General features: G+C 31.8%; 2 protein-coding genes, 1 long non-coding RNA gene and 1 pseudogene across 9 annotated transcripts; 3 read left to right on the top strand and 1 right to left on the bottom strand.

Moving 5' to 3' along the window:
* Positions 1-12,895: 12,895 nt before the first annotated feature.
* LOC105791821 (uncharacterized) lies at positions 12,896-13,652 on the top strand. The gene has a single exon (XM_012620063.2). It carries the CDS (start codon positions 13,044-13,046, stop codon positions 13,650-13,652), a length of 609 nt encoding a protein of 202 aa, XP_012475517.1. The 5' UTR covers positions 12,896-13,043.
* A 559-nt stretch (positions 13,653-14,211) lies between these two features.
* Positions 14,212-19,027, bottom strand: LOC105791822 (uncharacterized). 3 transcript variants are annotated; one of them, XR_001133109.2, is made up of 4 exons: positions 18,827-19,027; positions 14,741-16,707; positions 14,596-14,651; positions 14,212-14,462 (listed from the first exon to the last, which is right to left on the bottom strand). It is a non-coding gene; the product is annotated as an uncharacterized LOC105791822 (long non-coding RNA). The 3 variants fall into 3 exon arrangements; XR_008198867.1 differs by having other exon boundaries at positions 14,616-14,651; XR_001133108.2 differs by lacking the exon at positions 14,212-14,462 and having other exon boundaries at positions 14,473-14,651; positions 18,827-19,026.
* Positions 19,028-29,890: 10,863 nt separating this feature from the next.
* On the top strand, positions 29,891-33,834 carry LOC105791819 (uncharacterized). Of its 5 annotated transcripts, XM_052634132.1 has the most exons (6): positions 29,952-30,028; positions 30,647-30,777; positions 31,560-31,670; positions 31,765-31,881; positions 32,312-32,491; positions 32,926-33,834. In XM_052634132.1, the coding sequence occupies exons 3-6, from the start codon at positions 31,641-31,643 to the stop codon at positions 33,592-33,594; spliced, it is 996 nt and encodes a 331-aa protein (XP_052490092.1). In that variant the 5' UTR covers positions 29,952-30,028; positions 30,647-30,777; positions 31,560-31,640; the 3' UTR covers positions 33,595-33,834. The 5 variants fall into 5 exon arrangements, with proteins under 5 accessions (XP_012475511.1, XP_052490092.1, XP_012475510.1 ...); XM_012620057.2 differs by lacking the exon at positions 30,647-30,777 and having other exon boundaries at positions 29,891-30,028; XM_012620056.2 differs by lacking the exon at positions 30,647-30,777 and having other exon boundaries at positions 29,988-30,144.
* Positions 33,835-43,848: 10,014 nt separating this feature from the next.
* Positions 43,849-48,832, top strand: LOC128043057 (chloride channel protein CLC-e-like; annotated as a pseudogene).
* The last annotated feature ends 23,257 nt before the right edge of the window (positions 48,833-72,089 follow it).

Genomic DNA, 72,089 nt, shown 5'->3' with positions numbered 1-72,089 from the left:
GTAAAATGATTTTTGGAAAATGTTTTATTTTTCTGTAAAATGATTTACTGGAAAATATTTTCGGCGTTTGGATGAATTGTAAAATATTTTCTCATTGTTATGATTTCTTGAAAATATTTTCGGAAAAGTTATTTTACATATATTAATATATATTAATAAATTTATATTTTAAATTATTTTTACATATATTGCAATGATTTATTTATTTATAAATAAATCAAATTAAATATATAATAATACTCAATTATTAAGCTAGAATATTAACCGTCATAAATTGAAAACAACCAAAGTCAAATAAATTATTTACAATTGTGTTATAAAAAATAAAAATAAGGATTGAATAATTATAAATTAGCTTCCAAACCACAATTAATACTAGAAATTAATAATATTATCCAAATGCATAATTAGTAGTACATCACATAATAACAACATTGTCCAAGTGCATAATTAATATTACACCACATTAAAAAAAGTATCAATATTTTCAACCTTGACAAGTTGCATTGGCTCAATGTTGAATAAGATCAAGAAGGCAAATCTGTTGACAAGTTGCAGTACTACCTCAATATCTCAATTCATGCACAAACATAAATCAAGCATTCATTGGAGGAAATTGAAGCACTTGAAAAGCTTACTTGCTCCGCCTTTTTCTATTATAGGTAAAACTCCAAACATAATGGCATTTCCAAATATCTACCATCAATTCTCTATTGACACTCTGTTTTGGTTAACATATGTTACGTTGTATTAAACTTGCAAGTAAAAAGCACAACAAATACCAATGACATATGTAAGCAAATGCAGTGAGTATTAAGACCAATGCTGAAAACTAAACAATGAAGTTGAATGAAGTCCACCACTGATCTTATGAATTAAAATCAGCCAATAACAAGTCAACTGCCTAAAAGAATTTAATTTTATGGATGCAACAATAATAATGGATCACAATCAACCATATATGACACTGAATGGTCCTATACAGATTATGACACAAGTTGATAGTCTAATAGTTGCCTCCCTTTTGATCATTTTGCACCACTCAACATATCCCATGAAATAAAAGTAGAACAAAAAAGTAAAGTCATGATTTGGATTCTAATAGAGTTCAAAAAATTATAGATATCATATGTTGTCGAGAATTTAAACGGGTTGAATTGAAATTGGTGTCAAAGCAAGAATGGTGGATACATTTTTAGTTCAACTAGTGCAGCAAAAGCATTAAAAGTGCCTTAAGTGCATTAATGCAAATCCTATGAGTTTCAAACTTGCAGAATTACTAGTTCTGCTTGACATGGTAAATAATCATAGTAAATACAACCAATATAAGTGCTATGAATTTGAAACATGCAGAGAGCTTTAAGCACCAACCTGTTTGAAGAAATGGACGTGCCTCTTACTCGCAGCAAAACTCCGGGAAGTCGCTGGTTCGAACTTAAACGTGGCCTACTTAAACTACTTACAAAAACTGGTTGTTGTATGACAAAGCCAAATTCATTATAGCATTTCTCTGAAAGACACTCAAAATATTCATTACTGAAGAAGAGGTACTAGCAACACTAGCTCAATGCACTTAACTGTTAAGTAATTTCCCCAAAGTAAAAGCAAATCACAAAGTAATGCAATATCAAGCAATCTTATCTATCTATATACATATTATATGTTATTGGATGAAATTTACAGCAATTTAGCTTAGGGCTCAGAACTCAAATAAAAATAATCGAGAAAATTTTACATTACATACTACTTTTGTTCATAAACGAATACAAAACCCAAACCACATGAATGTCGATCAAAACAATTTTAATTCAAGAAAATTTTTGATTGGTTTGTTTCTCAAGCAAAAAGTCTATATATGAGCTACTAACAATTTTTAATATTCAAGAAATAAAAGATCAAAACAATTTTAATTCAAAAAAATTAAAAGGGAAAGCTTCCCTTAGTGAAGAAGTGGGGGTCGAGTAGTGTTGGGAAGAAGAGGATGAGTTTTCATCCTTTTTTCCGATTTTTGGAAAATACCAAAATATCAATAACCGCATTTCATTAACCCATTTTAAGCTGTAAACTCATAAAATTCCTCCATGCATGGTTTTAAAAACGGACCCTAACCCCATTTCATTGATCCATTAGCAATTTAGAAATTTCGAAAATTGATCATCATATCGGACTGAACAGAAAGCGAAATTTAGAAATAATTGAGCCAAAAAAAAACTTAAAGCATATGGGTGACTCTACGGAACTGATCTATGGAGCAGAAAGATGAAGAAGGAAGACGAAGCTGAGAGACAGAGATAGCGAGGTAGAGATGAGGAGAAGAGGCGGAGGCTTTGAGGAAGGGAGAACCACTGCTTAGAAGAGAAGGGAAAATGTCTTACGGCTTAGAAATCGGTAAGACATTTTTTGAAAATTGGCTTTGATTTTACCCGTGTTTTGGAGTTCATTTTCCAAATGGAAAATGTTTTCCGCCAAACAAACGCTGGAAAAGTTGGAAATGATTTTTCGGAAAATCAATTCCGTCAATCAAACAGATCCTTAAGTTTGGGTTTGGAGATATGTAGTTATCAACAATAGTTGGCAAATAACATTGTCCCAGTGCAGGTTGCAGTTCATTCGAAGGTGCGTTATCCTTTTTAATACTTGGTACAAGCTAGAATTAATGGTTTTTTTTTTTTCATTACTGTTTTCTTTAATCTTCGACCACTGTCACATAAGGAGCTTTTAAATTTCAGCTTAGTTAATGCTTGAAAAAGAGGTGATGCGTATGTACCTAGCATGAGTAAGCCTAAGACTCGGCTTAAGGGTAATTTAATTTTAATATTGGTGATATGAATGGTTGGTGATATGAATGCATTTTAATTTTAATATTTTGAATTTCTATGAATTTTTTATATTTTTATATTTTAAATTATTTGCTAATGAAACATATAATACTATGTTAAATTTTATTTTATAATTTTATTTTTAAAATTTTTAATTTTATAATTTTAAATTTAGCTAAAATAATAAGGAATAAATTGACAAAAATATAAATATGAAGATCTAAATTTACTATTATATATTATTATTTCTTCGCGTTGAGGAACAAAAGTTTACTCATTTGAGATAAATTAATTACTAAAATGAAAGTAATTGTTTTCTTAAAATAATTTATATTAATTATTATCTCATGATAATAGCTAAGTAAAAATTACAAATTAGAAGAGGAAGATGATAACTTGAGTTCTAACTTTTAGATTTTAATTGTGTTATTAATTTATTATTTTAAATACTAAATTTAAATTCATTCATTTTTATATTTAGTTTTAAAGTTAAAATTTTCATAAAAATTTAATTTAAATAATATTTTTATTTATCCTTAAAAGTATATAGTTTAAAGTTCAAATTTCAAAATAAAACATAATATATAATATTTATCATAGAAATAAATATTATTTAATTAAAATAAATTTTTAAAGGAAAATAATATATATCATATATCATATCATAATGATATATATTATAACTCCTATTTATTAGTTAGGAAGAGGTTATAAATACTTATGTAAAATATATATATATATATATATATATATATATATATAATTAAAAGTGAGGATGCACTTATTTTACCTTTTAAAAATTTTCTCATGTTTTTTATGTGTATATTAAACTGACATGTTATAGAATGCCAGTCTTAATTACAGTCTTATATTAAATTAAAGCATAAAATGGTTAGAAAACTCAGTTTATCCCATGGCAATAAAATTGACAATTGCAAAAGTAATACTAAATCTAAATCATTAGTTCATGTTACTATGTAATAAATTATGACAAGAAAATAACTATACTAGTACTACCAAATTCATATTATTTTTAAAGGAAAATAATTAAAATAAATATATATCATATCATAACTTACATAGTACATAAATATATATCATATCATAACTTACATAAAACTTTGGATCAAAATATATAAAATTATAGAAATTTGGGCAACACCGTTGTTTTTCCATACTATTAATTATACTTATAAATAAACAACTTACGAATTAGTTTACACCCATTAGATACTTGATACTTGATATGTATTATCTATTTTAGTACAACGACATGATTTAAATCAATTTAGAACACTTAAGTAACTATAATTTATTGTCAACTTTAGGCTTCAAGAACTACGAAATGGATAAGAGTTGGATGAATTTGTCAAGGGTAAGCAACGACTATTGAAATGGAGTACAAACTTTTCTAAATTTTGCATTTCAAAATGCAAGCCAAGAGAATATGATTCTTTGCCCGTGTAAAAAGTGTGGCAACATCAATTGGCATATTCGTGAAGTTGCCTACGAACATCTAATTGTTGATGGCTTTATTCTGGGGTATAAAAAATGGATTTTCCATGGAGAGTGTAAACCTCATAGAACCTCTTCAACGATTAACCCGGCATATCCTTATAATGTTTACCATCAGTCTTTTAGAGAAGATGACATAGAAGGTATGTTGCGGGATGCATTTAATATGTCCAGTCATGGTTTACAATCGTTTCCACTAAAATTATTGCATTCGATGATTGTGATATTGGTGGAAATATTTTTACTGAAACGGGAAGAAGTGTACCTGATGAAGAGTCAAATGGAGAAGCGGCGAAGTTCTACAAGTTACTTAATGAAATGAATGAAGAACTTTATGAGGGATCAAAATTTTCAAAAATGTCCTTCTGCATTCGTCTTTTTCACTTAAAATGTTTTGGAGGGTGGATCGAAAACTCTTTGACACTGCTGTTAGAGTTTTTGAGAGATATGTTTCCGTTTGCAAAAATCCCTCATTCATGCAAAGATATGAAGAAACTGATAAAAGATTTAGGCCTTAGGTATGACAAAATTCATAGTTGCCCAAATGACTGCATGTTGTATTGGAGTGATCGGAAAAACCAACAGTCTTGTCATGTTTGCAGTAAATCTCGTTGGATGAATAGAAATACAGAAGATGTGAATGAGGATGAAGGTGAGGGATAGTAAAGAAAGAAGTCAATAAAGATTTTTCGATATTTTCCACTAATACCAAGGCTTCAAAAGCTTTTCATGTCAAAGACAACCGAGTTTATGAGGTGGCATCATAATCAACGAACTGATGATGGATTATTAAGGCATCCTGCGGATTCTTTAGCTTGGATATCATTTGATAGTAAATTTCCAAGCTTTGCAAGCGATCCTCGGAATGTGAGGCTTGGACTAGCATCTAATAGATTTAATCCTTTTAAAATCATGAGTACTTCATACAATACTTGGCCTATAATGCTTGTTCCTTACAATTTTCCTTCGTGGATTTGCATGAAGCAATCTTCTTTTATCTTATCTATGATTATCCCTGGAGAGAAAGGTCCCAGAAATAATATTGACATTTATATGCAGCCACTTATTGAAAAGTTGAAACAGTTATGGGTGGGTATTGAAACATATGATGTCTTGAGAAAAGAGAACTTTTATTTACGTACAGCTTTGTTGTGTGGACTATTAATGATTTTCCAGCTTATGCCAATTTATCTGGTTCGAGTACCAAAGGAGTTATGCTTGTCCTTGTTATGCGGCGCAAACATGTTCGAAGTGGTTATATTATGATAAGAAGTTCTTTTATATGGGGCATCCTTGGTGGTTAGATAAAAATCATAAATTTAGATTTCAGAGGACTCTATTTGATGGTACTGAAGAGTTCAGAGAAGCTCCTGAGTAGACCACTAGATCTGAAATCTTGTTCATGTTAAAAGATATCAATTTCAACTATGGGAAGATGAATCAATCACCCAACACGCAAACAAAGAGCAGATCGAGGGAGGCGTATGTTGGCGATGTTGACTGACAGATTGATGATATATCTATTGAAGAGGATGATCCTAATGACGCAGACGTGTGGAAAAAAGTATTTTTTTAGTTGCCTTATTGGGAGCATCACATTTTGCGACACAATCTTGATGTCATGCATATTGAAAAGAATGTTTGCGAAAACATCATTGGGACAATTTTGAATGTCGATAGAAAATCGAAAGACAATCTTTAAAGTCGACTTGATCTAGTTGACATAGGAATTCGGCGTGATCTTTATCCCCAAGTACTTCTGAATGGAAAATATCAGTTGTCGCCTTCTATTTTTGTAATGTCGAAGAAAGAAAAAGAAGTGTTCTGCACGGTGTTGAAGGATATAAAGGTCCCAGATGTGTATGCGTCAAATATATCTCGATGTGTGAGTCTTAAAGATCGAATACTATATTCCTTAAAATCACATGATTATCACATCTTGATGCAAGATTTACTATCAGTTTCTTTACGGTGTTGTACTTCAAAAAAGGTGACGTCTTGTATAATTGAACTATCCAATATAATGAAAGCTATTTGTGGCAAAGTTTTGATTGTGGAAGAAATTGAGAAAGTATAAGATCGAGCTGCCTTGACTTTATGCAATTTGGAAAAGATCTATCCACTTTTCTTCTTCACGATTATGGTGCATTTGCTAATCCATCTCCCTCATGAAGCAAAAATTGGTAGACTGATTTTCTATCGGTGGATGTATCCTATAGAGAAGTGTTAATTTATTTGTAAAGTTTTTATTCATTCATAAATATATCTTTAGTTACAACTTTTGGTAATGTTTTATATCATGTTTAGGTTTCTATTCAAATTGAAGTCTTATTGTCGTAATAAGCGCTATCCAGAAGGATCAATTGCTGAAGGTTACTTTGCAGAGGAGTGTATGACTTTCTAGTGTAGATATTTAGAAGATGTTGAGACAAGACTGAATAGACCAAGTAGAAATGCTGGGCTCACTAATCATAACTTAGCTGAAACTTATCTATTTCGAAGTTATAGAGAACCAATCGGTAAAGTTGAAATTGCACACTTAGATGATAGATCTTGGGTACAAGCACATCGATATGTTCTTTTTCACCATGATTCAATTAAACCATTACGCCAGTAAGTTTTAGAATTTGATCTTGATCTTTTTAATTTGTTTATCTTCTAACCAAGTAATCCACTTTTTAACATAATGAGTACAAACAAGTCTTAAGATCTCGTTCACGCTCCCAAAGATTACAACTTCGAGAGATTCATAAGTTATTCACAGAATCTTTTCATGAATGGTTAAGGCAAATGGTATGCAACTGAAGCTTTCATTGACAAATAATAATGTTTTCGTATAACATTTATAATTAATCAATTTACTTTCGATGCAATAGGTTTGGAGTGGAAAGGATGTAAATGACGAAGTTAAATGGCTTTCCCAAGGTCCGAATAGACTAGTAAAAAGATATAGTGCCTTCATCATCAATGGATTCAAGTTTCATACAAAATCTCACGAAAGATTGAGGAAGACTCAAAATTATGGAATCGTTGTTAATTCTTCAATTACAAGTTATGCTAGTGCTAGGGACAGTAATCCTGTTGAGGAAAATATTGAGTATTACGAACTTCTTACTGACATTATTAAGTTGGATTACTATGACAAACTAAAGGTTGTCTTATTTCGATGTGATTCGGCTGATGTTAATATTGCTCACAGAATTAAAAAAGATCAATTTGGTTTTACAATGGTGAACTTCTCTCGATTAACTCGCTATTTGGATTGTCAAATAGACACCTAGTGATCTTCTAACAGTCAAGCCTCGACCATTCATTGAGATTGCGGCTTCTTTCTTTTTCTTTTGATTTTCAATTTCTTGATTTTGATTTCTTTTTGTTTGGTTTTGATATTTGTAGGTTTCTACTTTGGATTTTTATTCTTTTTTTTCTTGATTTATATTTGCTTAGATGTGGGTTTTTGTTTGAATCAGGTCTAAGGATTGGAGGATTCTAATCAAAACCTTAAAGCACTAATATCAAATCAATCAAGTCCTATCGTCAATCTCATAATTTAAAACACGTAGTTTACATTGCATACAAGTGTGTGCCTATCACATGAACTGCTTGAATCTAACGTGTTAAATAAAAATAGTCCTCATAAATCTTAATGGCATTATCATTTTTAAAATGCTAAACCAAAACTACTCATACAGTAGGTACACAAGTGCTTACAATTTGATAATGTTAAAATCCATTAACTTAAGTTAATTGTGATTATGGCTTGATTAATTAAGTTTAATTAGATTAATTTTGATTTATTAAAGTTAACCTAAGTATAAATAGTTGAATAGTGGAAATTGTTGTCATCTTTCTTTCTTCTTCCATAGAAACCACCTAAAGAAAACCTAAGAAGCCATTTTTCTTGAGCTCAAGCTTTCGGTCCTCAATTGTAAGTTGATTTCAAGTCATTTTCTTGTAATTTTTATGTTTTTGAGGTCATGAAAGCTTGATTTAGCTAGCCCATGTACCAATTTGTAAAAATTTTAAATTTTCTAAAAGTTCCATTGATGATATCTTAAATAAATTGGTGTTAAATTGATGGCTTTTAAGTTTAGATATGAAAAAGGACTAAAGTGTAAAGTGTAAATTGTAAATTGTTAGTTCTGTCCAAAAGGACCAAAGTGAAAATTTGAATATTTGATGTGAAATTTCTATAATTATAGATAGTAGAGGTTCCTAAAAGGATTTAGTTGAGATCGTTTTTGAAACCGAATCTCAAAATTGTAAGTTATAGCAATTTCAGTTTTGGGGACTAAATTGAATAAAATGCAAAACTTTAGGAGAATTTGAAAATGAAATTGGACAGATTCGTGCATATGATAGGATGTTATAAAATGTTTGGAATTAATAAATTGAACCGAATTATTGTAAAGATCGAGAATTGAACCAAATTGAAGATAATCGGGAAAAATGCAAAATTGTTGATTAGTCCTTAAAGACTTGTTTGTTTGTTGTTTTGCCATGCAAGTTCATATGGAACTTACTATTTTATTTCATGTTATAATTGAATTGTAATTATTTTGATTATTAGTTCATATAAATATGAATTTAGTGATTTTGGCATCAATTGGATTAAATTGCAAAGTATGAAAAATATGATATTTATGAATAGGTATAAGATACCAAAATGGAAATGGAATGTTTATAAGTTTGATATGACATGTATATGTTGTTACGGGGATTGAAATGATACGATTATAGTAATAATACCCGTGTGAACTTAGTAAAGGATTAAGATACGTATGGCATGTCATTAGCTTTAAATATGGAAACGAATAATGATTTACATGGTTAAATGAAATATAACATTTGTTACGGATTTTCGATTTATATTTATCATTAGATTAGCTTGGATTGGTAACCTCGATACGATGTCAGGTTGTCTAAGCAAATTCATAAATGTCAGTTTGTGTGAGCAATATAGTCTCGTTTATCCGAGTTAATTTACTAAGGTTCTCTCGGGAAAAACCTTAATTTAATGAAAATGAAATTGTTGAAATGGCTTGAATTGATAATAACATGTGTATGTGCATGGAAATCATGTATTTAAAACACAAATGTATGTTTAAAAATAACATACAATAAATAATGAAATATATGGTCTGTAACTAATTAATAATAACACATAAAATATGTGAGACATTAAAATGGACAAAAAAATAGATTAAATTAAGGGTGAGCATTCGATCGAGTCAAGTTGAATCGAGCTAGTTGAGTTGACGAATCCTATTTTAACAACCGAACTCAATTTCAAATTTTTTTCCAATCAAATCGAGTCAAAAAATTTTGAGTCATATCGAGTCGAGTTAACGAATCCTATTATTTATACTCAATGTTGCGTTTACATGGACCGATTATTTAACTAGTAGACGAAGTACAAGATTATTTAACTACATAAACAATATAATTGTTTTGCCTTTTAACTTAATGGGTAAACATTTATCAAAACGACGTAGTTTTGCCTTTTCTTATTCGGATTTCGAATAACTCAAATTGTGTAATTCATATTCGAGTTAAATCAAAAAATTTGATTTTTTATTTGATTTAATCTGAATAACTCGATTAACTCAAATAACTTGAATTATTTAATTCAAAATTTAATTTTTTATTGAGCTTTTGAATCGAATCGGATTTTGCTCACCCTATATTAAATTGTGAGTAAATTAAAATTTAAACATATAAATGCATCAAGTTAAGAATACTAAATGAATACAACTGTTTATCATGGTGTTGTCATCAATATTGAGTCGGTGTCAAGTTAACTTATGACACTAACTCAATCAACAACATTATTAATATGTACAAATATAGAACAATTATATTTATTAAAGCTTCATATAGAATAGAAAATTGTTTTAGTGCAAATGATAAATGAAAATGTTATATATATATATATATATATATATATATATATATATGATGTATTGGGTCCAAATCTCATTATGAATAATTTTTATTAATTTATGAAAATATAAAAGACAAAAACATTCATATAATCATATAATTTACTTTTGAAAATAATATATATATTTATTTATAGTTAACTAGTGCCATCCTTAGTTCAACTAGTTTATAAGAATATGAAAAAATAACACATTTAATTAAATTTTATTTTTATAAAAGTTAATAAATTTCCCTTAGCCAACCAGATGGAATTGAAGATTTGATATTTCAGTGGTTCTATATAACCAAAGAATTAACTAAAGTTAAAAAAAAAAAAATCAAAAACTGGTGGAACCAATCGAATATACTTTTGGATTTTATTTGGGTTTTGTAACCTTTGGGCTTCCCAAATTTTGAGGCCCAATTTTTTTAACTTTGTAACCGGTCCCTATCTTCAAGCTAAAAAAATTGAATCCTAATTTTGGATTTATTATATTTTTTGTTTTGTTTTAATTTTTAAATTTATAAATTCATATAATTTAAAATTTAGTCTCAGGAATTTAATTTTTTATCTTTGTTAACACGATTAAAATTATTTTGATAAATTTAAGTTCATTACAAGTCATATTTTTAGTTACATGACTATCAAGTAAGTATTTTTTTTACAAACCAACAAATTAAACAAAAAATTACTTTTAATTCTTTAAAATTTAATTATAATCCCATTGGATAGAGAACACTTTCATGCTCACATCTACAATATAAACATGTGACAATTTCTTCAATATTTTTATTAAAAATTAATCTTAATCTCACATTGACTAGATAGCTCACTTAAGAGTAGTGGTGATTATAATATAATACTAATACCACTCACATAGTTCACTTCTTTGCTATTTATAAATATGAATGGTGGTGATTATAATACAATACTAATACTAAGATTCTATAGCAGTACTTTGATTTTGCAAATAAATTATGGTGATTCTAATAGAGTGCACTTAAAGTCTACAAATGGTTATTTTGTATTTAAAAATTAAAAAATTAATAAGACATGTGGTAAAATTTTAACCCTACTTAACCACTCGTGTATCAAATAATTACCTTATAAAAATATAAATTAATTAAATGTATCTTTTAATTTAAATACAATAAACCCATACATCTCTAATTAACAACATTATTAATTAAAAGCACATGGACTGTTTTATAATTATAATCAATATTACCATTTATACATATTAAATTATTCAAGTTTACCTATTAGATAATTTATTATTAAATTCAAATTTTGATAGATTTTCGTAACTTTTAGGATTATAATTAATTTATACACTATGTAATCTCATGCATGCAGATTAAAAATAGTACATATATTCTATGGTGAAAGAAACTCTTTGTATTATATCCTACATTGCATTTTAGTCCCTTTATTTAAAAATGGGCAAATTAACCCTTATACGTTAGATGAGAGGACAAAACAATCCATCCGTCAAATTTTGGTGTTTATACATAAGGTATAATAACAAATTAGCTCCCAACCTTTACACATTTATTCAATTTGACCCTACTATTTTATTGAAAGTAACATAGAAAATTTTGAAACTAATAAGACTAAAATTTAAAATTTAAAATTTAAAATCAATTAAGTCTTTTAAAATTTAAAATTATTAAAAATCATAAAAAATTTATAAAAAAATTAAAAATTATATAAATTTTATTAAAAGATAACGATACCGTTCCTTATAAGATTTTAAAAAAATTTTGAACGTATTCTTCTAAATTTTTATGTATCTCACTCTGATTTGGAAGCTACGCTTGCGAAGCTTGAGACATTTTAGATCCCTCTGTTTTGCAAATTGCATTTGTTTAAGTTTGCATGGTTTTGGGCGAACGCCTACTTCCTTTATTCAAAAAATAATATATAAATCTAAAACAAATTATAAATTTATAAAAATATATAAATATAAAAATTAGAAATTTATAATATATATATATATATATAAATAGATAAAATTGCTAAAAGAACCACATTTAAATTCATTCTGCATTTTATACTTTCCTATTAAGCTACATGTTATTTTTTATTTTTATTTTCTGAATTTCAAAATAATAACATTAAAAACTAAAATATATAAAATTAATAAAAAAGTTGCATCTTGAATGAGTCTAGGTTGGTTCTTGATATGAAAAATATATATACTTTTTGACCTTTTAGCCTTATTAGTTTTAAAAGTTTTAATTTACTTCCAATAAAAGAGTAGGGGTTAAATTGAATAAACATGTAAAGGTTGAGGGCTAAATTTGTTATTATACCTTATATATAAACAACAAATCTGAACGAAGGGGTCATTTTTCCCACTAATCTAATACATAAGAACTAATTTATCTATTTTTTCAGTAAAGAGATTAAAATGCAATCTAGAGTATAGCAAAAGAGTTTTGTGGTCTAGATAAATGGATGGATGTGGATTGTGCAATACTGCGTCAAGATGCATATAAAGGCAAGCCCATGTTTGTGTGGAGGAGTTACAGCTATTTATGTTTTGGACTTTATAAGAGATAAAGTGACCTTGGATTCCTTAATAGAGTGGTTAAATGTAGGAAAGGAAGATACTTCCCCGCCAATTAGAGCTAATTTATATCTTGCCAATCTTGAGACGCCTAAAACAGAGCATCCATACCCCTCCCAGTATATTACTTCAATCGTGTTCCTAAAGCCATAACTTAAAGAAGAAAAATCCTCTGAATGTTGACATTGATTGATGATCAGGCACTCCCAACCAAATGGCCCCAAAATCAAAGTTCTCAACTAGTCGGGAACGAGCAACCAATCCACTGGTGTGGTGTGGTGCTATCATCTGCACCATCTTGACCATAGCAGTCATCATCGGAGGCATCGTTACCTTCATAGGATACTTAGTTATACATCCCAGGGTGCTGTACGTCAGCGTCATGGATGCTCACCTTGACCATATCCAGATTGATTATGAGGGTATTCTGGAAATTCAGGTAACCATACTAATTCGAGCCCAGAATGGGAACGAAAAGGCGCATGCAAGCTTCTCGGATTCGAGTTACAGCCTAAGCTTGAATAGGGAAGTGGTAGCGCAGCTGGTAGCACCACCCTTTGAAGTAGGTAAGAACAGTTCGGTTGATTTTAATTATGTAGTGCCATCTTCACCCATACCCTTAAGACCAGATCAAGTAGAGGATGTGGACGCGGGTTTGAAGAAAGATTTGATTATATTCGATTTGAAAGGCAGTAGCAGGGTGAGATGGCGAATAGGGAGCCTGGGTTCAGTTAGGTACTTGTGTCGTCTCGACTGCCAGTTGCGTTTCCATCCTTTGAATGGAACTTACATTCCCTCGCGCTGTAGTTCCAAGGCCAAATAATTTCCTCTTTTCTGTTTTTTTTTTTTTTTTGTTCTATATACATACATCTACATTCAATAATGAAGCCTTTCCATTTTCTTTTGTATGCTCTGTTCTGTAAATGCACCAAAGCATCGACAACAGTTGTTCAACCTCTTCGTACCCAAGTTGCCTTTTGTTTTCATCATCATCATCATCATCATCGTCATCATTATTTATTGGTAGGGACAACAAGGATTTCAGGCACTAGCTTAAAGCCCAAAAGCAGCCAAGTAAATGCAATGCAATAAACTAGAGTTGATCATGGCCAGGCAGGGCCCAAACAAAATTCTAAGCCTGTTTTTTAGGCCCAGGCCTAACCCGGTCTGAAATATGGGATTAAAAAATTGTCTAAGCCCGGCCCAAAATAAAATTGCTAAACCCGACCTGGCCCAACCCATATTAAATTTTTTAGCTTATTTTATTAAATAAAAAAATTAAAATATAATAAATCAAATACATTTAAAAACATAAAAACAAATATTAAAACAAGAAACAAATAAAAAATGATACTAAAACAATTCTTAAAACAATACACAAATTGAAAATATAATAAAAAGTGATTATATTAAAATTGAAACAAGTTAGAACTAAAATAATTTAATAATAAAACAAAAGTTCTACAATATCGAAATAATATTAAAAACGACAACATACAACATAATAAATAGCTGCAAAAGAACAATAAAACACCACAAAAAGTAGCACAAAACAACACCAAAACAGCATCAAAACAGCACCAAACAGCACAAAAAACAGCATCACCAACAACAACAAAACAGCACCAAAAACCTACAAAATATAATCAACCAACCAGAATATCTATATATTAACAAATCAACATATTTAATTTTATAACAAACTATAAATTGTAAGCTAAATTAAATTGTCAACAATTAAAAAGGAAGGTAACCTAAAAAACAACCTAAGAAACATCATCCTCACCATCTTCATCGTCATCATCATTCTTGCAACCAATTTCTAACATGAAATAAGAATAAATAATTAAATAATCAAAATGATAAAAAAATAATATAAAATTACAACAATAAAACGAGAATAATAATTACCCGTTGAAAATCCCTTAGCTCGTATCCAATCATCAAAGCAAACAACGGCTTGAACCGTTTTTAGCTTAAGTGAACTCCTCAAAGGTGTGATAACTTTCTTACCCATGTTAAAAGCCGATTTTGAAGCTACAGTCGATATTAGAATTGCCAAAAGATCACAAGTCAATAATGAAAGCTCATTATATTGAACTGAACTTTTGCTCCAATAATCCAAAACATCTATTTGACTATTCAACTCAAGCTCCGGTTCTTCCAAATAAATGTCCAACTGTGACTTTTCACTATTAGTACTAGATTCATTTCAATACCATTTATAATCATCACTTTCATCAAAACCTCCCCAAAATCAACACTATTAACATTGTGTTGATGCAAACTAGAATCAATAGGATCTTTATCCGAAACATTAGAACTCCCAGCCAAAGAGGAAGACGTGAATTGGATTTCTTAACATACTCATCAAACAAGAGTCTAAGATTGTTAAGAATGATTTCAACAAAATCCGAAGAATGAATACCATAGATTGTAGTATAGTAATACTGCACATAATTCAACTTGTAACGAGGATCTAAAATTACAGCACATGACAATATCAACAAATACTCAGCCCAATATTTATTAAATTTCTCTTGCATTTGCTTAAACATTGGAGTTAAAAAAGAATAAGGACCTTTAACGGTATCAAGCAATACCTTGTAAACCTTCCAAACCCCTCTAAAATAAAGATTAGCCGTTGGATAATTAGAACCAGAGAAAACACAAGTCACATCATAAAAGACTTTCAAAAATTTGCAAAGAATAGCAACATTTCTCCACTCCTCATTAGAAAGTGCAAACATTTGATAATCTTTATCCCGTTGGCCCCAATAATCTAGCACATATTTATAATAAAGAGAAGATTCAAGCATCAAATAAGTAGAATTCCATCACACACACACATCTTGATGCAAATTTTTGGTCACATTCAAATGAAAACTTTTGTCGGCCACATAATAAAATCTTTTCCTACGAATTCTCGACTTTTTTATGTACTTAATTCAATTTTGAATATTACCAACAACATCATCAGCAAGTTCCAAACCAGCTTTAATTATAATATTCAATATCTAACGTGAAAAAAAATCACCATCACACAAAATAGCTTGGTTTGCACGAAAATGATTTTTAAGACAAAAAACCATAACATCATTATAAGAAGCATTATCCAAAGTGATGCTAAAAATTTTCTTGTCTATACCCTATTGAGATAAACATAAAACAAGTTCATCCACTATGTGCAAACCATCATACGGAGGAAATAAAGCTCTAAACCTTATGATTCTCTTTGTAGCTTCCAGTCTTTGTAAATCCAATGAGTAGTAATGCAAATATATTCATCATTAGTATGCTTCGAGTTCCAATTATTAGAAATTAGACAAATTAAACCAGGTGCTTTAGCCAACTCTTCTTTAACATGATCTCTATATTTTGCATAATACATTAGGACATCCCTAGCAACTGTATGTCTACTTATATTCTTAAAATTAGAACTAGCGATTTTCATCATGTATCTAAATTTCGATTCTTCAACTATCCTAAATGAATGCTTGCCACACACAAGAAAAGTAAAAACAGCTCGACGGCACTCATCAGCATCAAACTTGTAGTTTTTTTATAGATGGACCACCTCCTAATGATGATTGAGCGGCTATGGTGTATTGAGTGATGTCATTATTAACTTATTTTCAAACAATGATTTAGATGACGTCTTAAATGAGAGGTTCCACTAGAAGATTTAGCAGAAAAGATACTCTTACAGTGATTACATTGTGCCTTCAATTCATTTTTGTTCTTTGCATTCAAGCTTTGTCATTTCATCCCACACTTTTGAAGTGGTAGACTTTTGACGTTTGAGAGGTCTTTCATACTCATTAAACCCATCATCTACAGATATAGGAGTGTTCGAACTAGCCATAAAAACTGAAGTCCTGAAATCCAAATAAACCAAAAGATTATATAATTGTTCAACAATTGTATATAATATATGAATTATTCTATATTATTATTTACTATCATAAAATGTTAACCCAAATTAGTCCAAATTATTCCTGAAGAAAAGGGAAGATACAGAATTTAAGTAATTTTTAGAGCAGGAAACATGGCACAAACTCTTTAGGATTAATGTTGGAAATTCTAAGGCACAACTTGAATAATAATAATAATAGAAAATATGAATGGTTTAAAACAAACCATAATAATTTGATTGTTTCTTGACAAACACGGCTTCTATATACATTCTATCATTATTACTCACAAGTCAAACAGAATTTGTTCAGTTTTCAGCAATTTAAAGCACCATTTTTAAAACTCCGAACCATTTTCATGAAACATCAGATCTACTTCAACATTCAAATATTCATTTTTTTTTATATTTATAATTGATTCACAGATTCCTAATAAAAGTAAATAAAATTATCTTTATGATTTGAATTCATTACGTAGATTTTTGAAGTAAACATATAATGTCGTTAGGCCAAGAAGCTAAGTTCCAAATCTCATATATATTTTTAATTGAGTTTATGATTATATAATTTTTATACAATATTTATAATTATTTATAATTTAACCATATCCCTTAAATAAGAGGATATATACAATTCAATGCATTAACAATAATGTTAATATCAATCAAGCTAAAACTTAATTTGTTTATATACTTTTTAATAAAACATTAAATTTATGGTTTTAATGATTAATTAGAATTTAAATTCAACTAATAAGGCTTTAGTTTATTAACAAGGTCAAACTCCATATTCAAGACTCACAATTTATAAATATGTGAACTCTCTTCTAAATTTATTTTTTAATTAATTAATTAAACTTGAATTAATAATTAAATTTAACAAAAAATTTAATAAAAATGGAATTTGGATAATTAGAAGAAAATGATTGAAACAATGCAACTTAGAGTTTCTAAAACATGGTTGTGCATTCACAGTCTGCAGCATTAGACCATTGCTCTTTGATCAAGACATACAAGCCTACCACCAATGTTTTCAAAGGAATCCCAGCGATAGACTTGAGGGACCCTGAAGCAAAGACCCTCATAGTTAAGGCTTGTGAGGAATATGGCTTCTTTAAGCTAGTCAATCATGGTGTTCCAATGGAATTCTTAGAATGTTTAAATGTGTATATCACTATAGATATTGAAAGAAAATAATCTTGATTTGAGTTTTGGACAAAAAATTCTGTGAAGGAAGTTAACAAAAGTTTGTCCAAAATATTATTTTTGTTATTTCCCAAAATCCCAAAATGTGTTTTTTAAGCACAATCTCAAACTACCGGGTCTACTTAAATTTTAAAATATAAAGATTATGAGCTCCTTAACAAATTGCTTTGCTCTAAGTTTCTTGGCAACCAAACAGATAGGTAAACCATAAACAATGTAAGAGAGAAACAACAATATACATATATAAAAAGGCAGCGAAAAATATACCCTAACGTATCGACCCGACGGATCTTTCTCAGCAAAATCAAAATTGACATCCAAATGCAATGACGGAGTCCATATATTCTTCCACCGATTTCCAATAATCCAATTTCATATGGTTGTTTGTACCTTGAATCGAATTTCTAATGAATTTCATACCAATCCCATATTCTCCCCCCATAATGCTACTCGCATTTTAATTTTATTCCCCCAAAAGTTTTCACGAAATTTGTGAAATTTCAAGGCAGCAAAAAATCCTTAAAAAAACACTTGAAATTTTGGAGACAAAGAGATTGAAAAGAAGAAGTGGCAGAGGCTAAAGAAGCAAAAAAACGCAACTTAGTTGTGGCCGATCATTATTAACTTACATACTTGAATGGTCATTAAATTTAAGAGTTCCACTTTAGGTTTTCGAATTAGAACCAGATGGACGACCAACCATTTTATTTTATTTTACTTTACTAGATTTCTAGTAAGTACAGCAAACCCTAACCGCATACAAAGGAATCCTACACAAAAACAGAGTGAATAAAGCAGGGGAACATAAAACAAAATCAAAACTTTCCTTCATTTTCTCGATGACCAAACAAAAAGAAAGTGAAAATGATATTTCTTACCTGAGTTAGTTGAGGAAATCAGGTGGGCGCCGGCGACAGAGGAAGCAGGTGGGAGGTGGAGATGAATGTGGTGACTGGTGACTGGTGAGCAACGCTGACAGACAACACTGATGGATGGGTAGAGGTGGTGGTGAGTTAGGGATTTTGATTCTGGAATTGGGAATAAGAGGAGGAATGCACCAAAGTGAAAGTGAAATTAGAAAAGTAAAGTTATAAATTTAAAATGATTAAAAATAAAATAAAATATTTATTATATAATTCGAGCCGAGCCAGGCCCAGGCTAAAAAAATCTTACCCGAGGCCCAGCTCGTTTTTTAAATGGGGCTCATTTTTTTTTCAAGCCCATTTTTCGGACCTATATTTTTGTTCGAACCCTCCCATTTTTTAGGTAGGCCTTCAGCCCGACCCATGATCAGGTCTACAATAAGCAAAAGACAAATAAACAAAGGTAATGTAGGGTTGGGGTGACAGTGGAACCTTGCTTTTCTTTCTGTTGTCTTAGCCTCTCTGTTCTTATCCATGTTGTCTGATCTAATCGATGCTATTATGTGTTTCTTTTTATCTTTAATTAGGTATGTTTCTTAGGTAACACTAGATTGAATGCTTATATGTAAGACAATCAACTCCAGAAAAACAAATAAAATCAATGTGAAATTCTTGTTCATCCTCATGTGAGACTGAAGAGAGATGATATTAACAGCTTTGTAACAGAGAGTGGGTAGTCCGATTCAATTATGTTTACAAAGTTGCTAATGATTTTTAAATAAAAAAATTTTACACATCTAGCTCTGGAAATTTGCAGATTCTTAGTAAACCACCTGGATAATGTTTCTTATAGTAATGCCAATGTTGACTGATTTGTAGTTTTGTAGGGCTCAGCCCCTCACCTTTTGACTTCAAAAAGAAAGAAAGAATTTCAGTAGATAGTTTAAAAATGATCAAATTTAAAAGAAAAAAACAAATGATTTATTGTGAAATTATATATTATCAAAGACTTGAAAATTAAATTTACTTGATTTCATTTTTAGTATCATTTTACTAATAAAGGCCCATTTATTTACGGAAATAGGTCACTTTATTTATTATTTATCGGAATGCGCCTAAAATATAAAAACGCGTCCATGTAGGAGCTTTTTAAGGGGAAATTCCATAAAAGTGTGTCTTTGGGGGAGCACTTTTGCCATGTCAGCAAAAAACACACTGACGTGGATGCGCTTGGCTGACATGAAAAAAACACTCCTTCAAGGACGCGCTTTAGCCCGTGTTTTTCTAGGGTTAGGACTATTTGCATGTTTAGTGCCTAGGGTTTACGGGTTTTAGTGGTTTAGAATTTTGTTAAAATAATTTAGGAATTTATTTATTTATTTAGGGTTTAGGGATTTTAAAAAATAAATTAGGGTTTGGGGATTTTAAAAATAAATCGGGTTTAAGATTTAAAAACATTAATTAAATTAGGTTTAAGGTTTTAAGAAATTTAATTAACTTAAGGTTTAGGGTTTTTTAAAAATAATTTTGTGTTTAGGTTTTAGAGTTTTTGTAAAAGGGTTTAGGGTTGAGTCTTAAAAAAATTGTATTGACAAGATGGATTTTGTATTTTTTTTTTTCTATAGTAGTTTCTGAAAAATTAATTTTGAGAAAACGATTATGAAAAAATAGTGACAAAAACGCTTCAAGCAAGATGCACTGTTAGCAAAAGTACTGAAAAAACTCCCACTTGGACGTTATTTTTCTATAGTAGTTTCTGAAAAAATAATTAAGAAGAAATTCTAAAAAAAATTATGTCAAAAACGCTTCAAACATGATGCACTGTCAGCAAAATTACTAAAAAACCTCCCACGTGGACGCTCTTTTTTTACAATAGTTTCCGAAAAAATAATTTTGAAAAGACGGTTCTGAAAAAATAGTGTTAAAAACGCTTCAAGCAGAATGCACTGTCAACAAAAATTACTGAAAAAAGCTCCCATGTAGACGCTCTTTTTATACAGTAGTTCTTGAAAAAATAATTTTGAGAAGGCTATTCTGAAAAAATAGTGCCAAAAACGCTTTAAGCAAGATGCACTGTCAGCAAAATTACAGAAAAAAGCTCCCACGTGGATGCTCTTTTTCTACAATAGTTTCTGCTTGGCCTTAGGCTATAAATAAGCCAAATTTCATTCTCATGTTGCATAAGTTACAGTAAGAAAAATTAGAGAAGTTTAGAAGAATAGAAATTGAAGATAAGTGAACATATTAGTGTTATTATTTACTATGATGGTAAGGTCCGTGACACCGAGAACGCCGTTATTTTTTATCAGAGAGCACAGTACGACTGATTTTTAACCAGAACATAGATTTGATAGAACTTCATAAAAGAATTAGGCGCAAAATCTTCGGAACGATGCCAATGAGAGTTTCGTCTATTAAGTATCAATTTTGTGCTTCGGTTGATCCTGGGACATATGACTCATTTGATATCAAATATGGTTGTAGCTTGGAGGGGATGATGCAGATTCATCTCACTAGTGGATCACCCTATCTTGAGTTATATGTACAATTTTCACCGCCAAATGAAGCATTTGCGACTTCAAAATCTACTGTTGTTCGAGAGGAATACACGACCCCTACCCGACACTCTGTTAGTGGGAGGCAGAACACGGAAGTGCCTGTGTTTGGTGGAAGTATGGAATACACAACCCCTGCACGACACTCGGTTAGTGGATGGGACATGCACCTCTGTGGGTCGATGTCCGATGTTGGAGATACGTACTAGGGAATGACATCAACCACTAATGGTTGGCAATCTACGTCTGATTGGGGACGTTACGAAACGTTCACAAGAAGGGATGATATACTCCTTACGATGTCCATCGGCGAGGGGACCTCGTACGTTGCAGATGATGGTAGTTTGGATGATGAGTCCGATGTGGATCCACCTTGAGAGTCGGGCCCCAATGATATAGAAGTTGCATTATTTTCTAAACCAAAGCTTGTTCCAACCAAACCTAAAGACGGTGAAGGAGGTTCAGATGATGAAGAAGAAGAAGATTTGCGATTTACGACGTACTCGCCTCCAGCCCACATGCATAATGTCGATCTATCAGCAAATGATGCGTTGGAGTTTCTAGATCTACCATACAAAAGGCGTGACCATACAATTTCATTGTTGGATCCGGGTGAATTGGAAGTTGGTAAGGAGTTTTTCAGTAAGTATAGTTTTCTCGATGCATTGAAACAATATAGCATCATGAACGAGGTTCACTGCCACATGGTTAAATCCAAATCCAAAAAGTTCAAGGCTAAGTGTGCAGTGCAAGACAGTACATGTTCATGGAAAATCATGGCTTCGGCTAGGAAAAAGACAGGGTTGTGGGGGATAAAAGAGTACAAAGGTCCACATATGTGTGTTGTCGGTACAGTATCATTGGGTGTTTAGGGTTTTTGAATAATACTGTTATTATTTAATTTTGCATTATTTAACGTACTTCGTTGACAGGTGTTTCACAAGATCATCCCAAGATAGATTCAGATATGATAGCTGGCTTAATACTACCGATGGTGAAGGTGGATCCTAAGACTTCTATGTCGATCTTAATTGTTAATATTCATAGCCAATTCAAGTGCACGTCTTCTTACCGCAAGGCCTGGATAGCTAAGTAGAAGGCGTTGGAAAAGATGCATAGTGGGTGAAATGCTTTATTTAATGAGGTGTGGCAGTGGTGTTAGGTGCTGGAGAGGTACGTCCTAGGTTGCATAGTAGACCTTGAAATGGGCTCTGCATACTACAACGACCGGTTGCTCTGTGGATGCCAAGTGTTCAAACATTTATTCTGGAGCTTTAAGCAATGTTGGGAAACATTTGTGTATTTCAAGCCATTGGTACAAATTGACTGTACCTTTATGTATGGTAGATATACCCATCAGCTATTGCTAGCTGTGGCACAGGATGGTGGTGGGAGAATCCTTCTAATTGCGTTTACAATAACACTGAGAGAGTCAGGTGACGACTAAGATTTCTTTCTTTCTTTCTTTCTAGGTTGAGAAGGCATGTTTGACCCCAACCTGATATCTGTGTTATATCGAATCGGGGCACTGGAATACTAGTCGTAATTGAGCGACAGAGAAGCCTATGGGATCATACACACCATCGGTATTATCTAAAGCACGTTGCGTCCAACTACTACAGGGAATATCGGTCTACCACTGAACGACAACAAGTGACCAACATGGGTATTTAATCTCCACTAATATAATTTTGTTTGTAATATTCAATTTATTCTGAATGGTAGAGGGGTATGTAATTATCGCTATCAACTTATATTGAAAGGGTATGAGATCAATAAGGATCGTTTCATGAGATGTTGGCGATTTTACGGTCACTTAACGATCAAGGCGCAGACTACCTCTATAACATACCTTTCAAGCAGTGGACACAAGCATACAACAGCTGCCTACGATATGGTTATATGACTTCAAACCTGGCTGAATGCATAAATTTTGTTCTAAAAGGAACGCGTCATTTTCCTATAACCTCCGTTGTGCGGGAAATATATTTCTGTTCGGCGGCACTATTTCCAAAGTGAGTTGCAAGTTATAAAGGCTAAATGCAAGGATGCCATGTATAGTGTCGAAAGGTATTGCAAGAAATTAACAAGGTAAAGGCGATGACCAACACCATGCACACAGTGTGTCACGATCGTAACAACCTAAGGTTTTGTGTGACGGAGTTCGACAGACTGAACCAAAGTATTACCGGCTGGCAATACCGTTATCCATGCGCTCATGTAATTGCAGCTTGTCAGAATCTCCGTTTAGATCTCATGAAATATATCGACGAAGTGTAAAAATAGAATATATGTATAACGTGTGGAGACACGTATTCCCACCGGTCCCAGATAAATGTAAGTGGTCATCTGTATCGCTTGCTCCGTTTAAGTTGTTATTGGATAGAGAATTACGTCGCAAACCAAAAGGTCGACCTTGCTCGAGTAGAATACGTGATAATATGGATATCCGGGAAAGAACGAACCAACAGAAGTTGTGCGGAAGGTGTAGGAACCCAGGTCATACAATTCGAATATGTCCAAATCGAAATAGTTCATAATTGCTTAAATAAAACTATGTTGAATTATCTCTATTACCTTATCCAAAAGAACTTCTATTTTATTAAATAGGACAAAATATAAAAATAATTGACTATTAAAATATTCAAACAAATTTTATTTTATTAAATGAAACAATATAAAAACAGTTTGTACAAATATATTTAAAAAATTCAATGCATGTGTCGGTCGAAATCAGTGCCACATGGGGAGTGGTCGATGGTTACACGCTAGATTCTTTCTTGGTTCAGCTTCCGGTGGGGGTTGCGGTTGTTCTGGTTGTGGGTGTTGGTGTTGAGAAGATGACCCACATTGATAGAACAAAGAATAAGTAGGTATTTGCATCACCCACGGTGGAGGTGTTTGAATCCTATAAGGCGATGGGGATTGGAAATGAGATGAGCTTGTAACAATCGATTTTCAGTGGTGCCGAAAATAGTTATTTGAGGCCACCACATCAGGCGATTAAGTTCGTAAATATTGTTATTTAATATTTACAAGCCAAATATGGATTTTAAAAAGGTTTTTGAATTGATAATTTGTGTTTTATAATAATTTATTAGGTCAAGTGATTTTAGAAAATGAGGTATCGGGACCTCGTTTCTATACACTAAGCTGTAAATATTTTTATAAATATTTACAAAGTGTCATTAAGGTAGTATTAAAGTTTTGTTAAAAATTTTAATTTTTGATAGTTAATTAATTAAAAGGACTAAATTGAAAAAGGTGCAAAACTTGCTAATTATAATAACAAAGTGACTAAATGGCTTGATTAATAAATAAGGAGGGTCGTAAGTGATAAATATGCCTAAATCAATGGATGAGGAGGCATATGAATAAAAAATAATAAAATAAAAGAAACAATGGTAAAATTGTAATTATATTGAAATTAAATAAGACAAATTGAAATTTAAAAGCATTCTAGGCTTTTCTTCTTCAGTTTTCGATTTGCAACAGAGAAGGGAGAGCGCTCAAGCTAGTTTTTAATATTTTTGTCTCATGTGAGTTCAATTCTTACCTGTTTCTTATAATTTTTATGTTTTTGAGATTGTTGCAATTAGGTCAACTAAATCTTACTTTAGTTTTTGATTTTGTTAAAGATTTTGGATGTTGTCATTGATGAATATATATGATTTTTTTATTTGAAAAGATGAATTTGAGATATTAGTTGTTATTTAAAAGTATTTTGTTAAGTGATTTTAATGAATTTTTCAATTAAGGATTAAATTGTTAAAATAATAAAAATACAAGGGTTTGTTGTGAAATTATTGTAAAATGGGCTTTATTGAATGCCATGAATATTTAGCTAGCATGGGTTTGCATTAAAAATGGTTAATTTGAATGTTTTGGGCTCATGGACTAAATTGAATAAAAGTAAAACTTTAGGGGTAATTTTATAAAAATATAAAAATGATCAAATTGCATGAAATGAATTGTTTTAGTTTCTAAATTAATGAATTGAATGAAATTATTAATTTAGACCAAGACTGGGTGGAAAATCGAGGAAAATAGAAAATTACTAAAATACCCCTGAATCTTGGTATTTCTACAATTTAGTCAGGTAAGTTCGTATGAACTGTGTTCTGTATAATTTTGATTAAATTGAATGTTAATTGGTGATTGGTAATATATATGTTCTATCGTTGGAATTGAATTATTATTGGAAAAATATTATCGAATTTAATACTCAGTTTGGATTGAACGCGGGATTTGAGTACATTCGTGATTTGGCGCATGACGGTATTGGAGGAAGATATTGATAAATTACCCAAGTAAACCGGGGTTCAACATTTGTTGCGAACTCTCATGTTTTACTTTCTGTTTAGTTCTTTCGAGCTTCTGTTTAACTCTTATGAGTTTCTGTTCAGCTCTTACAAGTTTTTGTTCAGCTTTTGAGCTTTTGTTAACGATGTACTCATATCCGTAAGTCATTCTTAGAATGGTAAGATATCGGGAGTTGTCTTGGATGATATATGTATATGTCCAGTAAGAGAATGATATGTATCATGATATGTATCATGATATGTATATATATTAATATCTTGATATGTTATACATATCTTGATATGTTGATACATGGAAATTATGTAAGTTGAGATGAGCAATAAACTCAAGTGTGACATGTTGAGAAAATAAGTTTATCAATGTTGAATTTATATAAAAATGATTAAGTATGCTAACAAGTGTTGTTGTTTGATTCTTAGGCAAGTGCCAAACTATTGGTTAAATGGTAATATGTTTATTTATATGATGCATTAAATCGTTCGGTTTAATTTTATGTTATATTTAAGTGAAATATATGAACCTAATTGCATAATATTATATTATATTGATGTGTGTAATTGAAAATGAAAATAATGAATTGATATTACGTTGATCATTGATTGAGAAACTCGAAGCCATTACTGCAAATTAGCTCTGTAAGTTTATTAATAAGAACTCAATTATATTTCTAAGTGTTTATGAATATTAAATTTTAAATGATGTAAAATTATTGATATTAAATTGATTTGTTGATAGAACAGGAATTGTAAAAAGTTACGAAAATGATAATTTCTGATATCAATGGAGACAGGTTGCATTTGCACATAAGACCATAGCTGGGCTGTGGCATTCTAATGATAAGACCATAATTGGGTTATGGCACTACGAATGTAAGACCATGGTAGGGCCATGGCAATGCATATGTAAGACCATAGTTGGACTATGGCACAAAGGAAACGTGTACCAGGGTTTCAATTGTCTTCACAGTATTTATTGGTTATAGAAAATAGATGGTTTCGACCATCGTTTAGCACACTTTATGTGAGCTCCGATAAAGGTTCTGATTGACTTCACTACGACAAATATGGAAAGGTATGATGTGCTAATGATAAAAGTATGAATATTCATGAATACGAAAGGTATGATTTAAGAGATGTTATGTTTATGTGTTATATCTTACCATGTGACGATATCGCTAAGTTATGTGTTTAATCATTAGCTTGTGGCTATGGTGGTATGATATGCTTATGGCTTGCATGTTATGCATATGAAACGAGTGTGAAAAGTAAAGAAATACAAATGAGAATAAAGAAATTTGGAAGAGTATAAAGTTGTTTAAAACTCCACTATACTTGGGATAATATGTATAAGTGATACTATGGATTTACTAATTTTGTGAGTTGTTGAATAAGGTTTCTTGAATTGAGTGGTATCAGTAAATGCTTATTCTTGATAAGTGTAAATTTCATAATGAAATGGATTGATATGATTAAAGTTTATACGAGCTTACTAAGCATTAATTGCTTATGTATTTGTTTTCCTTTACTTTTTAGATTATTGGAAGCTCGATTGGGTTGGAAGCTTGTCGGAGATATATCACATTATCCATCGGTTCTACCAGTACTTTCGAATGTTTTGATTTTGGTTATAATGGCATGTGTAGGTATTTTGTTTAATGTTAGCCTATATGTAATTTGTTGAGATTAGCCACTTATTTTGGCTTGTTTTGGATGCCTAATTATGGATTATTGATATGTATAATGTTGATTGTAGGTTGACACAAATTTGGGTGAGAAATATGGCTTGTAAAATGGCCTATTTTCGTTCACACGCGTGTGTGTCTCAACCGTGTGTGACACACGGCCTGGTGACACAGTCGTGTGTCCCCTGTATCTTAAATTTACACAAAACAAAATGCTCACACGGCCTAGCACACGAGCGTGTGGCTTAGCCGTGTGACCCAAGTCAGAGAGCTCACAAGTTTGGATATGGGTTGGGACACAGCCGTGTGCCCCTATTTCGAAAGCCCACACGGCCTGAGATACGGGTGTGTCTCTTGACCGTGTGAGCCACACGGCCTGAGACACAGGTGTGTCTCTTGACCGTGTGAGCCACACGGCCTGACCACACGGGCGTATGTCCTTTGCACCTTAGAAAAATTTTGATGTTTTCTGAAAAATTCTTTAAGTTCCCAATTTAGTCCTGACTTATTTCCAATGTGTATTTTTGAGCCTCAAGGGCTCACCTAAGAGACAATATAATTGATTTTGATTGGTTTCTGATATGAATGCTAGATGAAATAAAATGTCTAATATTTAATCTGTAATCACTGGTAATGCTCTGTAACCCTATTTTGGTGATAGATACGGGTTAAGGGTGTTGCAGAGCTCCCCAACGTTTCCTCATGCGATCCTTCCTGTGACGATGGCCTATATATCATCAATTGAGTTAGAGTCATCGGGAAAAGAGATGCACCGGCCATGCATTCCAACTTGGCATAGGACTGGGAAAAGGAAACATATAAGGGCTAGGATACACACTTCGCATAATCTGAAGGGGCTATGGTGTGGGCGTTGTCGCTTGAAGCGTTGGGCTAGGTGTTTGTGTGGGCGCTGTTGACGGGCCCACCCCGTCATCCTTTCTCCTTGGATTTAAAGGGCCCTGTCATTCTCTTTCGACACGGATTTGCTGACGCGTCTACTCTTCCAAGAGAAATATGGGTTACCATGGATCCTAAACCATGGCAAGCAATACGGCGCGCACGCTAACACTGGAACGATGATCAGCAACCTCCAATTTTGGCTTTATTTGGTTTCGTCGCCTATCACATCTCTTAGTACAATGTTGCCAACACAGCAAACCCCTAACTAAGTTCGCCAGCTGCTCTAAAATCAACGAGTTTTAATAGTCACCTCAGATGTACGAGGTTTCGTGACAAGTCCAACATCAGATAACCTTCAATGATCTCAAGGATGTATGCCTGAGTATATCGTATTCTTTCTACTTCAGTTGAATCATCCCCCAGCTCCGGGAATGTGTCTCGTAACCAGCCTATCTCGATTCGACCTCCGTAAATATTATTCAAAATTGCACCCAAAATATCGTAGCATATGGCTCCCCAATCAGCAGATTGAACAGACCCGGTGAGAATGGGTCCATCCACTAGCAATCCCAATTGTAGCTGCACGTCCTCCAAAGTGATAGTACACTCCCCGTATGGAAGATGGAATGTGTGCGTCTCAGGTCTCCACTTCTTTATGAGCACGTAATGAGTTTCAGGTCCAACTTGCACCCCCGACCTATATTGGTCACGTGCCAAAAACTCGCTTCCTTCAAGTAATTTTCTATCAACGGTGATGGAGAACCAAACATATTACGAATATAACATTGTAACACCCGATCTACCGAATCGCTATAAAAAATTATAAAATAAAAATTAATTAAAATTACATAAATAAAAAATATTAAATAATATTCAAAAATTGAAATTAACTCTTACCAGTTTCATTTGTTCAAAGGAGATATCCCCGGCCATTGCTAACACGATCAAATATCTTAGAAATTATAAAAAAAATACTAATTTAGAAAAAAAATTAAAGAAAATAGTAAATTAAAGAGAGCTTTGAGAAATTTAGGAAGAAATTTGAGAGTTTTTTTGATAATTTTGAAAGAAATGTTTGTGTGAAAAAAATAGGAGGGGAGTTTATAGTTTGTTTTTTTTTTACCGTTGAACCCCCAACGGTCAAAATTTTAAATGACTGTTAGGGTGACCATTAGGAGTAAAAAACACAGGCTAAAGCGCATCCTTGAAGGAGCGCTTTTGCCATATCAACAAAGCGTGTCCACATCAGCGCATTTTTTTGCTGACATGATAAAAGCGCTCCCTCAAGGATGTACTTTTATAAAATTTTCCCTTAAAACACTCCTACATAGACACTTTCTTTTTTATATTTTTTACTTATTCCGATAAATAATAAATAAAGTGACATTTCTGTAAATAAAATAGGAAATGAGCCTTTCTTAATAAAATGGTCCATTTTTAGCCGGCATCTATAAAGCAGAAAAACAAATCCGGTGAAGTTAGCAATTCTAGGAATAGGATATCCAGCAATGCATTAATCCTATAACTGGATATGAAGCCAAAAAAGAAATAATCCAACAAACATAGGGCAGTGTCGTAAAATCAAAGAGTAGAAAGATAATAAATCATGATAAGATAAAACTTAAGGTTTGTTTCCATCGATAAAATCAAATATAAAATGCATGTAAACTAGAATGCGTGTCAGCGAGGGCGCGCTCTTGGTGCCACCTTTCTCCTCCCTTCCTAACAGCTTCTATTTCTCTCTCAAAAGACTCAGTTGTAAGTAGTAGATTCTAAATTCTAATTCTTCTCATTCTAATTGTAGTGAAATTACTTTGATATCTTCTTCTACAGCTCTCCCATCGCTTTCTCTGTAACTGTTCTGAATCATCCAGGTTTCTTTATATATATACACACATTACTTCCTGTTGATTTCCTTTCTTTGAAATGCTTTGTCTCTGCCTTTGCTTTCGTCTTTTTCTGCCTTTTTCTTTGCACTGTATTAATCAAGGGTTTAATTAATGCGCTGCCTCTGCTTATTCTTTCAGATCAGTTTCTAATTTTACATCCTAATGAAAACCCCCTTTTCCTCTCTTATTTAACTGTCTTTTGTTTTTGGACTGGATGAAATTTGAGCCTTCATAGCAAATCTAGTTCTTTATACTGTTAATGATCGGTAGTGTTTTTTCTTCTTCTTTTTTTGTCCGCATGTTCATTATTGTGCAGCACTATTTTTTTTCTCTTGTTTTGTTTTCTTAATGAAAGATTCTCTCATTTATTTAAATTTGATTTGTTCTGATTCTCTACTTGTAAAGTCGTATTAATTAGTTTCCAACGTAAGCCTCTTATGTTGGTTTTGAGATATCATTACACATTGTGCTAGCTTTTTACTTTCAGGAGAGAGAATAGGGTAAAAAAAGGTAGAAGGAAATCATTTTTGGATTGGGTTGTCGTCATGGAAAACAATTCTCTCTCTCTCAACAGAAATTTGTAAATTTCGATGAAATTAATTGTGGAATATATGCAAGGTAACTAAAATATGGTTATGGTGCCACAAATTTTTATATGCATATGTTGGAACTTCACCGATACATCAAGTATATAGTTTGTGTTTTTTATGTCTTAGTACTGCATGCGTTTGGATGTCATCTTAGAATAAGATTTGTTCATTTAGGGAATGGAATTTTCTCCAATGGCACCAGAGAATCTTGTAAGGAAGGAAAACAGACTATGGTAGCTGCTTTATATTAATTAATGCATGTATGGCGCATAGATTTTTGGTCTCTTGATAGTTTCTATTGTCAGCTTCTTGCTTCTAGATGTAGCTTTTGCGTCTGATATGGTGCCCATAAACGGTGTATCACATGCTGAGTCTTCTTGTGACGTTACTTACTAAAATCTAGAAAATAGTAATAGTATTAAGAGAAGAAGAAAAGTATTTTTTTTTTGGTGAAAAATAAAAAACTAACTACTACTCAAACATTTATCCTATTATTCCTAAGTTTCTCTAAATTGTTTTCACAATCCAATTTCCTCTTGCTAATTTGACCCCAGCTCTGTGCTAAACTGTACTGTGTTGCCCAACTTACTGAAATTTTAATAGTTTCTAAAAGATTCCAAGAAAGTCCTTGGAATATCTTTGTTTTCACAAAGGTGACTTTATGTACAAGATTATGCTACTGCATTTTTTGAAGCTGTGTCTTTGTTACATTTGGTTTTTTTCAGGTGGTCATAACTTATGGTACCTAATACAAAATGATGATGTAACTCAATTGCTTTTTTTCCCATTTACTGGTTCAATTTTTTGCAGAGGATCGCAAGCTGAACCTTTAATTATGGTTATGCAGTATGTGGGAGTGTGATTATTAAGAAGAAGCTCCCTTGATTAATAATGGCTGGTTTTATAATGCTTTTTCCCAAGGTAACATAACAATGCGGTAATAATGCCATTTTCTCTTTGCAAATTGGCACATTGTCTGAAAACCTTCTTTATTGCTATTAAAACATGTATGCAGATGGTAAAGGCAGTAGTTTCCTTCCACGTGAATATGTTCTGGAAAGCAGTACTCTGGACTGTTGCTATTGCATCTCTTCCTGTACGGGTGTTGACTGCCTTGCAGAGGGAAAGGATGGTTAGTTTCAATATTTGATACATATGAGTTGCAAGTAAAGTTCTAGCAGGTGCATATAGCTTAGAAAGCTGAGAACCCATACTATGGTTTTTCTAATGTATGATTCATTCCCATCTCTGCTATTTCCCCTTTTATATATTTAGTTGCATTTATTTAGGAACGTCTGAGGATTATCATTCGTTTGGTTAGAAGCTGAAAGTGATTACTTTATTTTGGTTCCTTAATAAGGGAAGCTATAGCTATTTTAGCCTTCTACCAAATTTTTATTCTTATCAACTATCAAGGAGCTGCAAATTATTATGATGAAGTCTACACCTTTTTTATTTGCACAATATCTTTAGTCATCATAAACTAGTTCCTAGACTTGCTTTGAAGTCTTCTCTGCTGTCTTATTCATAATTTAAAATAAAAAGCACGGTTTTGCTTGCAGCTGGAACAGCATCTGCATGAGATTCAGTTTGAGTTGGAGACTCTTGTTTGGGACCGGAAGGAGCTTGAGGACCATCTCCAAGCAGCTGTTAGAGAAAGCAGAATTATGGAGTCAATGTTAATTGAACTTGAAGGGGAACATGACAAGGCTATTGCCAGGATTGAACTATTAGAGGGTGAGGTAAATATCTTAAACTATCTGTAAGTTCGAAAAAAATGAATTGTGCACCAAAAAAGTTAATCATATATATTTATTTGTCTGGTAGGTATACCAACAGAAGTCTAAAATTAATCCTTGGTGATTGTAGGATGTAAACTGTAAAACTTGTAGCCTTTAGAGCAAGGCTTCTTCTTCCTACCCCATATTTACCCAAAATGTGACTGATGATTAAAAGGTATCATAATCAAGTATGGACCATCAGTCATTTATGAACACAGAAATTATCATAGAACCATAAGATGCACCATCAAACTCATCCTGATAATTTATCCTGATTTACCGAGATACTACCCTACTTGTTTCCAATTTCCTTTGTATGACATTTATGAAAAAGCAGTTTGGGAAGACCTTAATCCTATGTTTACGTTAACTGAGACTATTATCCACCCTACCAGTTGCAGGATTTAAAGGATGAAAACCTTCAGCTGAAAGAAGTTCAAGGTAAAGCGGCATGCAGTTATAGAGGTCATGATGCGACAAATAAAGACAAAAGTCTGAATACCGTTGATGATAATCATGTCATTCCCTACAGTATTGCATCATGGGTTTCCAATTATAAAGGGAGTGGCATCTCCTTCCAGGAGCTGATGATGAACAGAGAAGTATGGGAAGGTAAGAGCAAGAGTACTACTGAAATGATCAATTTCTTAAAAGCTGGCCCTGCACCAAGCGGATCCGTGGAAGTATTTACACCCAGTGTTCAAAATTTGGAAGTTGACACTGTTATCGAACAACGAAAAGAGGTTGCACTTTCACAGACACTTTTTAGTGCAATATTATCACTCTTGGTTGGAATGATTGTCTGGGAAGCTGAAGATCCTTGCATGCCTCTTGTGGTGGCTCTCTTTACTGTTGTTGGCATGTCACTTCAAAGTGTGGTTCAATTTTTCTTCAGTATAAAGAACAAACCTGCTTCTGATGCAGTTGCCCTATTGAGTTTCAATTGGTTCATAGTTGGGACACTCAGTTATCCAGCACTGCCAAAGGTTACCCGTATGCTGGCACCACTGACCTTGAGCCTCGTGGACAGACTAGCAAGCTGGCTTGGTATCTCATTCAACTAGCTTTTATATCCCATGGAGTACCCATTGAGATGCATATATGTGTGTTCTCCATAGATTGTAAGGTAAAGGTTTTTACCATTTTTTCTTTCTTGTTGCTGCTTTCTGTTCCGGATTTGACCTCAACATTTCAACAAGTTTGTATTACCATGTAAACTTGTATGAATGTGTCATGGTGGACAGGGCAGAGTTGTATAAGGAAAATAGCTTCTTTTTTAAATACAGCACTAGTTAGTTTTGTTTTGTTTTGTTTTCTTCTCCCCTTATAACTCCAATTTCTCCAGCATTATATTTTATAAATATATATGGTAAGATGGGAAATGCAAAAGATAATTAAAAAGGGGATATTTAGTATGTGCTTATGGAATTTGGATAGACGGACATAAAGGAATCGTCGGTGAGTCTTCCACTTGCATTTATTTATTATGTATGCCCTTGTCCATTCAATTAATGGCACTGCTTAATTTACTAAATTTTATTTGTGGTTTTTTGGGTAATGAAGTGGGGCAAGGAAAAAGAAGGGAAAGGAATAACTCGAGTGTTTCTACACTCTCTTATATAGCATGTAATTTATCTTTTGTTTATTTCAATTTTAGTTTAATTTAGGGTTCGGAATGAAATTTTAAAGTTGGAAAACATTATTTTTGTTTTATTCGTATTTATGAAAACTAAAGGGAAGTTTTCTTTTTCTTCCCCATGTGAAGAATCAATAAGTATTCATTGTTTAATTACGTAGATTGAACTAAATTCCAAGTGTTAACAATAACAGTAAATAGAAACAGCTTAGAAGTCTAAAAACAAATTTCGGTTTTTGTCAATAGATCTTAGCGGTTGCATCATAAACACTTCTTCATTCAGTGTCTTGAAGGACGATTCTAAATTGCTATTTTGAGCACTATAGTTGGTTTGGCCACAAGACTGAATGTGCTGTGCAAGATATCTAAACGCTATGTGTCCTTAGCCATCAATGGTCTTTATTTTATACAACCATTTACAATCAACAATGTTATTTCTCGGAGGTTTAGGAACCAATTCTCAAGTTTGTGTTTGGGGAGTGATGCATGATTATTGTGCTTGGGGCGAGGGTTGTGGGTGAGATTCAATTGGTGGATTAAGAGGTAGGGGTAGGACAGGTGGAGGGAATTGGGTAGTTGCGCTAAATTCATTTTGAATCGTGAAGGTAGTGACTTGGTAATAATAAGTAGATCGGAACTGGTAACATTAGAAGTCATGATGAGAGAAAAGAATTAATTATAAGAGTTTTATAACTTACCTTATTAAAATCATCGATGATTCCAAGTAAACGATCACATTCAATGTCAAATAGTATCTACAATTTGTTCTAATGAACTAGTTCTCATAACACTCGTATAAGAGTCTCAATAAACTTCTAAATAGTTTTCAAATCATGGATCCAATCAAATACTAAATATGTAATCTATAAACTTCATATCAAATAGTATAAACACATATAAGATATCAAACAAATGTAGAAATATAAACTCTCAACGGTCTTAATGTTATTTCTTTAAAACACAATACTTATCCAAAGTATATATATGATCATATTTTTCTATGTCGACTCATGTATACGTAAATAGTTTATATGTACATGTCAAATTATAAACAATAATCTAACTTGAAAATTACCTATAGCAGTTTTAATCGATGTGACTCTAACTCAATTTAAATTTCAACTACCTTTTTCTCAATCATGCCGTCAACCTACACATAGAAAATAAATCCAATGTACTAAACAAATCTTTACTTAGTGATAGTATGATTCCAATTTGCCCAAATGTTAATTTAAACTAAATCAAAATAATTTAAATATTTAAACAATTATATATAGTTCACATATCAACATGCATCATTTATGACTTAAACATTAGCACAAACTTTTAAGATTTTCAAGACATGTGAAAATTGGCCACTCTATGAAACCAAAATCATTCATTCACAAATAAACCATTCAAACCACAATACAATTATTCCCTTTAAATAAAAACAAAGTTTCATTTTGTGGCACTTAGTAAACCTTGAGGAAATATCCAAGTCAGATATATAGAGTTCCTATTCCAGCCACCACACCATTGAACAATTTTTATCCTTCTACCCCATCATTGGTACATATGTTTACATATAAATACTTTCACCACACCATTTTGTACAAAGTTCATCTAATTTCAAACAAATATCTTCGTACTCACGCATATCCTGTACACATATAATTTGGTATTGTTATCCGTTCTTTATTGGCATGTCAATTATATCAAATAGCTATTCACACCAAGTGTACAAAGGCAATATTACATTATAATCTAATATTTTTTCCTTTATTCACAAGTGATTATCTATACCATTCACAACCAATTTTCATTTGCTCAACTATACATTATTCTTAGAACTACTTAATGAATATTAATTACAAACACGTAACATTCAGTCTTAAAATGCTTGTCCAAATCACAACATAATTAGCACGCATTACAATGTTCCTTTATTTTGTTCTTGACATCACGATGTTCCAATGCTGATAGCAAGATGTTTTACTCTAACTTGTTCGACTTGCACATGTATGTTTTTCAACACTGCGACATTACTTTGCCAACGTCGTGATGTTCCTTATTAACTTTGCTCAACTTGCAAAAGTAGACCATTATCGTTGCAACATTACCTAGCCAATGTAGCAACAACGCTCACAATTTCAGAAATTTACACCATTGAATCTTTCAACACCACGTTTGATTTTTAAACCAAATTTCATACATAAACTCTATAATACTCTAATATATGAACCGTTACTCTTTCACAACAACATAATATTTGATATATATATGCACACACACACACACACAAATAAGAACCAAACCATATAGCATAGTTAATATCATTCACTAAAAATTTAACATAATTAGTTCACTATATATATATATATATATATATAAATATAATATAACATATAACTCAAGCAAAGTACTAATCTAAATAAAAATCATAGAGAGCTTACATAATTATCCCAAGCTATCTTCAAAATCCTTCAACACTTCTTCAATCTATCATTTCTTTTCATTTGTTTCCACTTCTTTTCTCAGCTGCTTTCTCTTCAAAACTTAACATGTACTAATATTAATTTCACATATAGCATATATAATATAAATTACAAAGGTAGAATGCTTAATTTAAATTTAGCACTTCTCTCCACTTAGCTCTCTACCTAGCTTCTAACCAACTCCTAACCTAACTCTTATTTACTCCATTTTTTTAGAATCAAGCTTCAATTCATTTAAGTAATGACCTAAATAGTAGTTTTGCTAGATGAGGGAACACTTTGCATGAAAATTTCAAGAGCAATAGAATAAGAAAATGAGGAAAAAGAAAGCACCCAACTTTATTTTCTTCTAATGGTTGGAAAAGGTGAAGACTTCTAAGTTTTCTCTAGATTTTTTCACCAAAAATTACCTTCAATGCCTAGGATCAATCATTAAAGATTTAATGGTGATCCAATGACCACTATTTAACCTCATCATTTTCATTTTCACTTTCATTTTTATTAGTACAAAAATTCAATTTATATAGTAGTCTTTGAAAAGTATACTTTACTCCTTTCATAATTCAACTTCATCAATATTTAACTAAGGCTCATATAAGTCATTTCTCAATACTATTAATTAATATCTTTCTAAGTTGTAACATCCCATACCCGACGCAGTTGTCGGGTCCGAGCTACGAGATGTTACAACTACCAATTTAGTAAATTCAAATCATTACTCAACATTTTATCATTTAAATATGTAAATAAATAGCATTCAAGTACATAATGTATTACATAATCATTTTTGGGTCCTACACGAGCTTACGAAAGTTCTTTTTTTTACATGGGCTTGAATTAGGACTAAATTGTAAAGTTTTAAAAATTTAAGGTCAATGTTGCGACCTCACAATCTCTACGTCGTGACGTCGCCAACTCAATAAGTCACGTCGCGACTTTGAACACACCAACGTTACTACGTCACTCACTGTCAACACCACGTTCCAATGTTGGACTTTTATGGTCAAGACAAGGTCCCTATTTTTGGCAAAAACACCATTTGGTTCTTATTCATAAAGGTGCATACTACCTAAATGGTTCACATAACCTTATACCATTCAAAACCAACTCAAGTCCATACCATTTCATGTCAAACAAGTCACTTAACCATTCCAATCAAAGCCAACACAAACATGAGTTCAACGTATTCAAAATCAATTCATTGCATTACATTCTTTCAATTGCCAAATATACCTATTTCAAAACACATTAAGACATGCCATACAAATTCAATACATACTTTTCTACACCTTATATGCATTAATGAGTAATAGGCCTTTAGCATGAACAACAATAATCAAGTTTCAACTACATATTCCAAGCATACTTCCAAGCATCACTTTCAAATATACCAATTTCAACCATTCATTAATGTAACACCTCCTACCCGATACCGTAGCTGGAGTCGAGCTCGAGGCATTGCTTTACTTAACTTATTAGTTCGGGGCATAAAAATTTGCTTTTAAAATTTATCTCACTATTTATGATAAAGTTATCCACTCGCGCAGCAGTCATTAAATCATTTATACCTCGAGCTACGGAACTCGAAATTTAAATCTGTAAATTTTCCCTAAAACTAGACACATATATCTTCTTACCATAAATTTTTTTAGAATTTTTGATTCATACAATTCATATATTTTATTAGTTGAAGTCCCCCTTATTTCACCACTCGACTGTCCTGACCTCTTTCCTCTAAAAATAAGTTTTCTTATCGTAGGATTTTCATATGGTGTTCTCACTTGTTTCTACAGAAAATAGACTCAATAAGGAATCTATAAATATAAATTAAAACTTATAAATATTTTTGTACAATTTTTAGTGATTTTCTAAACTCAGAACAGGGGACTCCAAAAATAGTTCTGACCCTGTCTCACCAAAATTCACATATCTCAAAATATAAAATTCCTTTTGCTAAACCGTTATTTTTTCATGAAAATAGACTCAACAAGATTTCATTCTATATATCATAAACCCTCTAATTCATCTTATAATATCCTAAGTGATTTTTCAAAATCATGTCACTGCTGCTGTTTGAAATCTGTTTCTTTGCAAATTATTACTCTTTCATGATTTCTATGCATAATTTATTACATAGACATGTATAACAACAAACACCTTCATACTTAGCCATTTTGACAACCATTCATCATTAGATATTTACACATCATTCTTTAGCAAAATCATAATACAACCTTCAAAATAAGTAAGTCCCTATACATGCCATAGTTCAAACATAGTTCATCATAAAATACCGAGTCGTTGTGGTTGATAGTGTGGACGATCCCGACGTCTTTAGGATCCTCGACTTTGATTAATAATGCTATATAAAAAGAAAATGAACAAAGTAAGCATAATGCTTAGTAAGTTTACAAGTAAATAAATAGCAACAGTAAACACAAATAATAATAACAAGTAACATAATCTTTAATTTCCTCTTTACTTGATCTCTTACTCATTCACTTACTTGTTTAATTAGATAACTCATAATTATGACTTACTTTTCTCTTACTGAAATGTTGATTCTCAATGGGTAACGTAATATACTCTTAACTCTTATAACTCACTTGAACTTGCCATTTATGCTTTTAACTAAACTTTCATGGACATAAGTTATTTACTAGCCCGTTGAACCACATTGGAATAATAAGGATACTTGGGTCTCTTTCTGATAATAACATGCCAAAGCCATGTCCCAGACATGGTCTTACATGGGATGTTTCATGTACTGCCAATGCCATATCCTAGATATGGTCTTACATGGGAGTTCTCATATCGGTGCCCATGCCATGTCCTAGACATGGTCTTACGGGGGACCTCTCATCTCGGTGCCAACGCCATGTCCCAAACATGGCCTCACATGGGACCTCTCATCTCGGTGCCAACGCCATGTCCCAAACATGGTCTTACATGGGACCTCTCATAATCTCAATGATGCCAATGCCATGTCCCAGACATGGTCTTACATGGGATCTCTTTACCCAAATGTCATGACATTTGTATCCGATACACTCCTTATGTTTCAACGGGACTTTTTAACACTGATTCTCTGTCATCTCATACTTGAGTCAACATTAAATAAATTCATGAAATAAATATATAATTGCTGGAAAATAACAACATTAATAATAATTATTAAAATATTACATTTATTTACCGTAAACTTACCTCGGTAGCAAATATAGCCAAACATATCAATTTAGTCTTCAACTTTATTCTTTCCTCGATCTAACCTCAAATTCCATTCTTCTTGATATATAATAGCAAATTTAACTTATTTAATACTTACATTCATTAAAACAGCCATCGACTCTAACTTTGGCACAATTACAATTTTGCCCCTAAATTTTTACATAATTACGCTTTTGCCCAAAAGTTTGGAAATTAAACTTCATCTCATATTCTTATGTTATATAACATGCTGGACATTTTTCTCTTCTATGACAACATCAAATTCTCACTCTAACACTTACTTATGTACATTAGGGATTTTTACCGATTATGTCAACTTACTCGTTTTTGCTTAAAATCGGCTAGAAAAAGTTGTTTAACATAATTTCTAGCTTCATAATCTATCATAAAACATCAAAATAAACACTTTTCACCTATGGGTATTTTTCCGAATATAAACCCTAGGTTAAATTATTGCTAGAATAAGCTAAATTAAGCTACCGGGATCTCAAAAACGTAAAAAGCATTAAAAACGGGGCTTAGAATCACTTACTATGAGCTTGAAAAAGTGTGAAAACCCTAGCTATGGTGTCTTTCCAAATTCGGCAGCAAGCTATGGAGACGATGATATTTTTTCCATCTTTTTTCCTTTTTTATTCTTTTTATTATTCATTTACTAAAATACCCTTCATTAAAACTTTAGTTATTTTTATCTATGCATGCCTATTTTTGTCCATGGAAATTTTATGGTCTAATTACTATTTAAGGACCTCTACTTTGATTATGCACTTCAAATAAATCCTTTATCATCTAAAATTCATATTTACCCACTTTTGCAATTAAGTCCTAATAGGCAATTTAGGCATGCAATCAATAAAATTTCTTATCAATACTCTAATAATTATATCTAATCACTCGATAAATATTAAAAATTAATAATAATTTTCTCTTTAAATCGGATTTGTGGTTACGAAACCACTATTCCAATAACCTTAAATTTGGGCAATTACAATTAACCTTGGTATCTTTTCTACCTCATTTTATATCACTCCACATGCCAAACATATATGCATATATCATCACTTATTCTAGCATGAAACATGACTAATACCATACGTTTACCAAGTCACAAATGCAACATATCACACAAGATGCATTTGCCAAGTAGGAAACACTTTCAAATGCTAAAGTGTACACTAAGAACCTTATATACATGCCGCAACCTTAAACTCAAAATAATTACATAACTACCGATTTAATGATAGTGTGAGCTTTGAGACGATTCAGCTTGACAAGTTTCGTAAGGTAACGATGGAAGAGGGAAAGAAAACAACTAAGGTAAGCATTAAGAATTCTTAGTAAGTTCAAATGGAAAATACCATACTTACCTTATTTTTTTACAATAAGCATTAAAGCTACCAAAGTTTGACATAGCTTTGGCTAAGACATAGCACTTAAAATATCAACAAGTGAGCATATATATAACCATGATTATTAGATATTACAAATAACTTAACAAGCAAACTCATGTCACTTTCATATAACTTATCAACATGGTATATTTCTTCACAAATTATAAGATTATAACAAGTATGCATGATTCGATTCATTCACTTTTTCTATCAACAATCGTAAAAGTATATTATTTATAAATCAATCCATTCAATGGCTTTTCAATTTGAATAACAAGTCCAATTCATCACATTTCAAATTTTCAATTCATTTTATACCATTTCACCCGATGAATCCTTGTAAAACAGACTCTGATACACATGTAAACTACACCACACCAATTGCTCATCCAAGCTCAGTATAAATATATCAGGTTACCCGTTCGGGCTAAACCTATATTACGACACATTAGGTTTTTCGTTCGAGCTAAACCTGTGTCACATAATACCAGGGAATACACAAAGAATGGATCTCGTTAACATTTGTAATATATATCCCGTACAAGCCTGCACAAGACCTTATTGACATGCCATTCGTATCCTAATATTTTACTAAATTCACACAGACATCAATTTCTGCATTTTTAATATCATCCCTGTGATCGTTTTCATTTACATAACACACCATGCAAAAAGGGTCACGTTTTATATTTTATATCCTGAAATCATTCTTATTTATACATTCGTACCCTATTTTATTTCGTAATAATCAATCACCACATAATATTTCAATTCCGTCCTTATCTAGCAAAATATGTCAAATTCCATAATATTTCATCTATATAAAAGCAACTAAATTAAACACAAGCACACACATATAACACAAAGAGGGATAGTAAGTTTCATACGAACTTACCTATTCAAAACACTAACAAGTTGATTCTTCTGGGACTAATCAACGATTTTAGCTTTCTCTCGATTAACTCTTATTTGATCCAATTCTTGATTAATTAATGGTCGAATGTTTGGGAGAATTTTTGAAGGTTTTCCAAGCTCTCAACTATGGTGGACGGTGGAGAGAAAGAAAAAGATGGTGAAATTCCAGTTTCTTTTCCTTGTATACTTGTTTAATTCTTAATTAATCTAGGTTATTTAACTTAATCATGTTATTATTACTATAATTTAACTACTAATCTTATACTTAGTGGATAGTGACATCATCGTCCACCAACTATGAGAAATTTATGTTTTAATTACCATTTTAGTTTTTTGGGTAACTGCAACTTAAGTCTTCAAATATTTGGCTAATTAAAACCTATAGTGATTGGACTTTTACAATTTAGACATTGTACCTAAATTAACTATTTAATTGAAAAATTTGATGGACCAATATACTTTTATAATAACTCAGTAAATATTCATATTTAATATTTACGAACTCAATTTACAAAAATAGAGTTCTGAAATCGCATTTTTCGATACCATTAAAAATCGGGTTGTTACATAAGTCCTCCAAATTATTCAATTAATGACAATATTATTCCTATACACATCCCTTAACTTTTTCCCCACTATTAATACCATTCTTAAGACATGAAATTATATTGCTTTTACTTCAAAATTTACCATTCATTCTGAAAATGACTATTCATGTCTCAAAATAACATTGTTACTGGCATCGAAATTTTAACGGTGTTACAGGATCTTACGCATTAGAGCTTATGGTAGCTCTGATATCATGTGAAGAATCAACAAAAAAGAAAAAAAAGAAAATAATAATTGCATCTCTTAATAAAGGATTCACATGTAAATATATAGATAAATAAAAGAAGTAAACCTCAAGAAATACTCCTTCATATTAGGAGAATTATTCAAACAATAACAAATTAATAAAATATAACAAATAGAAATAACCCGAAGACACATTCAAACTACAAAACCTAATAGATATATGCATTAATATCCTCATTTAATTAAATATTTTTTATTTTCAATAATTTCAATAATTTTCATTTTATAAGAGTTTTAAATTTTCAAAATGAATTTATTCATTTAGGTAAAAATAATGGACAATTTTAAAATTTATAAATAATTTCAAAGGGATTAGAATAATTCAAATTTTATGTGTGTGTTTAATTTCTCATAATCTTATGGGTAAACTATCGAATTAGCGACCCAACTTTTAGTGTGTTTTTGTTTTAGCCACTCAACTATCAAAATTTTCAATTTAATTACTAAAGTTTTCAAATTTGTTTTTAGTCACTCTACCATTTATTCTTTAACATTGTGATGATGAAACATTTGATTTTCGACATGGAAGACAAAAATGATTGTTTCTTAAGTACATTTATTTCTTTTCTCTTTTTTTATTATTATTTCATTTCATCATCTTCTCCGCACAAAATAAACTTTTCAATTTCTTCTCCCATGTCACGCCACTCAAAAATTAAACCTAAAAATCAAACCCAATATGATTTAAACTTGAATAAAAAGCTCGAAACTTGTAATCTTCGTAAGGGTAAATTACACCAACAGTCACTCAAATTTGATGCAGTTGACAAAACAGTCACTCTAATTTTAATTCAGTCACTCAACTTTCAAAAAATGACAAATCGGTCACTATGTTATAGATGTAACAAAAAGTTGAGGTGGCCCATTAACTTGCCATGTTGGCATCCCACGTGGAAACGACAACCTCTACACCATCCCCTTTACTTGTAGTAGAAGAAGAAGAATAAATAAATAAATAAATAAAGTCCTTATTTTCCATTCAACAACAGCTATTTCTCCCCTTCCCCCTTTCCCATTCTAAACCAACGCTCCTCTTTCGTCACTGTTGCCCTACCCGACTCCGCTAACGAACAAACCATCGTTTTCGAAGATAATTCCAACAATCCTGAGGTTATCATTTTGGCTTGCTTGGTCAATATTTTTACGAGAATCATCATTTTTTTGTTCAACAACAACGTGCATGAGATTCACGACTTTTTCTGGAATGGGATTCCTTACAGAGGTGCTTCCTAGTCGCGAGAGGAGCCTCTCGACTCCGTTTGGGTACATGTCATTTTTGTGCTTGCTTGGGGTAGTTTAATCATCAACGTTTTGAACGATAGTAGGGACGCTGTTTCGAAAGCTAGTTATAATGCCAAAGTTGTTTGGGTTCTGTTTTGAAAGCTTTAGCGTCTTGCATCACGATCGGGATTGGTAATTCCTTAAGGCCTGAAGGTCCAAGCATCGAGATTAGTTCCTCTATTTCTAAAGAAATCCATTCTCTTTTGGATATAAATCCTCAAACCAAGCTCTCCCTTTTGGCTGCTGGCTCAGCTACTAGAATCTCATCTAATTCGTTTTTGAAATTTTAGACAATAATTCTTTTGGAATTGAATATTAGGTTTTAATGTTATCATTGCTGGTTGTTTTTTCACCATTGAGTCAATTTTGTGGCCATCATCGTCGATGGATTCATCAATGTCACTTACTAACACAACTTCGATGGTAATTCTCAATGCAGTTATCGCTTCTGTGATATCTAAAGTTGGTCTTGGTTCTGAACTTACCTTTAAGGTTCCTGAGTATGATTTCCGGTCTCCTGGTGGTAAATTTCTTAAATTATCATCATTTGAAACCGTATTCTTTTATGTTTCTCATTTAATTATTTCAAAGCTTTTTTTTTTTTTAATTTTCAAAACTTCTACTTTATTTATTGTTGGGTTTTCTTTGTGGCTTGGTTACATTGGCGTTTTCTAAATTAACATTTTACTTATTGGGTGTTGTAGACAATCTTAACCAAGGCGTTGGGATACCAAATCATGTGTTTCCTATAGTTGAGGGACTAACTATTGGTGTAATAGCCTTTGTAACCTTAACTCATATCCATCGCTAAAACAAGGTTACAGAGCATTACCAGGGTTTGCGGATCATTCAGACAAAAATTTCAAATGTTTCATTACATATCAATATTCATAATAAAACCAATTGAAATCATATATATTGTCCCTTAAACGAGTCCTCAAGAACCGAAATGCGTATTAGAAATAAGTCAGGACTAAATCGGAAACTTAGAGAATTTTTTTCAGAAATATTTAAAATTTTCAACACTGCAGGGGTCACACGGCTGTGTGGCCAGGCCATGTGAGTCACACGGCCAAGTCACACGCCCGTGTGCCAAGCCGTGTGAATATACTGACTTGCACTCTTTAAAAGATACAGGGGACACACGACCGTGTCACCTGGCTATTTGTCATACACGACTGAGACACATGCCCGTGTCTCTACCCGTGTGGACTGGAATAGACCAATTTACAAGCCATATATCTCACCCTATTTGGTGTCAACCTACAATCAACATTATGCATATTAACAAGCCATAATTAGGCATCTAAAACAAGCCAAAATAAGTGGTTAATCTCAACAAATTACATATAGGCCAACATTAAATAAAATACTTACATGCCATTATAACCAAAATTAAAACATCCGAAAGTACTGATAGAACTGATGGATAGTGTGATATAACTCTGACAAGCTTCCAACCCAATCGAGCTTCCGATAATCTGAAAGTAAAGGAAAACAACTACGTAAGCAATGAATGCTTAGTAAGCTCGTATAAACTTTAATCATATCAATTCATTTCAAATATGAAATTATACATATCAAGAACAATCCAATATCAACACCACAAGATTCATGAAGCTATATTCAACAACTCACAAGGTGAATAAATCCACAACATCACTAATACATATCATCCTTAGCATAGTAGGATTTTAAATAACTTTAAACCTTACCACTATTTCATGAACTCAAGCATATTTTCATTTGAACACTTACCATTTCAATACAACTTATAATTAAACATATTACCATTCAACCAACACCCTGACATTTGCCTAACCATCAAACAACAAGACTTGTTAGCATACTTGAACATATTTCATATAAATTCAACACCTATAATCTTATTATCTCAACATGTCACACTTAAGTTTATTACTCGTCTCAACTTACATAATTTCCATGTATCAACATATCAAAGATATTCAGTATATGTTCATGTCATGATACATATCATTCTCTTCTGTTTCTTCATATACATATATCATTCATTTCAATATATCATTATATATATTAATATATCATGTACCATCATTTCTATGTATTTCATGTATATACTTGTATTAGTTTGTATCAAACTCATATCGTCTCGTAACAGAACATTGCCCATTGAACCATTTAGAATTTCGTTGGATAACTTTCAAATTCATTAAATAAACCACTTTACCAAGACTTTCCCAAATAGAAGAACGACTTACGGATAAGAGTACATCGTTAACAGAAGCTTATAAGAGCTAGTCCTCCCGAACACTCCAACAGAAGCTCATAAGAACTGAACAGAAAATCATAAAAGCTAAACAAAAACTCGTAAGAGCTAAACAGAAGCTCGTGAGAGCTGAACAGAAGCTCGTGAAAGCTGAACAGAAGCTTATGAAAGCTGATCCACCCAAATCACTCCAAACAAAAAGTAAAACACAAGAGTTGGCAACAAATGCTGAACCCCGCTTTACTTGGGTATTCCGATGTCTCCCTCCAATACCACCATACACCAATTTACAAATGTACTCCAATCCTGCGTTCAATCCAAACTGAGTATTAAATTCGATAATATATTTCCAATAATAATTAAGTTCCAACAATAGAACATATATATATAATGCCAATCACCTATTAACATTCACTTTAATCAAAATTATACAGAATACAGTTCATACGAACTTACCTGGTTAAATTGCAGAAATACCAAGATTCAAGGGCACTTTTGTAATTTTTTATTTTCCTCGATTTTCCACTCGACCTTGATCTAAATTAATAATTTCATTCCATATATTAATTTAGACAGTAAAACAATTCATTTCATGCAATTTGCTCATTTTTACATTTTACAAAATTGCCCCTAAAGTTTTATTTTTATTCAAGTTAGTCCTTGAGCCCAAAACATGCAAATTAACCATTTTAATACAAAACAAGCTATCAAAATGTTCATGATATTCAAAACATCCCATTTATGCAAAAATTTCAAATTAAATCCTTGTACTTTTATTAATTTAACAAATTAGTCCCTAATCAAAAATTCATCAAAATTACTTAACAAAATACTTTTAAATATCAACCAACATCTCAAATTCATCATTTAATAACTAAAATCATATATATTCATCAATGGAAACATTTAAAATTTTTAATAAAATCAAAAATGTAAGATTTAATTGGACCTAATTGTAACAATCTCAAAAACATAAAAATTACAAGAAACGAGTAAGAATTGAACTAACATGGACAAAAATTGAAGAACCAGCTTAAGCTCTCTTCTATGTCTGTTTTGAACTGAAAATTGAAGAAGAAATGTCTATAAAACTATCTAAATCTAATTTGTTTTATTTTAATTTCACCAAAATTATAATTTTACCATTGAATGGCTTTTTTTTTTATTATGCCGTCTCATCCATTAAATTTAGGTAAAATTATTACTTAGTCTTATTTATTTATTAATTAAGCCATTTAATCACCTATTTATTATATTTAACAAGTTTTACACCTTTTCAATTTAGTCCTTTTTCATTAATTGACTATCGAAACATTAAAATTTTTAACGAAACTTTAATACCATCTTAATGGCACTCTGTAAATATTTATAAAAATATTTATGGCTTTTTTTATACAAACGAGGTCCCGATACCTCACTTTCTAAAACCACTTGACCTAATAATCACTATGAAACACATATTACTAATTTAAAAACCTTTTTAAAACCATATTTGATTCGTAAATATTAATATTTGTGAACTTAGTTGTCGTATTTGGTGGCCTCGAACCACTGTTTTCGATACCACTAAAAAATCAGGCTATTACAGCCTTGGCATATCTTGAAATTATGTATTGAGGTTTCGAGAATGTCGATATTTTGTTAGAATCTCGACCATTCATGAAAGGTCTTTCGGGTTATCTTTTGTCATCGGTGCTGCTGGTTTGTTTGTGGGGTCCATTGTATTGGGGTCGTTGGAAACTTTGAAATGGATTTTACAGTTTCTTCTCTTATTCTTCTTCTTTGTTATTAGGTTTTTTTTTCAATTTCTTCTTAAATTTGGTGGGTTTCCACCGTGGACATATCCAATATGGCTAGTTAATTGGCCACGTCACCTATCCCGTTAGGTCTATAACAGAAAATATTTGTGGGTGACTGATTTGTCACTTTTTTATAACATTAGTGACTGATTTGTCATTTTTTGAAAGTTGAGTGACTGAATTGAAATCAAAGTGACTGTTTTGTCAGTTGCATCAAAGTTGAGTGACTATTGGTGTAATTTACCCTTTGCGTAATAATCCCATTCAAAAAATTTGCTTACGCAGTCTTCACTAAAACAGTTATAACTTGAGCTCCGGAACTCTAAATTGAGTGATTCAAAGTGCGTTTTGAAGCTAAGAAATAAGCCTGAGAACGAAGTTTTGGCTTGATTTTTATTTTTTTTAACAGGTTTCAAAGGGAACCAAACTGAAGAGGATAAAGAGGAGAGTTAAAGGGTTTTGGTGCTAGCTATGTCGTGAACGACGATCGATAGTAGTCGAACGACAATAAAAGACTTTGGGGGAGAAATGACATGTCATCATAGTGTTAAGGATTTAACAATAGAGTGAGTAAAAAGATTGAAAACTTTAGTGATTAAGTTGAAATTTTTGATAATTGGATGACTAAAACAAAAATAGCCTAAAAGTTTAGTAACTAAATATGTAGCTTACCCAATCTTATTTATTTCACATATAGTAATGTTATAAACTAAAAAAAAAACTTAGATTTCAAAGATGTTAATTTATTTAATCAAAGTATATATATTATATTATTAGTATATAATTTACATATTGCATAATTTTTATATTACTATTGTTTTTGAATAATTTTATTATAGGTTTTAATCATATCATTATTTATGAGATAATGCCTATACCAATCAACTAAGACTCAATCGAGATTACTTATTTTTAATATAATTACTTTGTAACTAATGAAATTTTCATTATCTAATTTAAAAATATTATTTATCCAAATAAAATGAATAAAAATATTAATATTTTTAAAATGTTTCATCCTTCTCTCCTTTTCTGGTTCGAAACTTTCATCTAAACACGAATTATCTTGTAGAATTTATCATGATAGTCACTATTCTCCCTATACCAACCTACCACTCCAATCTTAAATTTCATTTTCGATTTGTTTAAATTAATACCAATATGCACATGTTAATATAAATTTTAATATTTTAAATCAGTATTTAAACTTTTATCTTAATATTCTTTGTTCTTTTTGTAATTTGACTTTAAAATAATATTGAAATTAATTGGTAATAATAATTAAGTTAGAAGTTATTTCTCCACATCTGAGCTTTCGTAGAAATTCAGATTTCACATCAATAAAGTAGGTACAGGTGAAATTATTGACTAATTTCCCCCTTTTTGACTATGTGGAGAGTGAAGTCAGCTGCCCTCGATTTCTGATTCAATATCATTGCTGTTATTTTTTTAATTCACTAAATTAATTTGATTACTTAATTAAAATAATTACAATTTAATCATTAATTTAAAAATTTTTATTCAAGTCATTGAGTTATTAAAATCGATATTATATGGTTTTTTTGTTCGCACTATCTATACTAATCTAAAGCTCTTTTCCCCTTCTCTTCTACAATTTAATTTTTTTATGACACAATTTTAAACGTTACGAATCTGTAAACTAAAATTCAAATAATTTTTTCCTCGATCTCCGACATTGATTGTCAAATCGACTTGGATCTAAGGTATGTTCTTCCTCTTGTCATAGAGGTGAGCAAGACTCGATTCGAGTAGAAAAAATCGAAAAAAAAAAGAAAATCTGAATTTTGAGTTAATCGAATCGAGTTATTCGAGTTTTGAGTCGAGTTGAATTTTACAAATCAAATAACTCCAATAATTTAAATAACATATTGGTGCAAATACTCTTTTGGTTCCCGTCAATTTTGAAAATGAGTAATTTGGTCTCCCTATCAACAAAAATTACAAAAGAATCAAAATAATTTTCAAATTTTAAAATAATTTTAAATTCAAAATATTTAGAAAAATTCCAAAATTTATATTTTTTAAAAAAATTATATATTTTTAAAAAAATTCTAAAGAATACATAAAGAAAGTTAAACTTTTAATTTTGGAAACCTAAATAAGTTAATTAATTATTCAAGTTTATCATACTAAAATTTTAATTTAACTCGAACAAATTCACTTGATTCAACTCGACTCGAATTTCATTTCACTCAACTCAATTCGAAAAAATTTCAAATCGAGTTGGGATGATAAAATAGAACTCATTAACTCGAAATGAATTTCACTTGATTCAATTGAACGCTCACCCCTTCTTGTCGATGAGTACTAATCCACATACCGATCGCTGAATCATTACTTGGATCTCGCTAGTGGAACTTTTTAAAAGAAAAAACTTAACAACTAAGTAGCTTAAATAATTTTTTTTTAAATAGTTCAATGACTTAAATAAAATTTTTTGAATATTTTAATGACCAAACCTTAATTTTTTAATTAAGTGATGAAAACAAAAAGCTAATGATATAATTTACTTTTTTTTTTCTTCCAAATACGGAAATACCCATATTCAGTTCCTCAACAAATGTACGTACGTAGACCAGCCAGGGATGAATAGAATGACCAACCCACCTATACATTAGCCGGGGTCCTTTTTTTATTCCATTTAATTTTTATAATTTTGGATTTTGACTTTTTATCAAATTTAAATTTATTTAAAATTTTAACATTTGAATTTGAATAAATAATTTTTATTAATTTTGAATATTTATTTTTTATATTATACTACTTTCTTATGTCATGTGTGATTTTGTGTAATTAATTTTTAATTAATTTGTTAAATATTGTATTTCTTAATTACTATAATTAACATTAAATTAATATTCTTTATTTGGATGGATGAGTATAATTAAAATATATTAAATTATTTAAAATTTTTAATTTTATAATAATTAAAATTTTAATCATAATTAAAACATTTTAACTTAATCAATGTAAAGTAACTAGTAATTAACATAATTACAATATATTAATTATTTTAATAATTCAAATATAATACTAATATATTGAAGCATTTGTAAAAATATTAAAATTTGATATATTGTAAATTAAACTTTCCACTATTAATTTATTTTTCTTAACAGTCAATATATTGACCATAGTAATTTTAGACTATATAAATAATATAAATACAATACAATATATTTTATTATAAAATGTATTATTTATTAAATTTTATATATGAGATATAAATTTTGGGTGAGTGAAGTTGAAACTAGACTTAATCTTGAAAATTTTAATTAAAAAAAACCTATCTATCTCACTTCAAAACTTGATTTTCAAAATAAATAAAAAATTCCTTCCTCGTCAAATTGAATCAAATCAAACCGATCGGATTCAAGTTTATTACCATATTAGGTTATACATACAATTATCAAGCTTTTCTAAAAGTAAATAAACTTTGTATGCAAGCTCCCATTATTCTTCTTGTTGAGTATAACTCCTATTTCAGTCAAATTTGAGAAATAATCTTTCAGTTAAACTCTGCTTATTTGTTTCAATAAAACTCTGATTAGTCTAGATTATTTTATTATTATTTGACCTATGAATTTAGCCTATAAATAGGCTCTTTTACAACATTAGAAAATACATCCATTAGAGATTAGAACTCATAATACATTTAGAGAATTTTGTGTTTACGTTTTGAGGGTTTTTTATTTTCGAAGTTTTGGGGTTTAGTTTTTATCTCCATCTTTTGCCATTATAGTAAAATTATTTTTGCCCGTTGTTTTTTATTCTCTTTGGAGGAGTTTTTCCACATTAAATTTTTGTGTTCAATTTCTCAATTTATTCTGCTATTTTTTTTAGTTGTTGCTTAATCGGCTCGATCTCAACAAGTGGTATCAGAGCTAGTTCAATTTTCATAGATTAGCCCGTTCAGAGATGGCAGCAACAAGGTTTGAAATTGAGAAGTTCAATGGTGAGACAAATTTTAATCTATGGCAAGTTCAGATGATGGCAATTCTAGTTCAAACCGGCTTGAAAAAGGTTGTTATCGGGAAAAAGCCTGAGAATCTAAATCAAACAGTTTGATGAAAAGACCTTTTCTGCAATCCAGTTGTGCCTCGCGAATGCGGTATTGCAGGACGTATTGATGGAGAAGACCTCATCCGCCTTGTGGAAAAGGTTAGAAACTTTTTATGCAACTAAGTCCCTGGCTAACCGTTTAGTGTTGAAACAATATCTATTTACGTTTCGCATGAATGAATGTGAGTTTCTTAGAGATCAAATCAGTCAATTCATTACTCTTTTAAGTGATTTAAAGAACGTTGAGGTTCATATTGACGATGAAGATCAGATTATGCTATTTTTGTGCTCGTTACCCCCTTTATACAAGTCTTTTAAGGAGACCCTGATTTATGACAGAGGCAAACTCTCGTTTGAAGATATGAAGGGTCATTTGTTGAGTAAAGACAAACTCGACAATGAGTTTGGTTTGGATAGCTAGGCAGATAGGCAAGCTTCCGTTTTGGTAGCATCAAAGAAACGAGAAAAAAGGTGTCGTTATTGTAATAAGTCAGGTCACGTCAAAGCAGATTGTTATAAACTGCGAAATAAAAGAGCTGCTGAGAGTAACGAGGAAGATGTAGCTAGTGCTAATTTGGCCGATGAAAGCAGTGATGATTTCTTGCTAGTGTCAACGAGCGGTAACTCCAAGCTTATGCCCGAGTGGATCCTAGATTCGGGATGTTCTTTCCACATGTGTCCCAATAGAGAATGGTTCCCCATATACGGTTCGGTTGAAGGGGAGTTATGCGCATGGGAAACGATTCATCTAGTAAGGTAATTGGTATTGATACTGTTAAAATTAGGATATATGATGGGACGATTAGGACACTCTCAGATGTCAGGTATGTACCTGATTTACGAAATAATCTCATCTCATTGGGTATTTTAGACTTGAAAGGATGCAAAATCAACATCGATTCAAGCGACATTAAAGTATCTCGTGGAGCTCTCATTTTGTTAAAAGGTAAAAGAACCAACGGTCTTTATATTCTGGAAGGTTCTATAGTGACCGGTGAAATCAGACGTCCCTCGTTCGTTACAAAGTCGAAGTCAACTCGTTTGGAGTGGATGCAACTTGGTCATATGAGGGAAAAAGGTATGATCGTTTTGTTGAATGGAGGTTCTCTTTTGGATGTAGGTTTTGAAAAGTTAGGGCACTGTGTTCGTGAAAATCAGGTTCGAGTTAGTTTTAATTTGACAGTGTAAAAGTCGAAGGCTAGAAGTCTTCCAGTTTCTAAGCACAGATTCGACTCAATTAATTCCTTGCATAGTTAAAGATAGGCCCGTGGCGGGCTTTGGTAAAGATGGCATTGTGGAAATATGAGTTAAGGTGGAGATTTGTTGAGTATGACTCCTATTTCAGTCAAATTTGAGAAATAATCTTTTAGTTAAACTCTGTTTATTTATTTCAATCAAACTCTGATTAGTCTAAATTATTTCATTATTATTTGACCTATGAATTTAGCCTATAAATAGACTCTTTTACAACATTAGAAAATACACCCATTAGAGATTAGAACTCATAACACATTTAGAGAATTTTGTGTTTACGTTTTGAGGGTTCTTTGTTTTCGAGTTTTCGAGGTTTAGTTTTTATCTCCATCTTTTATACTATTCGTTCTTTTGCCATTATAGTAAAATCATCTTTGCTCGTGGTTTTTTTTCTCTTTAGAGGGGTTTTTCCACGTTAAATTTGTGTTCAATTTCTCAATTTATTCCATTATTTTTTTTACTTGTTGCTTAATCGGGTTGATCTCAACACTTCTCTTTGTATATAGATATATAAAAGGAAAAAATATAAGATTTTTTTTCGATAATAAGATTATTGGAATATAAATTACTTGTCACATTGTTGGTATGTTATTTTATTTTATTTATTTGGTTAAAATGTAAAATTTTACTGTTTGATTTACAAAATGTAAAATTACCTAAAACACATTTTACTATATTATTCTTGTTATACAATTTATTCATTTAATTACTTCAACATTAACTAAAAGATACTAATATCAAAATTCATGTAGCTATTCCATTGTACTCTAAAACTTTGTATTCTCATTTTATTACCTAAACCTTACATTTAATACAATGTTAATATAATCGATAAGTTTTTCTTCAAGTACTAACATTATCCTATTATTTGAATACACTATAATCTTAATTTCTTTTATTTTATTATTAAATATCATATTCTTTTTTATTAAAATATTTCATATAAATTCATATATATTAAAAATACTATTTATTTATATTATTTTACAGTTTTTCCTAAAATTCGACATTTTTGAAATATTCTTTTGATTAAATTAAGTATTTAAATTTTCTAAAATTTGTAGCTTATTGGAAAATTGACAGCCAATTATTTTCTCATTAAATTTCCTTTTCAAAATATGATGGAGAATATTAAAATATTGAAAATTTTGATTTTTCAGAAAAGGCCAGGTCTATCAAGAATTTTCTTTTACAATTTAAAAAATAAAAAAAATTAATACAATATTGGGGTGAGATTAGGGTGACATGGTTTGAATCTTTGTCAAACGAATATTCAAAAAATCTTTAACCATAGCTCTATATAAGACAAAAATAATAATTTTAGTAAAATTATTAAATGCATACACAAAAACAATATTTTCAATACTTTTGAATTTATAATAATTTTTTATTTACAAAAGATTTTTATAGTTTAAAAAATCGAATTGAAATTTTGTTAAAATTATTGAAAATTGAAATTTTGCATTATTATAAATTGATTTCAAAGAATTTTGTGTAAGAATTTTCTTTTGGTGATGTTTCGAAATCTTTATTTTATTATGAGCAGGCATTAACAGGAAGAGCCTATGTAATTTTATCTCCTGATGCAGATATATGTTATACTTTTATTACTTGTTTATTGTTATCTCATTAACTTTAACAACATCAACTAACCAGAATTAATGATTTAACTAAAATTTATAAATAATTTTTTCAAATAAAATATATAAAAGTAATTCTACAAATTAAGTAAGATAAGAAGACTTATTATAGAATTGTACCTGAATGAAATATATTAATTAGAAAAAAGTAAGTGACAGGTGTCATTATGTTATTGGTAAGAAGGAGAATAAATTGAAGAGCAAAGACACGGATCGCAAAAAACCGAGGTCAGTCTATTTTTCAAATCTTTACCACACTATTACTCCACGTTGCATCTGTAAACCACTCGCACGTGCTCTTACTGTATCAATGGCATCTCTTTTATCTACGCCTCTTTTAACAGCCACTTCGTCACTGTTCTTTTCATTAAAAATTTATTTTTCCAAATACTGTTTAAGTTTTTCTTTTTCAGTCCATTTCCTCAAACAAATAAATATTCATTTAAAATTAAAAAAAGTGAAAAAAGTTGGATAATTTGCGTAGTAATATCAGTTAATCAGATTCAACTACCAATTTACTTTTAAAATCTTAAGCTTTAAATAATAAATGAAAGTAAATTCCATGTTTAGTAGTGTTATTTAAATTCGAAAACTTTTGAAATAAGAAACTTTAAAAAATTCACATGCTTTGTGCTTTTCAAGTTTGCAGTGGAGACGGTGGACTTTTTCCCCTTGTTTGCTCACAAAACAGGAGTGACTGTGTTGGACACGTGGAGAGAAGGAACTGGTCTGTTGGGATTATAAATAACGGGCAAATAAGGGAAGATCAAGCTCAGCGATAGGGTTATAGAAATAGTAATAGTTATAGATGGTAAGGAGGAGCCCTTTTCCCAAAACCAACCATTTCGGTGAAGGGAAAAGGGGCTGGAGATTGATTCAGTTACCGGCGGTCTCTAATTCGCTTGGTGCAGGTCGGGAACTGATTGGCTGTTCCTTAATATTGGATTGAATTTTATTTTGATTTAAGCCAGATGGCGGGGCGTGATTGGAGGAAGCGCGAATCGGATCCCGCCTTGCATCAACTGAATCGGAGACCGCGGTGAAGGTTGCGTGGATCTTTCCTTTTTGTTCACTTTTAGGCTTATGATTCAGATCTCAGGTTGGGATTTTATTTTCCTTCTTGCTTGTTTTTGGTAGCTTTTTAAAAAAAAAAATTATTATGACTATTGATTTGTTTTATTATTAAGGAAACTACAGATTTGCTTCTGAATCATTAGATTTGGGATTTTTTTTTTGTTTTAAATATATAAATTGTTTTTTTTGTTATCTTTCTTTCGACGATTCAAACGTCAAGAAGAAAAGGGATGTAAAAATTGTTAATTGCTCAAACTTCACTTAGTTTAAAAAATTATGGCGTTGTTGTAGTAAAATAAATGCATTACTTCATTGTAAATGTTTTGTTTAAATCTAGGAATTACTATGATAATATACATTGGAATTAGTCCATTCCTATTTCTTGTTAATTAAGAGTAACCTCCTATGAGTTCACTGCAGATTTATTTTAGTTAGTTAGTTAGATTTGAGATAATTATTCAATCTAGTGTTTGTAATGATTGGTTTTGATTGGATAGTAACACCGTAATGTTACTTGTGCAAGCATTTTTTGTGATATCTTAATCTTATGTGTTGGGTAGTTTTCGTACTTCTCAAATGCTTCGTACAAGAGATGCAATTAAATCCCATAACTTTATAAATCCTGTTATTCCACTGAATGAGTAGAATAAAGAAGTTTAGTCCTTGTTTTAACAAGTTCTAATATTTTGTTTATTTGATTATTGGAGGTTCTTTCAGCGTAAAGATAGATTCTAAGTTCTACCTTCTTTTTTGTCTCAACTTACGGTATCCTTAGGAGCCTTTTGGGGGGATAAATCTCAGTTGTCAGTGTAAATCTAGATATTCATTCAGTATTTGATAAATTAGTTTCAACTTTCTAGCCCAAAAGATAATTAAGTTTCTTTATTTTGTTTCTTGTTAACATATTTAGTCCGTGTTGAGTCTAAACTGATGTCTGGTATCAACTCCTTCCTCGTTTTCAAACATCTGTCTATATTTATTTATTTCTGGCTCCTAATTTGCTGCATCTGGTTTGTTGTTTATAATTCATTTAAAGGCTCAGAGGTTCCCTTGTAAGATATTGAGACATACTGAATTTTGTTGAATTTGCATGCTCACTTTTTAATCAGCATCTGAGATTGATTGATTGCAGCACTGGACTGCATGTGTGGCTATCCTTCTCTTTTTGGTGCTGTTTTGTCCTGTGTTCATAATACCGTTATAATTTTATTGACTTCCGAAGTTGCATTATGGTAGAAATAATTCATTGAGGATTAACTTTGTCTTTTCTAGTTGAAGTGCTGATTGTGTGATTCCTCATGGCAACAATTTTCTTGTTTGCACTCTTTGTATAGTCTCCACTATGTGAGAACATCTTTGGCAACAGCATTAATAACCCCAAATCCCTTTTTTCTTGGTTGATCTGTCTTTGATTTTCTTTTTTTGTGCTAGGTTTATATTGTTTGTAAGAAACTTCTCTCTAGACTTATCATCAGGTCTATAGTTCGTACTTGTTATATACATTGACATATTTTGTTATCTTTTATTTCCCATCTGTTGATATCCACCGGTAGAGTCTTTTGTCAATGAAGTCAATCGATGTCTGAAGGGCAATGCAGTTGCTGCCAAATTTGTCAACTGAACATATCTGTCTCTTTATCTAATCATCATTTTGGTGTCAAATTTTCAATATAATGTTTTGTTTTTTTTTATGTGTTTCTCCCCAAGTGTGTTTGGTAGAGTGGAAAAGTAGAATGGAAAAGTAGAAGGCTAGAAAGAGGAGAGTTGAAAAGTGAAAAGAACATATAACTTCCGTATCTTTGGTAGAAAAGAAAAATGAGAAGAAAGAAAATAGTAAGGATGATATTTTCCATCCTAGAGATTTAAGCAAATTATTTTAAATTGGAAAGTAAAAAAACAAAAAAAGGAAAGGAGAGAAATGTAAATTAAGTGTGCATATTTATATGATTAAGTATTTCTTTTAATTTTCATTTTCAACTCCATTGATGGAAAAAGATTATTTTTCTTTCCATATATATATACTCTCTCTTTCTGTTTTTCTTTTATTTCAATTTTTTTCATTTTCTATCAATTGGGGAAATAAAAGATAGAAAAAAATTCGGTTAATGTACTAGATAGAAAAGAAGAAAAAATAGAATTAAAAGAAAAGGTTAAATTAGTCATATGTGGAAAAAAAACATTAATTGGTAAAATAGGCTGATTTTTTGAGAGATAATGTGAAAACTCATTTAGCTGGATGAGTTTTTCGATAATTATAAAGAAAACGCGTTCAGTCGAACACGCATTTCTTGACATGTCAGCACGGAAGTTCGTCTAGTTAGGTGCGCTTTCACACTAACTATATAGAAAGCGTGTAGCTGGACGTGTTTTCACTCTCTCTTCAAAAAAATCTATTTTTCTAAATTTAAAAAATCTATTTGACCAATTAGCCTTTTTTTTTTGGCATATTCAACTAATTTAAGTTTCCTTTTTATCTTCTCAATTTTTTTTGGCATACCAAACACATTAATGTTTTTTCGTTCTTTTTACTTTTTCACTTTTCTTTAATCATTATTCAACTTTTTCAATCAATCAAGCATATCTTTAATTACTAAAAGTCCAAAAGCCTCAGCATTATCCTAACCATAGGTTTCCTGTTCACCCAAAATTTATGTTAAGTTCTTAAACTGTATTTTGGAAACGATGGTGAGAAGATGCGACACATAAGGAATGGCGGAAGGGATATGTAAACTAATGAATCAACAGTGATTTGTTTTCGCCTTCCTTTATCCCTTTTAAGATTTAATTTTTGCATTTTACATTCTTGTTTTGGCCAATGCAAGGGATTTTCACGTTTGAAAGTTTGGTATACTCAAGACCTGAGCAAAATTGATGCACTTGACTTTATATCAAAGCATCCTAGTATGGCGAGCACAATTTAGTTACTGCTCATACTGTGTTGTGAAGGTATCCATCTTAGTTTTTGTTTTGCATGCTTTCCCAAAATTGTTGTTAGCCTTGGGGTGGACAAATTACTAAGTTATTAATGTCTTTTTAAAAGCAAGAGGTAGATATTAGTTTTGATTATTAATATTTTCTCTCTTCTTGGAAATAACTATAAAAGTATATTTTCAAGGATGATAACAAAGGTAATTCGGAATAAGTAGCAGTTTTGCTTCATTTAATTTCTCAATAATTTTTATTTAGAATAGTTGCTGAAAATAACTATTAGATGAGAATGGATAAATTATACACTTTGGTACTTGAACTTCGCTTCATGGTTCAAATTAGCATCCAAGAGTTTTTCTTTTTTGTTCCATTAGGTACTTGAACATGGTTTTAAGGTTTAATTTGGAACTTAAAGTTCATTTTGGTCCAATTAGATACTTGAACTTAGCTTCTTGATTCAAATTGGTACTTGAATTTGGTTCTGTGGTTCAAATTAGTACTTAGTTATTTGATCCAATTTGAACTATGAAAGTCAAGTTTAGATAGCAATTTTAACCAAAAAATCAAATTCACGTATCTAAAATGGACAAAAAAGGGTTTAAGTACCAATTTGAATCTTGAATCCATTTTAGGTACTTAATTGGACAAAAAAAAAATCTTAAGTATTCATTTGAACATTGAGGTCTAGTTTAGGTATCAAAATAAGAATGGCTAAATTCGAAACATCTATATTTAGAATAAGCTCTTATTTAGAACAAGTAACATCTAGTGTAGCTGTTATTTGAGAACAATTCCTATTGAGAATAATTAACCCAATCAAAATACACGCATTACATATAATATTGCCAAATCTCAATGTCTTATAGAAAATTTTTCCCTTCTTACTTAATTTCAAGGTTTCCTTCAAACTCTTAATCTGCTTCAGCAATAAAGCCTTTCTTTCCACATCTGAACCTTGTTTTGACCCACGATTTTCACTTTCAACACTCACTCCCCCCAAATAAAGAAAAATACACTAAACCTCATTACTTTGATATTTACCAAACCCAATTTAAATTCTTAAAATGCCCTATTATAGAATTATTATAAAATATACCACAATCTGACCCGAAGTCCATCTCGCTCTGGTGACCCGAAACTCGACCCGATCAGGAAGCAAGCCCTTTTATATACACTTCTAAGGATCCTCGGAAGAGGGGTTTTCGCTCTCAAAAACTATGTACTTTCCATCTTTTTCATAAAAGACCCTTTTTCCTCCAGACACTGAAGAGGGGGAACTGACCAACTAAATCTGATATTCAACAATGGTGCGGTGAGCGTGGATCGAACCCACCAAAAGAGTTCGCCATTCTCTGTGATGCTGAGGTTGCTGTCATCATTTTCTCTTATACTGGCTAGCTCTTTGGGTTTTCCAGCTCTGGTGCACAAGCAATAGCTGAGAAGCAGCCGTACTCAATGGCGACGGTGGATATCGAGAGGAAGCAAGCGACATCGGCAGAAGAGACATGCACCGCCAAGAGCGGCGGCAAGCAAGGGGAAGGGCTCTGACAATACTATATCCAACACATCCACGAGCTTCAGCTGGACCTCTGCCAGAAAATCCACAATCTCAACCGTCTTAAAGCCCAACGCAATGAGCTCAATTCTCGAGATCCTTATCACACGAACATACCGATAATAATGCGCAGATGATTGAATAGTAGTTAGCTTTTTAGGTGGTCTATATTGAACTTCTTTAGTGGTAGAAACATAACTTTGGAATTGAAGCTGCAATGATATTATAGGTATGTTCTAATCTGTAAAAGTTTTTACATAGTAAATTTGTAGTATAATTATCCCTTCTTTACTGTTCATAAGTGTTAGTTTTACAACTTAACTGTGATTGCCGCTTGTACGACAAATTCTGAGCTTTGCATTCAACTTTTGATATGGATGATATTAGTGATCTTGTAGTGCAAAGGTAGGATGAAAGTTACTGGTGTAGTACTAATAGTAGCAGCAGTAGGAATTATATGGACATTGATTGTGTTAATAATTACATTAAAGAGTTAAAATGATTGATGCAATTGGATTTCTACAATTGCAGAGATCAACTGCATGTGCCTTTGTGATCATAAAACCTTGAAATAGGATCAATTGAGTAGAAATCAGAGAATTTCGAAATTGAGAACACTTGTGTATTGAGATGAAAGAGTACATAGATATACGCCTGAGGAAATTAGTAAGCAGTACCTAATAAAAAAATCATTTATAATCAATAATTCCAAAGATGATGTTGTTTGGTGCAGCATATGCCGTGAGTAGTTAATTTGCATGAGTTGTCAACAAATAGTCAAAATATTAGACTTTATAAGGCTGGTTGAATAAATCCTAGAGGATTGTTGTTGGAGATGTGTAATTGTGCACAATTGATTTGTTGCTTATGGCTAAACCTTGAAATTAGTTGCATCATATGGTCATTGCTCTAGACTCCTATTTTGTTTGCTAATAATTGAAATATGAATTGCTTATTAGTTTCTAGAGGTTAAGGCCGTGAATGAATCTGCTGGTTACATTAGAATTGGATTCTATTTGTTGAAAAAAAAAAATCCCAATTATCTCCATTGCAGCAGCTAAACTATTATTAGATCTAACACAAAGTCATATAAACCAGCTACATCTGACCATTTGTAGTTTGATAGCCTGCTACATCTGACCATTTGTTTGTATTCTTGCATGTTTGTTTGGATTTTATTTGGTGATAATTTTGACATCTGGTCTGTTTCCTGTCATCTAATTAAGAACTTCACCCCTGTTGATCTTCCTCGGCCCCTTTTTCAAAAATTGCTACATTAACTTACTTTTTGGTAACAGAAAAGTGTTTGATGGTAAATAATTTTTGCATAGTGTAGTGTTTGGATTTGCAAAAGATAGAGTTGCTCTCAAATTCTCAATATTTGTTTGCTTGTGTTTATACCTACTTCAATTGAAAAGTTATACTCTTTTCATGTCCTATTGTAAAGATAAAACTTGAGCTTGAATTTTAATTTTTCTTGATTCGACTTCTTTAATATTTTTAGAAGCATAATTTCATTTTTCCAATTCTTTAATTTTTATTTCCTATTTCTTGGTTCTTTTAAATTTCTTATTTTATTGGTCAACAAATTCTCAGGTAAGAACAACTCATTTTATAGGACATATACTTGAATCTTTTTAAGTTTTAGAACTTTTGTTAGTTTATTTAAATGTGATTACTTTCATGATATTTACGCCATTGGTTGGTGCCTTAACGACTACTCTGATAGTTAAGTTTATAGTGATGAACTATGCCAATTAATTATTAGTTAATATTTTTAAATTGGAATCTGTCATAGCTGTCATTTTTATGTAATTGATGCTTTAGTAAGCACTTCACAAATTATTATACCTTGCTTTTGACTGGAAGAAGAAAATTGACTTAATGATTATTATTTTAGCATTATCGTCTATGTTACTTTGCCATGTTTTATCCTTTTTCTGTCTACAAGAAGTCTGGTATATTTGAGGTGGGCATTTGAACAATTTTAGACTATTTTCTAGCTTAGCTTAAATGCTTGGAAGAGTTTGTCTATTCCTGTCAGTGGTTCATAGTTATCTATCAATTCATAATTTAATTCTGGCCTATGATGGAGTTCATCAACATATCGCCAAATGTTGTCTCAACGTAAAAATTCATTTGTTTGGCAAGATCACTTTTTTGAAACCAAAAGCATGTGGACCTTTCTTGACTATGTAAGGCTTTATTGTTATTGTCGTTTATTAGACCTGGTCCTTGTATTGATTTTGATTACTGGAACTCGAGTATGATGTTCTGCACCCGGGTAATCTTGCTTTTGCTCTTGTTTTTTCGGATGAGGCTTGAAATTCTCAAGAATAAAACATTCAAGTTCTTGCGTATCTACAACTTTGTAGTTATCGTGCTTTTCTTTGCCTATCAGTCACCTTTCGTGGGGGAGTTTAGTTCTAGAAGCTACACATATGAAGTCATTGGATTTTACAAGTATGACTATGGGTTTCAAATTGCTGCGAGATCTGCGCTTGTTGAGATTGTCATATTTATGTTGGTATCACTTTAGTCATATATGTTTTCCTCCCACAAGTCTGATTATGTGTCACGATACCTTGAAGTGGAGCAAATTGGTGCCATTGAACATGAACAAGAGAAGAAAGCTACTTGGAAAACTGCACAGTTACAACAAATTCGTGACAAAGAGAAAAGCTCTCTTTGGAAGCAAGAACAAGTTAATAAACAAGATTCAGCTTTCCCCTTTGAAGCACATGCATATGCTGCTTGTATGAAAGGAGAAAGTCCCGAAGTTATGCCATCTCCAAATAATTTAGTGGAATACGCACCTTTTAGAATCAGAGAAAAGTAGGAAAAACCAAGCAAAGAAACATCCTTTGATTTCTGCAGTACGCCTCTTCAGTGATGGTGTTTCCCAGGTACAGTCTATTGGAAATCAGGCAGTTAATAACCTTGTAAATTTCTTAACATTGCACCAGAAAATTCCGATATGAATGAGCATTCATTTGTTGAGGATGAGACCTTTGATGAGATGGAGGGTCAAAAGATGCAGAATATCCATTTGAATCGTTTGTCTTCTCTGCAATCTGGTAAAAGTTCTGATGCTATGAGTTTGCAGCTAGGGTGGATCTTTCGGCATATGCGGTCCCGGATGTGATCTAATATTGATGTTGTGTGCTACTGTTTGATTGTCCTCGTCTTCCTATGGAATTTCAGTTTACCATCTATGGTGTATCTTATTGCTCTTTTCTTGTATGCTCTATGTGTGAATACGAGTCTAACTTATATCTTTTGGGTTGTCATGCTGATTTACAATCATGACCTTCTACATTAGAAATTTTATGAATCTTACGGTTCACTGATTTACAATCACAACCTTCTATTTTCGAGATTTTACAAAGGTCATAGTCTACTGATTTACAATCATTGCCTTCTACTTTCGAGATTTTACGAATCTAACCGTTTGCTGGTTTACGATCATGACCTTCTACTTTTGAGATTTTAGGAATCTTATGGTCCATTGATTTACGATCACGACCTTCAACTTTTGAGATTTTACGAATCTCACGGTCTGCTAATTTACAATCATGACCTTTCGAGATTTCACGAATCTCATGGTTCGCTGATTTAAGATCATGTCCTTCTACTTTCTAAATTTTACGAATCTCCTTGTCCGTTGATATACAATCACGACCTACTTTTGAGATTTTACGAATCTTACGGTTTGTTGGTTCATGATTTTACGAATCTCACGGTCCGTTGATTTACAAGTATAACATTTTACTTTTGAGATTTTACGAATCTCATTGCCCATTGATTTATGATCACGACCTTCTACTTTCGAGATTTTACAAATCTCACGATCTACTGATTTACGATCACGATCTTCTGTATACAATATTTTCAGAATCTTATGGACTACAGTTCACAACATTTCTGTAAATACAGTTTGCAGCATTTATGCAAAAACAATTCGCAATATTCTACGATACAATTCGCAGCATTTATGCAAATATAGTTCGCAATAATTCTACAAAACAGTTCACGATGTTTTTGTAAATATAGTTCGTAATGTTCTACGATACAATTTGCGACATTTATGCAAATACAATTCACAGTAATTCTACAGAACAATTCACGGAATTTGTGTAAATACAGTTCATTACATTTCTGTAAATACAGTTAAAATAAAATTTTGCAAATACAGTTCGCAACATTTCTGCAAATACAGTTTGCGATATTCTACGATACAATTCACGACATTTATGCAAATATAGTTCGGAGTAATTCTACAAAATAGTTCCCAACGTTTTTGTAAATACAGTTTCTAACATTTTTGCAAATACAATTCACAGTATTACTACAAATACAGTTCACAGTATTATGCAACACAGTTCGTTTCCTTAAAACCATTTCCCTAATAACCTTTTGACTCTTGTACCATACTGTCTCACAACAAGATTTTCTCAGTAAAGTTTCGAGTTAAAACTTACGCAGTAAGCCCCCAATTACACGCTTCACATGTGTAAGCTTGTCTTAGAAGAGTCACTTTATAACTCTTCTTTGGCAAGGCGGGGGACAAATTGTTTTAGAATTATTATAAAATATACCACAACCCGACTTGAAATCTGACCTGTTCTAATGACCCCAAATTCTACCCAATCAATAAGAAAGCCCTTTTATATAAACTTTTAAGTGTCACGGACTTAGATTTTTCCCACGCAATCTATGTGGCCTTAGGCAGTTTCTTCGTTCTAAAAACGCCTAAGTCAAATTAACTTCCAACAATTGAGGATTCAACAGGATTCCTCTAAGGCACCCACGAAGAACAAGCGGAAGAACGAAAATAGAAAGAACTCGAAAGATAAACAAAGCCACAGAAAAGCAAGAACACTAAAGAAAATGTTTTGAGTGAATGCTCTCAAGAATTCTATCACTCACTAAATGATTTACAATGGGGGATAGGCCTCTATTTATAGTTAAGCCTCCCAAAAATCAACGGTACAGATTAAAGTACATCAATGGCTAAGATCAAAAGCTATCTAAAAATCAATCTTTAATATTACAAAACCGTATCTTCTAAAGATTACATATCATATCTAGGATTATATATATTTAAAGATCATGTTCCATATTTACGAAGCTTTGTAAATAGGCATTTAATCTTTTCAAGCAATGGGTTAGTCTGGTTGGGCCAAATGAACTTCCTTGAACACGATGGTTGACACAAGTGCACCGTAGTTGCGAGCTCTCATGCGCAACCCATGACATTTTCCTCCACCTGTTCTAGCGACCCCCTCATCTCGTCCTCTTCATGGAACTGGTCTATCTTTCCTTGGAACTGCCATAATGCCTCAGCAGGTTCCCAACTCGCTTCATTGTTAAGAAGTACCTTCCATCGATCTAAGTATTTATGCCGTGGCTGATAGTAGTTTCATCTGATCACATGGTCTGCATCGATATTTTCAACTTTACGATTGTAGGAGAGCTTTACCCTCATCGGTGTTTGTTCAGACTTACCTCGATTTGGATCCTCTTGATCCTCATGGAATGGATTAAGCATGCTTACATGAAACATTGGGTGAACTTTGAGTTTTTTCGACAACTCAAGCTTGTAGGCCACATTGCCTACTCTCTTCACAACTCGAAAGAGTCCCTTATATCATCGCACAAGCCCCTTGTGCAAACTATCATGTCGTAAAATCAAGTGTAGTTTAGCAAGGACTGAATCACTAACCTGAAATTGCACATCCTTTCGATTCTGATCCGCCCACTCCTTGTTGCGCTTACTTGCCTTGTGTAGACAAGCTCTAGTCAAGTCATTTTTCTCTTGTCAACCCTTTGTAAATCGAAAAGTTATTAGATTCGGTCCTGTATAACGAGTCACACCAACATTGGTGTGAATGGCTGCTGGCCCGTTACTATCTCCAACTGTAATGACCTAAAATTTATGGGCATCGGAAAAGTACATTGTCGGGCATCTGTCTTAATGAAATGGGTTCGTAAATAATTATTAGAAATATTTATGAGTCTAGTAGTGAGCTTAATTAAGTTTTAATTAGGTGAATTTAGCTTAATTAAGAGTAATTGCGAAAAAGGATTAAATTGAATAAAGGGTAAAAGTTTAATTATAGATTAAAGAAAAACTTAAGGGGCTAAATAAGCAATTAGACTAATTACTTAGAATGAGGCGGTTAATGAGTATTAAATCTTTAGATTTTGTTATTAATTTATTATTACTATTATAATTATTAATTATTATTATGGTTTTCTATTTAAATATTATAATTAATATTATTATATTATGAAATAAAATAAATTAAGACAATTATATGGTGATAAGATGGTACAAGTGTAATAATATATATATACACTTGTATTATAATTATTTATTTACTTAAAATTTAAGTAAAAGATATTTATAAATTAAATATTATTATATTATATTATTATAATGTATTATTATTAATATTATTAACTAATATATATAAAATAAAGTAAAATAACAAAAGAAACAAAAGGGAAAAGAAACAGAAGCTTTGGAAACAAGGAGAAAAGAAAGAAGAAAAGAAAAAAAAAGGGAAAAACTAGGGTTTAAGGTTTTGAAGCTTTAAAAGGTAAGTCAATTAAGTCATTTTCTCTTAATTTTGATGTTTTAGAAGCTTTAGAACAAAGTTTTGTTGAAATTAAGTTGAAGTTTTGAAAGTGAACATAGTTCATGTTGAACAAAATAATGAATTAGAGGTTAATTGAATGAATTTCAAGTTAGAATTGATTAAAGGATTAAAATTGTAAACTAGGTTATAAGTTTTACATAGTAGGGATTAAATTAAAAGAAGTTTAAAATTAGGGTTTTAATATGAACATTGAATAGTTAAGTTGAATATGGCAAGATATTAAGTAGAAATGAAGTGTGAATTGAGTTAGAAAAGTAAATGAGTTAATTAGGATTAAATTGGAATTAGGGTATAAATTGAAAAGAAATTCAATTAATTATTGTAAATTAGTGTTGTATTAATAATGAAAAATTATTATTATTTTCATAGCTAACAAAGAACCCGAGGCATCGGCATACAAAGGAAAGGAGAACGCTATCGAGGAGTAAAACGAGAAATTCACGGTTTGTATTACTATAAATCAAACTACTATTTATTAAATGTTATATTTAAATTTATGTGTATGGTAAGTAAAATTTTAAGGTAAGTATCAATATTGAAATGAATGAAATTGAGATGAAGTATGACTATGTATGAATATTTAATAGTATATTGTTGGAAAGCGGAAAATTGTATTGAACTGAATTATACATTGAAAGTGAAATTGAAATTGAGAAAGTGATTTGAATACCCTATTAACTGATCGGGCTTAGTTGGATATAATTGGCATGTCATAAGATTGGAAGAGTACGAGAATTTATCGGCTTTGCCGATCAGGCACTATATGTGTCGTATTAGGCACCATGTGTGTCGTTTCAGGCACTTTATGTGTTATATACTGCTTCTGATATATTGATTAGGTACTGAGTACTGTTTTAGGCACAAAGTGCCGTACTGGTGTGTTTGGTTGGAATCCGTGTATCCGCCAAGGTTCGGGTTTGTTAATAGGGTGAATAATTGAAATGTGAGAATTGAATAAATTTGATTGATCGTACGACTGAAAGTATAAGAAAGAAATTGTTAGTCGAATTGTGAGATTTGAAAGCATGAACCTAAGGTTCATGAATTGATCAAATTCAAGTTATTAATATATGACATTGTTGATGAATTATTATATGAAATATGAAACTGAATGTAAACTAGTTCTTATAAGTTATAAATTTTACATGTTTAATGTTATATGATTAATATTTATAATTCATTAAAGTTATGTAGTTTGAATTATGGTAATACCACTGAGTATGAAATACTCAGCGTACAATTGTTTTCGTGCGCAGGTCAGTAGAAATCAAATGTCCCGGTTCAGCATCCAGATCAATCCCGACTTTAGAGACAATTTGGTGATGTAAATTTTTTTTTTTTGTAAAAGTGGCATGTACTTAGGTATTATATAAATTATGTACTTCAGTCTTGTAACTTTAGTTGTAAAATGATGTCTAATATGGATTATAAGTATAAAATGAAATAATATGGCATATTTGGTAAATGTGGCATGAAACTAAAATAGAAATAAATGAAATTATTAGTTCAATTAAAAATTATTTATGAATGATCAAGTAGATAAATTGTTAAATTAATGTTGTAGGCATAATTAGGCATGTTTGATTGTGGAGATGTATAGGTTGTTGTATTGGTTGCAAATTGGTTGTGATTTGAAATTGCAGGGAAGGTTAGATAATTATAAAGGGGTTATATTAGGTTTTTTTTTAAAAAAAAATTCGGAGCATTCGAACAAGTCCCGATTCACTTCTAATATATGGGCCTCGAAGATCCATGAAAGGGACTAAATCATTAAATTATAATATGTATGTTATTTATTTGTAAATTTAATCGTAAATTATTTGATATGTTCAGTAATGCCTCGTAACCCTATTCCGGCGACGGTATGGGGTTAAGGGGTGTTACACGAACGGACTTTGATTCGTGGCCCCAATTCACTACAAGTTCTATGAAAATTGAGCTGCATCCAACAACTTTAGTCATTCCCTTTGTGTGGCACTCACATAGTGCCTAAAATATGTCTCTAACAATGCATTCACTCGTTCGGTTTGCCAATCGATTTGTGGATGCATGCTAGTGGAAAAATTCAAGTCCGAGCCCATCAACTTTAACAACCCCGTCCAAAACTGGCCCGTGAATCATTCGTCTCGATTACTGATGATAGACAGTGGCACTTCCCAATTTTTCACCAAGTGTCTAAGGAACAAACGAGCTGCCTCCTCAGAAGGGCACTCCTTGGTAGCTGGAATGAACGTTGCATATTTCGAAAACATGTCCACCACAACAAGAATACTTACAAACCCATCAGACTTAGGCAAACCAATAATAAAATCCATGGATACACTCTCTCATGGTCTTTCAAAAATGAGAAAGGGTTGTAGCAAACCGACCAGAGTTTTTAACTCAACCTTGCTTTATAGACATACCAGACAAGTTTTCACATAGGTCTCCACATCATCACCATGTGAGGCCAATAGTAACGATCCTCCAAAATGGCCAATGTGTGGTGCATTCCTGGATGGATCGCCCATATCGAGTCATGACACTCCTTTATGATTTTTTGCGCAATTTCCTATAATGAGGCACATAAATACGGTGGTCCTGAGTGTAGCAACTCATCATCAAGCCAAGATCTAATTGTTTTCCCTATTTGGCAAGCTCGAATAAGTTTTTGACTGTGGGGTCATGGGACAATCTCTCTCGAATGCGCTCTAATAAGGAACCATCAGGTTGGCTGATTGTCGCAAACTCCATCTTTCAGCTAAGTGCATCAACCACACTGTTGGCACTTACCGGCTTATACTCCATCGTGAAATCAAACTTTGTTAGGAAAACCTACTAATGAACCTGTCTGGGAGACAACTTTCTTTGGGTTAGAAAATAACTGTTTGCAACATTATCGGTAAAGACCACAAACCTGAAACCCAATAAATAATGCCTCCATGTCCGCAAGTAATGCACCACAGCAATCACCTCCTTTTCTTAGACCATGTACCTCTGCTCCATCTCATTAAGCTTTTGGCTATCCAAAGGAATTGAATGCCCATCTTACATCAGTACTCCCCCAATGGCATAATCTGATGCATTTGTGCGTACCTCATATGGCTTCAAATAATTCGGTAAAGTAAATATGGGCTCTCTCGTCATCACTTACTTCAATTGGCTAAAGGTCTTTTCACATAGAGGATCTCAATCCCATACCTTACCCTTTTGCAACATGTTTGTTAAGCGTGCTGTAATTTTGGAGTAGCCTTCGATGAAGCATCGATAGTAATTCGCCAACCCAAGGAAAAGTCTTAACTCCATCACCTTGATTGGTAGCTCTCACTCAACAATGGCCCAAATTTTACTCTCATCCATTTGGGTTTTACCACCTCCCATAATGTAGCCTAGAAATGGCACCTCTCGTTGGGAAAATGAACATTTCTTCTCTTTGACGAATAACTTATTTTCCCTCAAAGTTTGGAACACCTTCCTCAAATGTTCCACATACTTTTCGAATGGCTTGTTGTACACCACAATATCATCAATGTAAACAACCATAAAACGATCTAGGAAAGGTTGAAGTACCTTATTCATTAGGGTGAAGAATGTAGATAGGACATTCGTGAGTCCAAAGGACATCACAAGAAACTCATAAAACCATACCGCATCACATAAGCTGTCTTTGGCTCGTCCCCCTCGACTATTTGAACTTGATGGTACCCCGGTCTCAAATCTAACTTGGTGAACCGTCTCGCACTACCAAGTTGATCTAAAAAGTCTGTAATAAGGGGAATAGGGTACTTGTTCTTCATAATGATCTTATTTAAGGCCCGATAATTGATGCACATCCTCAAAGACCCATCATGTTTCTTTTTGAACAACATTGGCGCACCGAACAGATATTTAGATGGCTTAATAAATCTCGCATCTAAAAGCCCCTTCAACTGTTTCCACAACTCATTTAATTTTGGCAGAGACATACAATATGGGGACCCAAACCCAATCATGTGGTCCACCTCCCTCTTTGGTGGAAACTTCTTGGGCAACTCAGTGGGCATCACATCTTAAAAAGATTGTAATAATCGACTTATTTCTTTTGGGATCTCACCAACGGACTTCACAGCTTCTTCGACCTTCAATGTAGCTAAAAAAGAGACTTCATCACTCCGCAATCCTTTAACGAATTAGATTACTGACAAAGTTTTCCCCTCTATACTTTCCTTCCTTGTAATTCTCACCACGTATTGATGGTTCAAATCTAAAATCACCATGTAATTACTAGAAGGACAAATAGACATATTAATCTAGTCAATAAAACTTAATCCAAGCGCAAATTCAAACCAAAGAGCAATGGTGGGGGAGACAAAGACAAGCCCGCTAAGAATGACAATGGTAAGAAGCCTTGGGATAAAAAAAGAGTTTTATCGGAAGTGGGTCAGAAAATCAATCATTTTTAAGGATATGTTGTTGGCAGCAGAAGAATGGGTGGTCGAACTCAAGGAGTCCATGATTGACATGAAGGTCTCGGTCAATGCGGTAAGTAGTACAGGGACTTTGTGAAGG

Source organism: Gossypium raimondii, chromosome 8 (assembly GCF_025698545.1).
Source record: "Gossypium raimondii isolate GPD5lz chromosome 8, ASM2569854v1, whole genome shotgun sequence".
NCBI lineage: Eukaryota > Viridiplantae > Streptophyta > Magnoliopsida > Malvales > Malvaceae > Gossypium > Gossypium raimondii.
The sequence above is the reverse complement of the archived record's forward strand: the minus strand, read 5'-3'. Positions and strand labels throughout refer to the sequence as shown.

What these genes read in the sequence shown, in the direction of transcription:
- LOC105791821 (XM_012620063.2), top strand. Translation starts at nt 13,044, where the DNA reads ATGGCCCCAAAATCAAAGTTCTCAACTAGTCGGGAACGAGCAACCAAT.
- LOC105791819 (XM_012620057.2), top strand. Translation starts at nt 31,641, where the DNA reads ATGGCTGGTTTTATAATGCTTTTTCCCAAG. An exon ending in CCTTGCAGAGGGAAAGGATG is followed by an intron (nt 31,882 to 32,311) that starts GTTAGTTTCAAT and finishes TTTTGCTTGCAG; the next exon opens with CTGGAACAGCATCTGCATGA. An exon ending in TTGAACTATTAGAGGGTGAG is followed by an intron (nt 32,492 to 32,925) that starts GTAAATATCTTA and finishes CCACCCTACCAG; the next exon opens with TTGCAGGATTTAAAGGATGA.